Source organism: Mustelus asterias, chromosome 29, assembly GCF_964213995.1.
Source record: "Mustelus asterias chromosome 29, sMusAst1.hap1.1, whole genome shotgun sequence".
NCBI classification, from domain to species: Eukaryota; Metazoa; Chordata; class Chondrichthyes; order Carcharhiniformes; family Triakidae; genus Mustelus; species Mustelus asterias.
In genome coordinates, this window is record NC_135829.1 from 17,671,860 (window position 1) to 17,743,948 (window position 72,089).

At 46.6% G+C, this 72,089-nt stretch overlaps 1 protein-coding gene across 3 annotated transcripts; it reads right to left on the bottom strand.

Annotated features, from left to right (window-relative positions):
• Window positions 1-13,860: 13,860 nt before the first annotated feature.
• LOC144480561 (uncharacterized) lies at window positions 13,861-47,304 on the bottom strand. Of its 3 annotated transcripts, XM_078200146.1 has the most exons (10): window positions 47,037-47,211; window positions 30,381-30,779; window positions 28,492-28,971; window positions 28,262-28,345; window positions 26,418-26,528; window positions 26,288-26,309; window positions 26,162-26,196; window positions 25,887-26,067; window positions 16,739-16,773; window positions 16,233-16,588 (listed from the first exon to the last, which is right to left on the bottom strand). In XM_078200146.1, the coding sequence occupies exons 1-10, from the start codon at window positions 47,089-47,091 to the stop codon at window positions 16,338-16,340; spliced, it is 1,653 nt and encodes a 550-aa protein (XP_078056272.1). In that variant the 5' UTR covers window positions 47,092-47,211; the 3' UTR covers window positions 16,233-16,337. The 3 variants fall into 3 exon arrangements, with proteins under 3 accessions (XP_078056274.1, XP_078056273.1, XP_078056272.1); XM_078200148.1 differs by lacking the exon at window positions 28,262-28,345 and having other exon boundaries at window positions 13,861-16,588; window positions 47,037-47,304; XM_078200147.1 differs by lacking the exons at window positions 26,162-26,196; window positions 26,288-26,309 and having other exon boundaries at window positions 13,861-16,588; window positions 47,037-47,304.
• Window positions 47,305-72,089: the final 24,785 nt, after the last annotated feature.

Here is a 72,089-nt window from a genome sequence, read left to right on the forward strand (position 1 = left end):
TTGAGGCTCTCACCCTTCCTGTGTGAGCGGGGGTTGGAAATGTTGTGTGATGTTGGGAACATCACAACCCCACACCCTGATCATGTTCAATGTGCATGAGCAAAGCAGGACCAGTAAGCGCAGGAGGAGGCCATTCAGCCCCTCGAGCCTGTTCGTCCTTTCAATGAGGCCATGGTAAATCTTCAGGGTAACTCCAGGTATTTCCCTTTGCCCCAAATCCCTTGGAACCCTTGACTGACCAAATGTTATCAGTCTGCGCCTTGAAGGCTCCAGTTCTCCCCCAGTGTCCATGGCATTTTGGGACAAACAGTTTCCGATTTGCACTATCCCGAGTGGTAAAAAAATGCTCCTTCATTTCAAATCGAGATGACGAATCTCTAATTTTAAGATTACCTTCCCCTGTTTTTCATCTGTATCGATTCTGTCAAATAATTTTAACACTGGAATGGATAAAGGATTGGTAAACAAACAGGAAACAGATACTGAAGCAGCCCTTTCCCACATGAAGTAAGACCGACAGAACGTTCAGGCTCGGGCTGATGAGTGACACGCGACATTCACATCATACAAGTGTCTGGAAATGACTAACTCCAAAAAAAGAGAGAATCCTTTCCCTCCAAAAGGTGTTTGATACAGAGCCGCAAAACTGCTTTGTGAGCAGCTCCAGGAATAAGAGGGACTTCAGCAACATGGAGACGGAATTGGCTGAGCGACAGAGAACAGCGAGCAGTGATTAATGGATGTTTTTTTTGCTGGAGGGAGGTTTGTGGTGGAGTTGTCCAGGGGTCAGTGTTGGAACCCTTGCTTTTCCCGATATCTATTGCTGACCTATAACTGGGTGTACAGGGCACTATTACAAAGTTTGCAGATGATACGAAACCTGGAAGCTTTGTGAACTGTGAGGAGGAGAGTATCAAACTTCAAAAACACGAAGACAAGTTGGTGCCGTGGGCAGACGGGTGGATGATGCAGTTCAATGCAGAGAAGTGTGAGGTGATTCAATTTGGTAGCAAGAACATGGAGAGACAATATAAAATAAAGGTTACAACAGTAAAATGGATGCAGGAGCAGAGGGAGCTGGGTGTGTATGTACATATATCATTGAAGGTGGCAAGGCAGTTGGAGAGCAGTTAATAAAGTACACAACAACCTGGGCTTTATTAATAATGGCATAGAGTCCAAGAGCAAGGAGATGATGTGGAATTTCTATAAGACGCTAGTTTGGCCTCAGTTGGAGTATTGCTTCCAGGTCTGGGTGCTGCACTTTAGGAAGGATGCGATGGCATTGGGGAGAATGCAGAATATTCACAAGAATGATTGCAGGGATGATGAAGAGAGATTGGAGAAGCTGGGATTGTTTTCCTTGGAGAAGAGAAGGCTGAGAGGAGATTTGATCTCCCAGTCTGATGTTCAAAATCCTGAGGCTTCTGCACAGTGTGGATAGGGAGAAACTGTTCCCACTCACGGAAAGATCGAGAATGAGGTTATAAATTTTGAGTAATTAGTAAAAGAAGCAAACTGATACGAGGAGAAGTTTTTTCATGCAGTGAGTAGTTAAGGTCTGGAATGCGCTGCCTGAGAGTGTGGAGGGGCAGTTTTATTGAAGCATTTGAAAAGGAATTAGACTGTTAACTGTAAAGGAAGAATGTGCAGGGTTACGGGGAGAAGGCAGGGGAATGGCATTAGGTGAGATGCTCATTCAGAGAACCGGTGTGGACAGAATGGGCCGAATGGCCTCCTGCACCAGTACGATTCTGTGAGCTCCCCTTGATATTCAATAGCAGCAACATTGTCAAATCATCGCCAACATTCTCGAGGTTACCATTGACCATCTCCATGACACTGTGGCTACAAGAGCAGGTCATAGGCTGGGAATTTTGTGATGTGTAGCTCACTTCCTGAATTCCCAAAACCTTTCCAACTACTTCAAGACACAGGTCAGGAGTTGTATTTTAACACAGAAACATGAATATTGCTGTAGAGTTGGAGTTAAGGAGATGCACAAAGTGTGGCCGAGAGTGATGGAAATCTGGATTTAAAGGTATTTGATCTGCCTCGAACACAGAACAACCCACTCCGATATGTAATGTGTTTTAATTGTGGTTCTCTGCCAGAACTAACTGACCCACTCGCTCTCCTGTATCTTTCACATCTCAAAATCTTATCCAATTCTCAGTTGAAATATAGAATGATCTCTGACTCAAGCACTGCCTGTCAAAGTATTCCATTCCCCCAACAACTCTCTGTGTAAAGAATTGCTCCTAATCTCTCCCCACTCTCTGAATGACAATATCAAACTGATGCTCCATGGTTACACCATATTAAACAGACACAGCAAAAACTGTGAGTTAACTGTGTTAAACATCTACACAAGAACAGCAATGCTTCAAATCTCTGGGGTTTTTTCCAGGTGAAGAACATTTGGAAGATTAATGAAAAGTATTCATCCTTACCAGCAACATGTTGGAAGAGAAGAAAAAGACCCACAAACAAAGCACCGAGTGCCATTTCAGATTCCTAGACCGTGCTTGCTGAGTAGTGGTTGCGTTCTTACCACCTATCTGTGAGAAAGAAGAGAAGCTGAACTTCTCGAGATGGAGTGAGAGATAATAGCTTCCTGTTTGACCAATGTAGATGAAATGTGGGCTGTGACGTTGTGTTAATGGAACCAGGACAGCGGTTGAGATGTTTGTTTGATCCTCCAACCAGAAACGTCACAAAAAGCTCCGAAATACAAAGAATGGAATTTAATGAAAAGAATTCAAAGTTCTGAATGAGTGAGAAAATGGGAGAGGAGCGAGCGGGTTTTTGGGGCGAGCTGCGAGTCACAATCTTATTGCTGTTCGTGCAAAATAACAGCCAGGATGCGATTCTTGCCAGTAGTGGGTGGAGCGGAGCCTAATCTCACCGATGAAGCCGGCTACTGAGCTCATGAGGCACCATTGTGCAGGTGCCCCAATCTCCCGGTGCACGCACCCCCCATCAGTTGCTTCCTGTGTTGGTCTCCCCACCACCCCCAATCACCACATATATCGGCACCCCACCAACCCCTCAATTCCCCGCTTTGCTGAGTTTCCTCCAGCCCCCCAATTGCCCATTCTGAAGTGTTTCTTCCTCTCCCATTGCCCCCATTGCAGAGATCCTCTCACTCTTCAATCCCCCCTTTGTGGACATTCCTCCACTAACCCCTTCAATTGTCACGGCTGCAGAGTTGCTCGCTCCCCCCCACTGTGGAGCTCCCTCACATTGCCTCCCCCCTCCCATGCCCCCACCTCACTCAGGCCCAAACCCCCTCAGGACCTGCCTCTTTAGCACTGCCCCTGGCATTCCCAGGGTGCCTGTTGGGCACTGCCAGGCTGGCACCGCCCAGGGGGCATGGCCCAACCCAGTCCCCGACAACCCATTGATGGAGACCAGCTGTGATTCTCGCCGGTGGGGACCCCAACCTATGAGTAGGTCAGGGCAAGTGAACCTGGACAGTCGGGTGCGGAACTCACTAATGACATTTAAATGATGTCTTTGATATTTCTGGGCGCCGATCTGATTTTGTCGGCAATACCGTGCCGGTGGATCAGGAGAGGCAAGAAACCGGGTGTGAAACGGGTCTGGGGAGCCGGTAAGATCGCACCCAAAGTGTATATTCTGCGTGTGCTTCTGTGCATCATGATGAGAGTGCATAACACCGGAGCAGACATTCAACACATCCCGCTCCCCCAGCATGATGGAGATACTAACCATCTGGAAACACAAGGACCAGGATTTTCCAGTCTCGCCGCTGCTGGCTCAGAGCGATCTCCAGGAGCCCCAATGGAATTAAGTTACAACCATAGAACCATAGAAACCCTACAGTGCAGAAGGAGGCCATTCGGCCCATCGAGTCTGCACCGACCACAATCCCACCCAGGCCCTACCCCCACATATTTTACCCGCTAATCCCTCTAACCTACGCATCCCAGGACTCTAAGGGGCAATTTTTTTAACCTGGCCAATCAACGGAACCCGCACATCTTTGGACTGTGGGAGGAAACCGGAGCGCCGGAGGAATCCCACGCAGACACGAGGAGAATGTGCAAACTCCACACAGACAGTGACCCGAGCCAGGAATCGAACCCGGGACCCTGGAGCTGTGAAGCAGCAGTGCTAACCACTGTGTTACCGTGCCACCTGGAATTGGGAACCCTGCTGAGCTCCTGGTTCCAGGGGGGACATTAATTTGCCAGACGCTCCCCAGTCGGTTGACAATTCCGCTCTTTAGAACTAATCAGAGGCTGGCAGCTCCCCATTGTTGGCAGCACCACCGGGCGCCGTGTCTGCTGCTGGTAATCCAACTGAGCCTTCACCAGGGGGTCATCTTTGGGGTCCCTGGAGAAGGACAAGTGCTGGATGGGATGGGGGCTCTGGGTGTGGTTTGCTAGTAAGCGAGGGGTAATGAGTGGGAGGAAAAAGTGGGGGATGGTGACTCTCAGCAGGCCCTCCCCACTTCCCGATGCCAGATCCCTTGATCTTGTGCTGAGTGACAATCAGCACCTCCCACTCCACACTCGGCCACAAGCAAACCTGACAGAGATAACTTGTCAATCTCCCCAGATGGCGAGTCAGCCCCCCCCACAATGGCTTGAATACCAGTGACAGTCGGATGAAGCCGTGAGTTGCTCAGTCAAAGGCGTCAATCGGTATCCGGTGGGAAGGCTGCCCAGAGCCTGTCCCAGATTAAACTGGGTGGAGGCAGGGAAGCAGCAGGGGCCATATCCCACACCCTTAGAGCCAAACAGTTGCACCCTCCCCACTCACCTTCCTCTGCCCCTCCCCATCACCATCCACACCCTGAGAACCTGCCTTGGAGGTGAAGCATTAAATTCTGTCCCACTGCATCTGAACAGTGGAAGTGCATGATACTCCATCACTGTCTTTAACCACTATCTCAGCAAAGAAACAGGAAACATTGGAACTTCAGCCACCCTGTGGGCCATTCAGTGCCTGTATTTAGTTTGAGTTCATTGCATTTTTGCCTCAGTTTTCTCCTCTTGAGGCTCTCACTCTTCCTGTGTGAGCGTGGGCTAGAAATGGCTGCACGTTGTGTGATGTTGGGACCATCACAACCCCACACCCTGATCATGTTCAATGTGCATGGGCAAAGCAGGACCAGTAAGCGCAGGAGGAGGCCATTCAGCCCCTCGAGTCTGTTTGTCCTTTCAATGAGACCATGATAAATCTTCACCATAACTCCATGTATCTCCCTTTGCCCCAAATTCCTTGGACGCCTTGACTGACCAAATGTTATCAGTCTGTGCCTTGAAGGCTCGAGTTATCCCTCAGTGTCCACGGCATTTTGGGACAAAACAGTTCCAGATTTCCACTATCCTTGGTGGTAAAACACTTCTTGATTTCAAATCGAGATGACGAATCTCTAATTTGAATATGACCTTCCCCTGTTTTTCATCTGTATCGACTCTGTAAAGTAATTTGAACATTGGAATGGATAAAGAATTGGTAAACTAATGGGAAACAATAAAACGGGATAAATCAGACATTTTCAGGTTGGCAAAGAGTAAGTAGTGAAGTGATTGGCAATTCTAAGCTTAAACCCAGTGTCGTAACCTCGCTGGGGTCAATTGATTTATTCCATTCGATTGGGATAAAATTCCTACTCAGCTCATCATTTCATTATCATTTCAAAGCAATCATTTATTGAGTGACTTCCCATCGCATGAGTTACATGTTGTGTATAATAAGCAGCAGAGCATTGTTCTGTCCATGGCGAGGGTTGGGCGGGGGGGCGGAAATTGATCTTCGTAACTTCAGGACAATCTGTGAAAGCTGTGGAGTGGCCTATCGCAGGATGGGTGAGAAGATTTCTCTGCTCTTCAAGCAACTTCCACATCACAAGCTGTGAAAACACATCTGACATTGAGGAGCTCGGTCGCGTCGCTCACACTCACGGTCCCTCTGGCCTCTCTCTGGATAAGAGAAGAGATCACATTGAATGGGTTCCAGTTCAGGCCGGGGACAAATCATAAAATGGCACTGTGATGTGACATGGGATAACGGAGCCTTAGATACAGCGCCGACTGGGAGGATTATACTCAAACCGTGAAACTACTTACATTTTAATTCTTGAATTTCACATTTGCCTCTGTCACTAAGAATACAGAAAACAAAACAGGTGAAATATTTCATAACATTTACTTCAAACAATGTCAAACATCTAGAAGTGGGATTTGGCATTTTTAAGTCAAGATCTTCCAAAACTCGATTGATTCAGGAATTATCCCTCTGGATTGGAATGCTGCCATTGTTATTCCATAATTTCAGATGTGTAGGATAGAGAAAGCAGGAAATAATAGACCCATTAGTCTGATGTCTGTTGTGGGGAAGTTGCTAGTGTTAAGATTGTTTTCGCGAGACTGTTCCGTCCTTGATACAAAGGCAAACACCAACTGTTGTCCGATTCAAAAGTTCTTTATTCTTCTTACATATGCAAGCTGGCAAATCTTTGCTATGTAACCTCCACTCAGTGCTGGGAGTCAGGTAGCAAAGGCACGCTGAATAATGGGACAGTCCCCCTTTATGTAGTTTTACAATCCTAATGGTCACATGCGGTCTGCTACAATATAGCTCATCACAAGACACCCTTTGTTCTAGTCAGGTTAACCATATCTAAGGTCGTAATATGGTTATGTTGAAAGAAAGCAAACTGTTAATGGGTAAGTTCGTTAATCACAGATGTCTTAAGCTTGTCATTTCGAAATCAACTCACAGCAGCATGCGATATTTAACCCCATATCTCACTAAGATCTGCTACTAGAACTCAAGATCGAAAGATTTAGGAGCAGGAGTGTAGACCCTTCAGGCCCTCAAGCCTGCTCCGCCATTGGCTGATCAGATTGTGGTCTTAACTCTACTATCCTTTCTGCTTCATACAATCTCGTCCATCAGGAATCTCTCGAACTCAATGCAAACATGTAAGTTCCTTCTAACAAACCTAGTTTAATTTAATAAGTGGTTCCCTAATTTGGTTGATAAGGGAGTGCATTTGGATGTGACTCATGTAGATTTCTGGACAGAACTCAATAAAGGCTGTCATCAAAAATGAAGTGTATGGAATTGGAGGCAATGACATGAATATGAAATTGGTTAGGAAGTATAGAAGGCAGACAATAGGGACAATAGGTATATAGTCACATTGGCAGGATGTAAATATCAGTATCTCCCAGAATCCCAGCATTTCACTATATTTATAAATGACTTAGATAAAGCAATAGCGACCCAGATATCTGAGCTTGCTGATGACATTAAGGCACATTATGTAGTGTAGACTGCAGTCACAAGGGGACATTGATGGATTAAGTGTGTTAGCAAATTGGCAGCGACAGAGTTCAAAGTGGGGAAGTGTAAAGACATCATCCACATTGCACCCAAGACTGCTCAGAGTATTTCGAAATGGTGAGAAGCTTAGAACTCTGGAGGAGCAGAGAGGGAATTAGGGTTTATTCATGTAAGTCACTAAAGGTTCATTGACAGGTACATAAAATAATGAAAAAGGCTGATGCGATGTTAACCCATCTCACAGAGGCTGGAGTACAAAGGGGTAGAAGTTATGCTCCAGTTCTGGGCACTGTACTTCTGGAAAGTTAATTTGATGAACAGAGATTTATCAGGATGCTAAAAGGAATAAATTATGGGGTTGGGCTTGAATATATTAAGTGGTGATCTAATTGAGGTGTTTAAGATGTTTTCAGGATTACACCAGGAAGATCGAGAGAAATTGCTACCTCAGCTGTGAGAGTCTAAAATCACGAGAGCCAACCGTGAGGTTAGAGCAGGGCTGTACAGAAAGCACATCAAAGGGTAATGGAAATCTGGATCTCTTTCCCCAAAAGGAGGCCATTGAAGCCCTTGGGTATTTGTGGAAGTGCCCATCTGGTAGTGCCCATCTGGCAGACTGGCAGTGTGCTGGGGCAGTGCCAAAGGGGTGGGTCTGAGTTGGTGATGGGGCCCGAGTGGAGGTCACGAAGGGGAGGGCTATGACGGCAGACAATGCAGGGGGAGCTATGAAACGGGGGTTGTGAACTGGTGGGAAATGAAGGGGGAAAGAAGGGGTGCAGCATGAAAGGGGATCCACTTGGAGGGCCCTATTGCCCCAATGCTGGCGATCTATGTCAGGGAGGGGTTGGGGAATCATAGATTCCTAGAAACCCTACTGTGCAGAAGGAGGCCATTTGGCCCATTGAGTGTGCACTGACTTTCTGAAAGAGCATCTTATCCAGACCCTATCCTCATAACCCCATGTCTTTACCCCACTAACCTACACATCTTGGGACACTGAGGGATGCGCAGGTCAGGTGCATGGGCAATGCACCTGACCTGCACATCTCTGAACCATGGGAGGAACTGGAACGCCCGGAGGAAACCCATGCAGACACAAGGAGAACATGCAAATTCCACACAGACTGTCACCCAAGGCTGGATCGAACCCAGATCCTTGGCGCTGTGAGGCAGCAGTGCTAACCACTGTGCCACCATGCCACTGCTGGTGGTGGTGGTGGGGGGGGGGGGGGGGTCTGAATGTCCGTGGGAGAAGGGGGAGGGTCGCTTTGCCCAATCGCTTTGCAGCCGGGCTCACCAATGTGTTTAGGCCCTGCCCCTCCCAAAACCGGCACAGAACTCACCAGTCTCCCAAAAAATGACTAAGTTTGGGATGACTGCAGTCTGGTCCACGCTGGATACATGGTGCAGATCACTTTGGTTTTCTCGCCTTTATGACATCTCGTTATTTTTTGGGAACATTCCGCTCCAGAGCTTTTGGTCAACAGTGTTTCACTACATCATCCTGCTCCACCCACTCTTACACAGATTAAGATGAAACACAGATTGAATGTTGGGTCACAAAAATCACATCTTTCCCAGAGGTGAGAATGTAACTCCTCCGCAGTGAAGCTATCTAACTGGATCTCCCTCCATATGACCTGACCAACAACAATAGTCCACGTGATTGTCAGTCTTTGTGTGAGCACATTCTTCCCAATGTCTGTTCAAATTTATTTTTGCTAGTTTTAGCTCAAACTCCTTGTTCTAGTATCTCAACCAAACTTCAGTAGAATCTGAATTTGTGCATGAACAGTGGTCAATATAATTTTATAATTATTCTTCAGCTTGATTTGATTTTGACTTGATTTCACTTATTATTGTCACATGTATTAGTATACAGTGAAAAGTATTGCTTCTTGCACGCTATACAGACAAAGCATACCAATCATCGAGAAGGAGAGAATGCAGAATGTAGTGTTATAGTCATAGCTATGGTGTAGAGAAAGATCAACTTAATGCGAGATAGGTCCATTCAAACGTCTGATGGCAGCAAGCAAGAAGCTGTTCTTGAGTCGGTTGGTATGTGACCTCAGACTTTTGTATCTTCTTCCCAATGGAAGAAGGTGGAAGAGAGTATGTCCAGGGTGCGTGGGATCTTTAATTATGCTGGTTGCTTTTCCGAGGCAGTGGGAAGTGTAGACAGAGCCAATGGATGAGAGGCTGGTTTGCGAGATGGATTAGGCTACATTCATGACTTTTTGGAGTTTCTTGTCGTCTTGGGCAGAGCAGGAGCCATACCAAACTGTGATATAGCCAGAAATAACGCTTTCAATGGTGCACCTGTCAAAGTTGGTGAGAGTCATTGCTGACATGCCAAATTTCCTTAGTCTTCTGAGAAAGTAGAGGTGTTGGTGGGCTTTCTTAACTATTGTGTCAGCATGGGGGACCAGGACAGGTTGTTGGTGATCTGGAGACCTAAAAACTTGAAGCTCTCGACCATTTCTACTTTGTCCCCATTGATGCAGGAGGTGCATCAACACCAAATTCATCAGCCGCACTCACAAGACAGCACCGAACATCACCCAAGCACAACGCAACGCCATCCACGCTCTCAAGACCAACCGCAACATTGTCATCAAACCAGCAGACAAAGGAGGGGCCATCGTCATACTGAACAGAACGGATTACTGCAAAGAAGTATACCGACAACTGAACAACGAGGAACACTACAGACAGTTACCCACAGATCCGACCAAAGAACACACCCGTCAACTCAACACTCTGATCAAAACCTTTGATCCGGACCTTCAGAGCACCCTCCGTGCTCTCATCCCACGTACTCCACGCGTTGGAGATCTCTACTGCCTCCCAAAAATACACAAGGCAAACACACCCGGCCGTCCCATCGTTTCAGGAAACGGAACCCTGTGCGAGAACCTCTCCGGCTATGTCGAGGGCATCTTGAAACCCATAGTACAAAGAACCCCCAGCTTTTGTCGCGACACTACGGACTTCCTACAGAAACTCAACACACAAGGAGCAGTTGAACCAGGAGCACTCCTCGTCACAATGGATGTCTCGGCACTCTACACCAGCATCCCCCACGATGATGGCATTGCTGCAACGGCCTCAGTACTCAATGCCGTCAACTGCCAGTTTCCAGATGCAATTTTACAACTCATCCGCTTCATCCTGGATCACAATATCTTCACCTTCAACAACCAGTTCTTCATCCAGACACACGGAACAGCCATGGGGACAAAATTCGCACCTCAATATGCCAACATCTTCATGCACAGGTTCGAACAAGACTTCTTCACCGCACAGGACCTTCAACCGATGCTATACACTAGATACATCGATGACATTTTCTTCCTTTGGACTCATGGTGAACAATCACTGAAACAACTATATGATGACATCAACAAGTTCCATCCCACCATCAGACTCACCATGGACTACTCTCCGGAATCGGTTGCATTCTTGGACACACACATCTCCATTAAGGACGGTCACCTCAGCACCTCACTGTACCGCAAGCCCACGGATAACCTCATGATGCTCCACTTCTCCAGCTTCCACCCTAAACACGTAAAAGAAGTCATCCCCTACGGACAAGCCCTCCGAATACACAGGATCTGCTCGGATGAGGAGGATCGCAACAGACACCTCCAGACGCTGAAAGATGCCCTCATAAGAACAGGATATGGCGCTCGACTCATCGATCAACAGTTCCGACGTGCCACAGCGAAAAACCGCACCGACCTCCTCAGAAGACAAACACGGGACACGGTGGACAGAGTACCCTTCGTCGTCCAGTACTTCCCCGGAGCGGAGGAGCTACGGCATCTCCTCCGGAGCCTTCAACATGTCATTGATGAAGACGAACATCTCGCCAAGGCCATCCCCACACCCCCACTTCTTGCCTTCAAACAACCACGCAACCTCAAACCGACCATTGTCCGCAGCAAACTACCCAGCCTTCAGGAGAACAGTGACCACGACACCACACAACCCTGCCACAGCAACCTCTGCAAGACGTGCCGGATCATCAACACGGATGCCATCATCTCACGTGAGAACACCATCTACCAGGTACATGGTACCTACTCTTGCAACTCGGCCAATGTTGTCTACCTGATACGCTGCAAGAAAGGATGTCCCGAGGCATGGTACATTGGGGAAACCATGCAGACGCTACGACAACGGATGAATGAACACCGCTCGACAATCACCAGGCAAGACTGTTCTCTTCCTGTGGGGGAGCACTTCAGCAGTCACGGGCATTCAGCCTTGGATCTTCAGGTAAGCGTTCTCCAAAGCGGCCTTCACGACACACGACAGCGCAGAGTCACTGAGCAGAAACTGATAGCCAAGTTTCGCACACGAGGACGGTCTAAACCGGGATGTTGGATTTATGTCACATTATCAGTAACCCCCACAGCTTGACTCCTGGACTTGCACAATTTCACAAGCTGTACTGTCTGGAGACAATACACATCTCTTTAACCTGTGTTGAATGCTCCCTCCACCCACATTGTCTGTGCATTTAAGACCTGGCTGGCTGTAGAGATTTGCATTCTAATCAGTATTTTGTAATTTGATTTCTGTGTCTGTGCCCTGTTTGAGAACAGAGACCACTCCATCTGATGAAGGAGCATTGCTCCGAAAGCTTATGGTATTTGCTACCAAATAAACCTGTTGGACTTTAACCTGGTGTTGTGAGACTTCTTACTGTGCCCATTGATGTAGACAGGGGCATGTTCTCCACTACACTTCCTAAGTCGATGACAATCTCTTTCATTTTGTTGACATTGAAGGAGAGATTATTGTCGTTGCACCAGCTCACCAGATTCTCTAACTCATTGCTGTACTCTGTTTCATCATTATTTGAGATCTGACCCACAAATTTGAAAAAACTTGTGGGAGTGTATGGCGATTTTCCAGGAGGCTTCCCTCTGGTGCTATGTGTTGAGCTGAACTCAGCCAATACAAAGACTTGCAAACGACACTATGCAGTGAGGTTCTTCATTGATCAATACACATCGGGAGAGAAACAGCCGGAAGATTCCAACTCCTCTCTGATGTTACAGTATCTGTGCAAAACAGATACTCTCTTCCTTTTCAAAGGTTCGATTCTCCTGTCCAACCTGTCATCCAAACTGGATGATCCAATTGCATTAATACACACTATTTACCTTGGCCAATAGCACTCTACCTTCTCGCAGAATTGGGAATTAATTGGTCAATCGGACCTGAAAATTCTTACCCACCATTGCCTAGTAACCTTACCTATGCAAATCCAGTAGGTTCAAGGATTGCCCTCACTACCTGCAAACCATGGGAATGGAGAGGGAGTCATTTCCTTCTGTCTGTTAGCTACCCCTTATCAGTAGAAACTGAATATTTCTAATCACTGCAACCAGAAGCTAAATGCCTCCATTTAATTTAAAACCTTGGTACCTTGAAGCCGTAGGGTCTCCTATTGATAATCGAGAATATATTCTGTACCTTATTGTTTCCAAAGAATGTGGCCTGCCTTGTTCTGCTCATTTCCCATTATGCTTTGGGGCAGGCTGCATCTTGGCTAAAGCTTACAAGACATTTAAAAATACATTTTAAATCTACAATACATGTTCAAAATTCTCTACCAATGATTATATATGTGTCTATACAGACAATACCTTCGCATTACATGTATATATATGATGTACTTTGTGATTCCTTATGGTATATGATTCCTTATGATCCCTATTCTAAACTAGTCTACTTTGTTTTAATAGTGTTCAAAATCCCAGGGGTTTCTGTACCCCCTTCTACAGGGAGTCACTGCAGCAATTTGGTGTTTGTTGCCCACTCCTAGTTGTTGTGGAGAAATTGATGGAGAATCTTTTCCTTGAGCCACTGCAGTCCATCTGGCATAGGTGGACCCACAGTGCTGTTAGGGATGGAGTTCCGGGAATTTGACCCAGCGACAGTGAAGGAACGGCAATATATTTCCAAGTCAGGATGGAAAGCGGTTTGGAGCAGAATTTATAGGTGGTGTTCCCATGCATCTACTATCCTTGCCCATCTAGATAAAGAGAGTTACAGATTTGGGAAGCGCTGCTGAAGATGCCTTGGCATTTTAGTGCAGCACATCTTATAGATCATATTCACTGCCACCACTCTGTACCAGTGTTGGAGATAGTGAATGGTAAGGTAATGGATGGGATGATGTTGGGTCTACACTCATCCAGCATGTGGGAGTATTCCATCAGATTAACTTGTATCTTGTAGATGTTTAGGAATCAGGATGTGTGTTACTCAATACAAAATTCTCAGTCTCTGTCTCCTGTGGCCACAGTGTTTATAAGGCTAGTCCAGCTAAGTTTCTAGCCACCCCCTGCTCTTCTTCCACCACTACTCTGCCCCCTCAAAAAATATTGATGGTGAGGCACTCTGGGATGGTAATGCGATAGTGAGGTGAACAGGTTAGATTCCCTCTTTATGGAGATATTCATTGCCTGATACACATATTATTCACTCATAACTCAGTTCATCATTTTGTTTAAATTTCAAAACAATCTTTAATCAATTACTTCCCGACAGCTGAGTTTACAGTTTACGTATCACACAGCAGCAATGCATTGTTCTGGAGTCCTGCCAGGGTGATGGTGGAAGTTGGGATGAAATTGGTCTTCTCGCAGTGTGAAACTCTCAGCGAATCAACACTTGGCCAAATTTTCATTTCAGTCAAAGTCAAAACTGACTTTGGCCGATTTCAGCCCCAAACGTATAACTGACACATTCTTCAACTGTGGGATCCCACATTCTGTGTCGGTGAGATTGGAAACTCAGAATGAGTCGGTCTCTTTGTTTATGTGATGGTATCCACGTAGCCTCGGAACAAGTTGTGAAAACCAAGGAGCCGCTGCCAGTGATTCGATACCAAAAAGGTTTGTCTGCACAAAGTTCTGCATCTCAAACAGTTTTGATGTTACAGTCAGAGTACGCACACTTGCACCCGAGAGGGTGGGGGCGCTCTTGTGTTCTGCATGGTTTTCCTTCTCTGGAAACGGATGAATAAAAAGAAGACCTGCATTTATAAGCGCCATTCACGACCTCAAGACATCCCAAGATCTTTACCATATATGAAGTAGTTTGGAAGTGTAATCATTAACATAATGCAGGAAATACAGCAACCAATTTCACACAGCAAGTTCCCACAAGCAGCAATCTGATAATGTCCAGATAAAAATTGAGCCTTGAAAATAGTGCTATAGTGCTTTAGGCCATCTGACAGAGCTTTAATGTTTTATCCAGAAGATAGTGCCTTTAACAAGGCAGCACTCCCTTGGTATTGCACTGAAGCAGCTGCCTAGATTATGTGCTCAAATTTTGGATTGTCATTCAAATTTCCTGAAACCCATTTTCAACTTGTGAGGAGTGTGAATCTATAAAATCACCTCTACGCGCCCCTGGATTCAGCATGGTTCCAACAACAATTGTTAGTTCTAATGTTTAAAGAGCTTCTCCAGTGATAACGGTTGGTTTGATTTTCCATTTCCTATACCAGCATTCATTCCCCCCCCTACCCCACCCCACCTGAGGCGAATCACTGTAAGGCCATGTGGACTGGCCTGGGGGCAAACTCATTTCCTGTAACGATGCTATGAGTAGTGGACAGAGCAAACTATCACCTAGACCAGGGTTTTTCAAAGTGGGGGTCGTGACCCACACATGGGTCGCGGAGATGTTGAAAATGTGTCGGTGGGTATCCGGTTTTTAAAAACTCTGTTTTCTGGTCCTTTTCAAAAGAAAAGAGGGATGTTCTGTGATCATAGAATCCCTACAGTACAGAAATAGGCCATTTCGCCCATCAAACCTGCACCAACAACAATCCCACCAGGCCCTAGCGTAACACCAGGTATTTAACCCGCTAGTCCCCCTGACACACTAAGGGGCAATTTACCATGGCCAATCAACCTAACACGCACATCTTTGGATTGTGGGAGGAAACCAGAACACCCAGAAGAAACCCACGCAGATGTGGGGAGAACATGTAGACTCCACACAGCCAGTCACTCGAGGCCGGAATTGAACGCGGGTTCTTGGTGCTGTGAGGCAGCAGTGCTATCTGCTGTGCCACCGTGCAGATCCAGTTCAAAACGTGTTGAGGTGTTCTGTTTATAGTGCACATTTTGTAGAAGGCGGTATGACGATGAGGATCTCTTGACTCAGATGATGACATAGCCAACATGAAGAGGAAAAGCTTAGTATTGCCTGATATAATTCATGAGTACTTTATGAAAGGGAAAGATTAGGTGTATTGTTAAATGTACAGTAATTTCCATTTAGACTGTGACTGTAGCAGCAGCAATGCAGCTTGCCTGGCCAGTGGGTCATGAGGAGCAGCCATTTTGTAAAAGTGGGTCGCAAAAACAAAGTTTGCAAACCACTGGCGTAGACGTTTTGGATTGCGTTTAAGCCCAGGTGCCAGAGATGAAGGGTGAAAGGATATGGTGCTAAAACCACCATCAGTGCAGCATAAACTGGCACAGAAAGGTCAGGTGATACAGGATAAGCATTGGGGCTTTTTCTGTGCTTGAGTTCCATGCAGGTGCTGAGTGGAGGAAACTGACTCCGTACCAGTCACACTCTGTACCAGTCCTGGGCCTGCGGAATACTGACAATGGAGCATAGAAATTGGATCGGGTGTAGCACAAACTGCGCATACCCGAATAGGCTGCTGGCAAGACGACAGTGAATTGGACCCCTTGCCTCATTTAATTATTCATAGCAGCCTGTGGATCTCTGTCACAATCTCAAAGGCAGATTATCAGTCACAGAAGGATGGAGCAATGGGACATGACGGAATTGTGGGATGGGGGTGCGGGAGAGGGAGTTTAGGAGATGGGTTTAGGAGATGTCTGCAGTGGGAAAGTGTTTGATATCTAGCTCTGAGCATAAGTGTAAAATATTTATAAATTTGGGAAAAAACTTGTACTCTATGAACTTAAACACCTCCTTTCTACAATCGATTAGACTCAGTTGTCCTCCATTTTAGAATAAATCGGATTTTCTTCCATTTCTAGCGGGCAATGCTTTGGGTCATTTTCCTCCAGGCGGGGCTGTGTCACCGTGTTTCCAAGACTCTCAGTCCCAGGGTAGCTGATCAAAGAGTAAGTCTGGTCATTGGATGAAGCAATGGGATCTTCCTCTTTCAGCGATGTGTGGTCTTTGGGCTCAATGGCTGAAGAGCTTTCAACCTGACTCCCATGGTTCAGGTGATCTTTGCCTAGATATTAAGAGAGATTGTGTTTAATGAGGATTAGCAGCAATCGGGGACAAACAATTATAGCGGACTGTTTCACTACATGGGATAAATGTTCAGGAGTTTTAGAGCAGTTACAGGGTTGGATTATATTGAAAGAATGAAACCACTTACATTTCCCTCCCTGGGTTTCAGTTTTGTCTCCATTACTTAGGAAAATAGAAAATGAAACAGTAAAAATTGAGTCACAAAAGATTCAAACAATATTAAACAGCTCCAAGTGGAGACTTGATTCAACCATTTTTTCCATGGGATCTGGATTTGAATCTAGCCCAGACTGAAATTCTCTCATTCATATTGTTTCTCTCATTGTTCTTCTTATCTCTCTGATCCTCCCTGTCTGTCCTTCACATTGTCTCTCTGATCCTCCCTCCCTCCCTGTGTGTATCTCTCCTTGTCTTTCTGTGTCTCTCTCATTGACTCCATCACGAGGATGACCAACGCCCAGTGCAAGGGGTGGGTGTGCCTCTAAACCTCAGTGGGGTGGGGTGGGGTGAACTACACACAATCCATTCAGCTACAGGAGGACCCAAAACCAGGCCAGGCCAAATGCATGCTCAGAAACGACCTGTAAAAGAAGAAACTGGGGACAAAAGACGTCCCAGGAAGGCCTGAGCCACAGGGACACAGGGTGAAAGGCCAACCTACGGGACAGTCCTGAAAATGCAGGATGGTTGGTCAGCCTGGTCAGGATTCTCCAGCTCTGCCCATGGCAGGAAACATCACGGGTAGGACGGAAAATTTGACGGACCAGCAAAAGGTCCATTGACTTAGAGTGGAACAAGTGGTGGCAGAGGCTGGGGATTGGATGGGTAGAAGAACAAAAGAGAAGTTCTGTCATTGAAGGAAGGATAGGCGAGATTAAATGACGAAAGGTTCCAGGGTAAAAAGTCAAAAGTCGTGGTAAAGGGACGTAAAGAAACAAAAGCTGTGTCTAGAAGAGGTGTGAATGACAGGAAAGCAACCATCTGAATGTAAAGTAAAGAAACTGAGAAAGAAGTAAGGGAAAAACAAACAAAGCTTCAAAAAGAAAGATGCAAAACAAAATGAGGGCAGAGATTATCATTTAAAATTGTTGCCCAGAAGACTGTAAAGTTGAAATTGAGGTGCGGTTCCTTGTACTTGTATTGAATTTCATTGGAACTTTGCCACAAGCCAAGGACAGAGCAAGGTGGAGAATTAAAATGTCAAGTAACTGGGAGCGTGGGGTCACGCTCACGGACTGAATTGGAGTGTTCCACAAAATGGTCACCCAGTCTGTACTTAGTCTCCCCAAAGTAGAGGAGGCAATGTAATAAGCAGCAAATACAAAAACTAACTACATTTTGTAAAAACGGGTAAATCGCTGTTCCACTTGGAATGAGTGTTTGGGGCCTTGAATGGTGAGAAAGGAGGAGATAGAAGGTCACAAGTTGTATCTCTCATTCTTGCACTGAAAGGGAGTGTTGGGGGTAACCAAGGGGTGAGCCAGGTTCTTGTGAAGGGAACAGTCTCTTTAGAGTGCTGAAAGGGGAGGGGATGGGTAGATGTGTTTGGTGATTGGAGGTAGTGGCAATGGAGGACCATCCATTGACTATGGAGACTGGTGGGGTGGGAGATGAGGATATGGGATTCTGAAAGGAAGGGGAAGGGGAGGGAGCAGAAGTGCAGGCAAAAGTACAAACAGGGCCAAGTACCTTGCTGTGGTGAACCATTGTTGGTTCCCACCAGGTAGTGCTGAGCCATGGTCTGACCAGTACTATGAGTCTGTATATATGTTACTGTTGGGGTTAGGGTTGGGCTGTTCTACCTGTTAATATTGTTGTTATGGTACACCCCAGTCGGCTCCGCCTCCTGGGAGAGGTATAAAGGTCACTGCTCTGCCTGGTGACCCTTTAGTCTGGGATCGTGTACTGTATATGGTAGCTCTGTTATTGTTGGCAATAAAAGCCTTTATTTCCCGAGTACATCACGCCTCTCGTGTGTTATATCACGCATCAATTTTCTTGCCAACAAGTAAATTCTTTTTTTTTGAAAAAAAAAACGACGAAGAAAACATGGAGCAAATGCTTAAATCCGAACGGTTTACGTTGGACCCACGTGCGGCGGGCGCTTCGAACACTTTCGACCACTGGTTGAAGTGTTTCCAGGATTACCTCGACGCCTCCACAGCGGTCAATGACGACGCCGACAGACTCCGGGTCCTCCACGCGAGGGTAAGCGACGCTGTATACCTGGTGATCCGTGGGGCCGCCGACTACAAAGGGGCCCTCGAGCTTCTCAAGAAGCGATACAACAAACCGCCGAACGAGATGCATGCTCGATATCTTCTAGCCACTCGACGGCGGCAGCCCGGCGAAACGACGGAACAGTACGCGTGCGAGCTTCAACAGCTAGCCAGAGCCTGCAACTGCAAGGCAGTGTCGGCAGACCAGTACATGAACGACCTAGCTCGAGATGCGTTCGTGGCGGGAATCGGCTCGTCGTACATCCGTCTTCGCATGTTGGAGCAAGGTAACCTCGATCTCACTAAATCCATAGAGTTAGCTGACGCTCTAGAAACGGCCTCCAAAAGTCTGGCGATGTACCCCGACGACCACGTGGAGACAGCGTGGCAGGGGCAGTCGCAGACTCCACTTCATTCAGCGGGACCGAAAAACTGCGCGATCGCGTTCCCAGCCTCGGACCTGACGACGGCAGCAGCTCCAGGTGGCCCACGGTGTTACTTCTGTCGGGGGGTGAAACACCCTCGGCAGCGATGTCCAGCTAAAGCGGTGTTGTGCTCCGGCTGCGGCAAGAAGGGGCACTATTCCAAGGTATGCCGGTCCAAACTTCCATCCAAGAACAGCAGTGCGGCGTGTGACTCCCCAGAGCCGGCCTCCTTGTCTTCTGCATCTTCAAGGTCTTCCGCAACGTGCGATTCCAGGACGTCGCCATTCCGGACGACGGAGTCGCAAGACACGTGCGACCTGCAGGGGCCGCAGGTTTTGGCGCCATCATCCACATGCAACCTATGGGGTCAGCCATTTTGGTCGGCACCGACCGCAAATGACCAGCAGGGGTCGTCATCAACCATCTCAGCCACCTGCAGTTGCGCCCACGAACCAACGGTGGCGTCGATCATCCTGGACCAGGCCAAGCCTCACAGACTCGACAAGTCCATGATGGACATACAGGTAAACAAATGCCCGATTTATTGTTTGTTTGACAGCGGGAGCACGGAGAGCTTCATTCACCCTGACACCGTGAAGGGGTGTGGTCTCCAGATTCGGACTGTCAAGCAGACAATTTCGATGGCGTCAAGGTCCCGGTCTGTCACTGTGCTAGGGAGCTGCGTGGTAAATCTGACGGTGCAGGACACAGTCTACGAGAACTTCAAGCTCCTTGTGTTACCGCACCTTTGCGCGCCAATACTCCTAGGACTAGATTTTATGGTCCACTTAAAGAGTGTAACCCTGCAGTACGGTGGGCCACTCCCTCCGCTTTCAGTGGGAGACCCGCAGCCTCTAAATTGCCCAACGCGCTCCACATGTAGTCTCTCAACGCTTAGGATTACCACACCCTCCCTATTCCAGAATCTTGTGCCAGGCTGCAAGCCCATCGCAACAAAGAGCAGGCGTTACAGCGCTGAAGATCGGATCTTCATTCGATCTGAAGATCAGCGGCTCCTCAAGGAAGGGATCATCCAACCTAGCGCTAGTCCTTGGAGAGCGCAAGTCGTGGTGGTTAAGAATGGGAACAAACCCCAGATGGTCATAGACTATAGTCAGACCATTAACAGATACACGCAGCTGGATGCGTATCCCCTCCCGCGCATATCTGACATGGTCAATCAGATTGCGCAGTACCGGGTGTTCTCCACCATCGACTTAAAATCTGCTTACCACCAACTCCCCATTCGCCCAGAGGACCGACAATACACGGCCTTTGAGGCGGATGGTCGCCTGTATCAATTTTTAAGGGTTCCTTTTGGTGTCACGAATGGGGTCTCGGTCTTCCAGCGTGCTATGGACCGAATGGTGGACCAGAACGGACTGCGGGCTACCTTCCCGTACCTGGACAACGTCACCATCTGCGGCCATGACCAGCAGGACCACGATACCAACCTTCTTAGATTCTTATGCACTGCATCTCGCCTGAATCTGACCTACAACAGGGAGAAGTGTGCATTCCGCACGCGCCGCCTAGCTATCCTTGGATACGTGGTGGAAAATGGGGTCCTTGGCCCTGATCCAGACCGTATGCGTCCCCTCCTCGAACTTCCCCTGCCCACTAGCGTCAAAGCACTGAGAAGATGCTTCGGCTTCTTCTCATACTACGCACAGTGGGTTCCCAATTACGCGGACAAAGCCCGTCCGCTCATCAAGTCTACCTCTTTTCCCCTAGCAACAGAGGCTCGATTAGCCTTTGCAAGAATAAAAGCCAACATCGTGAAAGCCACGATGCACGCTATCGATGAGTCCATCCCCTTCCAGGTGGAGAGTGATGCATCTGATTTCGCCCTGGCCGCCACACTTAACCAGGCGGGCAGGCCCGTCGCCTTTTTCTCTCGCACCCTCCAAGGCCCTGAAATTCGACATTCGGTGGTGGAAAAGGAGGCCCAGGCCATTGTGGAGGCCGTTCGGCATTGGCGCCATTACTTGGCGGGCAAACGGTTCACTCTGCTCACGGACCAGCGGTCCGTGGCGTTCATGTTCAACAACACGTTACGGGGTAAGATCAAGAATGATAAGATCTTGAGGTGGAGAATCGAACTCTCCACCTACAATTATGATATCATGTATCGTCCAGGGAATCTCAACGAGCCCTCGGATGCCCTGTCGCGCTAGTATGCAGGAGAATCGATTGCAGGCTCTCCACAATGACCTCTGCCATCCGGGGGTCACTCGGCTCTACCACTTCATAAAAGCCCGGAATCTACCCTACTCGGTGGAGGATGTCAGGTCCATAACCAGAAGCTGCCGGGTATGTGCGGAATGCAAACCGCACTTCTACCGACCTGACAGGGCACAACTCGTTAAGGCCACTCGTCCCTTCGAAAGACTGAGTGTGGACTTAAAGGGCCCCCTTCCCTCGACAGATCGGAACGTGTACTTCCTCAATGTGGTTGATGAGTACTCACGATTCCCTTTTGTCATTCCCTGTTCTGATATGACCGCTGCCACGGTTATCAAGGCATTCCGTGATCTTTTCACCCTGTTCGGTTACCCCTGTTACATCCACAGCGATAGGGGCTCGTCGTTCATGAGCGATGACTTGAGGCAATACCTGCTCTCATATGGGATTGCCTCTAGTAGAACCACGAGCTACAACCCAAGGGGTAACGGACAGGTCGAACGAGAGAATGCTACAGTCTGGAAGGCTGTCTTATTGGCGTTGAGGTCTAAAGGTCTTCCAGTCTCTCGTTGGCAAGAGGTACTCCCTGATGCGCTCCACTCCATACGCTCACTCCTGTGTACGGCAACCAACGCTACTCCTCATGAGAGAATGTTTTCATTCCTTAGGAAGTCTTCCTCTGGGACCTCATTACCGTCTTGGTTGACGTACTCAGGACCTGTCCTCCTGCGGCGGCATGTTAGGACCCGCAAGTCCGACCCTTTGGTTGAACAGGTCCATCTCCTCCACGCCGACCCTCAGTATGCCTACGTGGCATATCCTGGCGGGCGAGAGGACACGGTCTCGATTCGAGATCTGGCGCCAGCAGGGGGCTTGGAAACCCCTGTCGCTCCCACATCTACTGTTACGGACCCCCCAACCATTATTTCCCCTCCTGACACGGCGCGGGCAGTATCGGGACCACCACTTAACCCTCTTACTCCCATGTACAGCTTGCCTGAGTCCAGGAGATGGTCGCCACTTCAAGGCGTGCCCGAGTTCAGCGGATTGTCACCACCTCGGGGTCTACCGGCTCGTGAGGCACTGGAGGAGTCGCTGGACATCGCCTTGGAGAGAACGTCACCGCGATTGCCTGAACCGGTGTTATCGCCGGTGTTGAGGAGGACACAACGATGGTGCAGTCCCCCTGACCGTTTGAACTTATAGACAAATGGACTATTTTTCTGTGCTTTGTACCCCGCCGGCCTTTGTTTTCAAAGGAGGGGTGAATGTGGTGAACCATTGTTGGTTCCCACCAGGTAGTGCTGAGCCATGGTCTGACCAGTACTATGAGTCTGTATATATGTTACTGTTGGGGTTAGGGTTGGGCTGTTCTACCTGTTAATATTGTTGTTATGGTACACCCCAGTCGGCTCCGCCTCCTGGGAGAGGTATAAAGGTCACTGCTCTGCCTGGTGACCCTTTAGTCTGGGATCGTGTACTGTATATGGTAGCTCTGTTATTGTTGGCAATAAAAGCCTTTATTTCCCGAGTACATCCAGCCTCTCGTGTGTTATATCGCGCATCACTTGCCAACCACTGTGGGACATGAGAATAGGAAGGAAGGTGCAAGCATGATGAAATCCTCGGCTGAGGGAAAAGGAAGGCATATCAAAAATGCTTATATTAAACATCAGCTTCTTCAAAAAATGAGATGGCAATGGAGAACATGGGAAAATGAACTAGAATCTTTACATGAAATGGAGTGGGAGAAAATGTAGTTAGATAATTGTCAAGTCTGTGTGAATATTGGCATCCCCAGAAATTGAGTCAGCAAAGTCAAGGAAGGGAAGCAAAGAGTCAGAGACGGACCAAGTGAAAATGAGAGAAGGGTGGAAATTGGATGCAAAGCCAATGACAATTCAGAGAGCAGGGTGAGACCTGGAAATGTTGCTGACATTGTTATCAATGTACAAGAAAAAGAGATGAGGGAGAAAGCCTAAGGAGGATGGGAGTAAAGATTATTTCACATTGATTCTCTCACTATCTCTTTACCTGGCTCTCTCTTGCCCAGTTTCTTTGTTTAATTCTCTCTCTCGTTCTGTCTTTATGTCCGTCTCTCTTTTCTCGCTGTCTCTCTCCCTTTCTCGCTGTCTCTCTCTCTCCCTTTCTCGCTGTCTCTCTCTCTCCCTTTCTCGCTGTCTCTCTCCCTTTCTCGCTATCTCTCTCACTTTCTCGCTGCCTCTTTCTCGCTGTCTCTCTCACTTTCTCGCTGCCTCTTTCTCGCTGTCTCTCTCCCTTTCTCACTGTCTCTCTCCCTTTCTCGCTATCTCTCTCCCTTGCTCGCTGTCTCTCTCCCTTGCTCGCTGTCTCTCTCCCTTTCTCGCTGTCTCTCTCTCTTTCTCATTGTCTCTCTCCCTTTCTCACTGTCTCTCTCCCTTTCTCACTGTCTCTCTCCCCTTCTCACTGTCTCTCTCCCCTTCTCACTGTCTCTCTCCCTTTCTCACTGTCTCTCTCTCCCTTTCTCACTGTCTCTCTCTCCCTTTCTCACTGTCTCTCTCCCTTTCTCGCTGTCTCTCTCTCTCGCTGTCTCTCTCTCCCTTTCTCGCTGTCTCTCTCCCTTTCTCGCTGTCTCTCTCTCTCCCTTTCTCACTGCCTCTCTCCCTTTCTCGCTGTCTCTCTCTCTCCCTTTCTTGCTGTCTCTCTCCCTTTCTCGCTATCTCTCTCCCTTTCTCGCTGTCTCTCTCCCTTTCTCGCTGTCTCTCTCCCTTTCTCGCTATCTCTCTCCCTTTCTCGCTATCTCTCTCCCGTTCTCGCTGTCTCTCTCACTTTCTCGCTGTCTCTCTCACTTTCTCGCTGTCTCTCTCACTTTCTCGCTGTCTCTCTCACTTTCTCACTTTCTCTCTCCCTTTCTCACTGTCTCTCTCCCTTTCACACTGTCTCTCTCTCCCTTTCTCGCTGTCTCTCTCCCTTTCTCACTGTCTCTCTCCCTTTCTCACTGTCTCTCTCCCCTTCTCACTCTCTCTCTCCCCTTCTCACTCTCTCTCTCTCCTTCTCACTCTCTCTCTCCCCTTCTCACTCTTTCTCTCCCTTTCTCGCTGTCTCTCTCCCTTTCTCGCTGTCTCTCTCCCTTTCTCGCTGTCTCTCTCCCTTTCTCGCTGTCTCTCTCCCTTTCTCACTGTCGCTCCCGTTCTCGCTGTCTCTCCCTTTCTCACTGTCTCCCTGTAACGTGAGCAGTCCTCTCTGCAATGAGTTTTCACAATCAAGTTCCAATCCAGTTCCTCGCCCAGAACTGTTCATCGTTCAGTAAACCAGTTGGAGTCAATTGATGATTATGATTAAAATAAACCAAAATATTATTCTGACAAAAGTTTAAAAAAATAACTTCATACAGGGTAAAGAGAGAAGCTATTCTGATGTTGAGATAATGGGACACTATCAAATCAGGACGTGAGTACTTTACACAATCTCTGGCCATTCTATAGCTGATTTACAATTGTTTGGTTGTGAGATTGGAAGTAAAATCAGAACATGGCTTGCATTCTGTGATGGAATAGATTCATATTTTAGGATCTTTATTTAATTCAAGTCTAAACTATTGATAAAATCCCTCTTTCTATCTCTCCCTCTCGTTCTCTCTCTGTCCATTTGTTTTTCTTTGTCTTTATCACAGTCTCTAACTCTCTCTTTCCCTCCAAGGATCCTTGGTGCAATAAGCTTGATTGTCTAGATTCAGAGTGGTAAGAAAGTCCAACAATTTTAGATCATAATTTGCCTTCTCTTGTTTATTTCTTAGCTCCTCTACTTTGCATTCAGATGGTTGCTTTCTTGCCATTTACACCTCTTCTAGACACATCTTTTGTTTCTTCTATTGTCCAATCACCACTCCCTTTGACTTTTTACCCTAAAAGTTTTGGTCATTTAATTCTTGCTGCCATGGGGAGTGGTTGAAGCTAACAGTGTAGATACATTTAAGGGGAAGCTGGACAAGTACATGAGGGGGAAGTGAATAGAGGGTTACAATGATAGATCAAGACGAGGAAAGATGGGATGAGGCTTTAGTAAAGTATTAAGAGCAGCTGGTTGCCCTGACAGGTCTGTTCCTATGTCACATATCCGATGTAATCCTATGTAATTTGTAGTTTATACAGATCAATGCGCAAATTGGGACTTTTACTCAAATAGGTGGTCTGTGAGAAATGCATGTCCAATTTCCATGCCCCCACCCCCTCCCCCCAAAGTTGTGGTTGTATGGAACATGGTTAAGAGAGTGCAGAGAAAGCTTTGTACTATGCCTAATCTTTACAGCCTGATCTTCAGTGCCCCAACCAATACAGGCTGGTCAAAGTGGAACAGTGTCCATTCATCAGCATGAGTTCCTTCACTACATTGACTATTGTCTAATCCTCCATTCCCCAACAAAAATCGTTGTTGCCAGTACTGGAAGGGATTCTGAAATCCTATTTACCCTTGAACTGATTCTTTGATCAGACAGTACACATGCTCTGTGGAGGCAGAGGTTGAGTGGGCGCCCTGTCCTTCTCCAGGCCCTAGCTGGCTCTTTGTCATTGGAACTGTGGTCACTGCGTACGCAACATGCTCATTTTCATCTGTCTGTTCCCTGCTGGGAAACACCGAGTATGGTAAACCTAGAAAGAAGGATTGGAACACAAGATCTGGTTTTAGTTTTAACTCTCCAGATGATAGGTTCGGTAGACCTGGGTAGTAATTCTGGTCACTTACATTCATCTTCCTGTGTCAGTTGCACATCACCGTCCCTACAGTTATAAAAAAAAGATCTATAAATATTTCAATAATTGGACAAAACCATGCAGAAATGTCCAAATACTGAGTGAATCCTCTGCCTACCTCTGTCCTGGTGCTGAGGATCCTTCGCAAATGTAACAAGATTGGAAAGGCAAAGTTAAAAATCTTTGTAAGGAGTCTGTATTAAATACAATTTAAGACTTAGATTCAGCTTTTTAAAACTCTGACTTACCTTTGGCCATTTGTCGTTTTCTTCTGACTATGCAAATTACTCCAACAATGCAAATGAGCACAACCACGCACACTATGCCGATAATCACAGGTATAATTTTATGGTTTGAATCTGCAGAGAAGAAGCAACAGTAAATTCAGGATGTACAATCCTGTATGACGGATCATTCCAGTTAGAATCTAGAATAGTCAATGGTGAAGGAAGGAAATTGAACCAATTTACAACGGGTACAAACTGTACAAACAGACCCAGAATCTCTCAGCTGGAACCCCTGACATTGAATGATTCATGTTGCAGATTGTCTTACTTTTTAGAGTATCAAGAAGCAGAGGTGATTTTAAGTGTTTGTACCGTTGGATATTAGAAATGAGTTATAGATTTACATGAGTTTAACTTAGTGTTCCTGTATAAGGAAAGGTAAACCTCCAGTTAGATTCATATTAAACAATGTTTGCTTGTATGGAGGGATTTTTTAGAATCATAGAATCCTACAGTGCAGAAGGAAGCCATTTGGCCCAGTGAGTCTGCACCAAACACAATCCCACCTTATTCCCATAACCCCACATATTTATCCTGCTAATTCCCCTAACACTAGAGTCTATTTATCATGGCCAATCAACCTAACCCGCAAATCTTTGGATTGTGGGAGCACCCGGAGGAAACCCATCCAGACACTGGGAAAATGTGCAAACTCCACACAGACAGGAATTGAACACAGGTTCTTGGTGCTGTGAGGCAGCAGTGCTAACCACTGTGCCACCATTTCAGTTCAAACTGTGGTAACATTATGCTAAGAGAGTTTACAGCATGTAAAATAGATAAGAGCTTAGGGAAAGAATTAGATGTTGTTTAGCAACCAAGGTTTACTTATAGGGGAAGAGACCTTACTGTGTTCTTAGTTTAACTGAGCCAGAGTAGAAGGAGCTTAGCAGTGAGAGAGGGAACATCTCTCACTGCTTTGCCAGAAGAAAAGCCATATAATAGAGTAACGGGCAAGGAAGCAAGTGTCAGAAATCTAAAAACAGCCAGTTAAGGAGGATGAAGAGAAGTCTCCAGGAAGTCTGAAGTTAAAGGAACAGAGGAAACTGGAACAAGGTTACAGACAGAGTTGAGAAGCTGAAGCGTTTGCTGGTGAAAAACAGAGATATCTGAAATTATTTCAAAGTTTTTGAGATTTACTATAGCCTGGAAAGTGATAGTTGAAGCAATTGTGAAGTAATTAGTCACTGGATCTTTTAATGTTTGTGTGAAAGCTTGAAAGCATTCAAGACAAAGGAACATTGAAAGGAGAGCTATAAAACCTGGAAGTGGATCCTTGTTGGGGAAAAGTGAAAGAAATAATTGTTTGAAAGAAGATTCTAAAGTGTGTCTTTTTGAGAGTGGGGTTTGGAATCACTCATGTGGAAGTCAGAGTCCAGTAAGATCAGTTGGCTCATGGTGTGAGAATCATCTGGGGAGATTTGAGAAGAAGTCCACAGAAGTTCACTTGGGTGGCGTCTGCCACTTGGTTTCAGAATGGAGTGTGTTTGACCACAGTTAGCCTGTGGTTTAAAGGGATTGTGTGTTTACTGAGACCATTATAGCATAAGATATATTTTGTAACCTCTGTCATCCTTAAAATCCATGTATATTTGTGAAGATAAGTGGGAATGAAGGAGTATTGTATCATAGTCAAACTTTTCATGTTCAATAAATGTTTTTTTTGTTGTTAAAAGGTAATTGTTAGTCCTGTGACTCTCTTCATTCCCATTTTCTAAAAGATATGTAAAAGTTATGGTCTTTTAAGCCAAGGTTCCATTTGGAATCATCCGGTCCAGTAGTAACATACACAGAGATACACTCACTGTTAGTCACTGGAGATATTCCAGATGTTGAGGTGAGGGTGTCTGGGGATTCACTACTTGAGATTGGACTCCTTGTTACCTGGTCTGAGAAACATAATTTCCCAGTTAGAATCTGGAATGATAAATGACGAACGATGGAAATTGAGCCAGTTTACAACAGGTACAAAATCCCTCAGCTGGAATTATTGATATTAAATGATTTAAATCATATCGTGCATTGTCTGACTTACCTTCATTATTTGTAGGAGTTGCACTGCTGGTCACTGGAGATATTCCAGATGTTGAGGTGTGAGTGTCTGGAGAGTCTGCACTTTTTGTCACACTGAGGGAGATGTTTGCTGTAATCTTCCAGACAGGTTTCCCTGAAGCCTGACCGTGTACAACACAGAGATAGCTCCCAGTGTCCAACTCCTTCACTGAGTGAATAGTGAGGTTGTGAGTCTGGATTTTATTTGTTGGATTGTTTGAGCTTTGGTTGGAGATTCTTTGTGATGACTCTTTATCCACACAGCAGTGTGTGTTAGAATGTGGGCTATAACCCTCAATATGAACAGAGTGCAGACACTTGTTGATATTTCCAGATATGATCCAAAGCAGAGTGAAGGGCAGAGATTTTCTATTCTCAAACTGGCAGGGTAAAGTCACATTCTCTCCCTCTGCTACAGTCAGTGACGAGGAAGTTTCAACAGCAGAAAATACTTCATCCGAATCTAGAAACAATATTGAAAAGAATAATTTTACTCAAATAATCTCCAACGCGGTACTTTGTCAAAGGGTTTCCAAAAGTCCATGTTAACTACATTCACTGCATTTCTCCATCTACTTTGTCTGTTACCTCCTCAACAGTTTATCAAGAACATCGGGCAGAATTTTTCGTTCTTTTGTGGCCTGCCAGCTCCACTGCCGGCTTTTCCCACCATAATTTTTGATACTTGTTCAAAATAAATTCAGGAGGTGGGTCCCAAATGTCACGCTGGCGGGGCAGCCACTGATTGAACCTGTCCCTCCAGCAACCTCAGACTTCAAGAGACCCGGCATCTTTCAAACCAAACCAATAAAAAAAAGAGGGGATCCCACCGTCCCCCACCCCCCCCCCCCCCCCTCCACGGACATGGGGAGCCCGCTCCCTCCCATCGCCCTCCACTTCCACGCAGACGCCCCTTCCCAGCGATGCCCCCATCACCAGGGAATACCATCTCCCACAGACCTCCCCATTGGAAGCCCACTCTCTCCGGCAATTCCCTCTGGCACTGCAGTGCCAAGGGGCAGTGTCAGGAGATGCTGCCAGGACAGTTTCCAGGCATGACCCTCTACCCCCTTGGGGCTGTACTTCCTGTGCACCCAAGGTGGGTTCTCTTCGCTAGGTCCCTGTTTGTGCCATGGTGGCACAGCGGTTAGAACTGCTGCCTCACAGCGCCAGGGACCCGGGTTCGATTCCCGGCTTGGGTCACTGTCTGTGCGGAGTCTGCACGTTCTCCCCGTGTCTGCGTGGGTTTCCTCTGGGTGCTCTGGTTTCCTCTCATAGTCTGTTTAGGTGCATTGGCCGTGCTAAATTCTCCGTCAGTGTACCCGAACAGGTGCCACACAGGGATTTTCGCAGGGGATTTTCACAGTAACTTCATTGCAGTATTAATGTAAGCCTACCTGTGACTGTAATAAATAAACTTTAAAACTTTAAACTGTTTGTCAAAAGCTGTTATAAACCCCACTGAAGCGAGGGGGGAAATTGAAGGGTAAGGGGACAATAGAGTGGGAAGCCCGTTAATGAGATTAAAATGTGTGGCAATGGGATTCCCGACCTTTCATGGCAGGAACTAACATCACAGACGGGAAATCCCGACTGCGTAAAAGCCATTTGGGGACTCCCGTTGATTCTCCGGCCCCACCGCCATTCCCACTGACCAAAAACGGGGGAAAATCCTGGCCATCATCTTTGGAATCTGTCGGTTGCGTCTCAATTTTTACTCTTTATTTACATGCTTGATAATTTCATCTCCATAAAGAATCTATAATTGTCTCGAATGGCAGCTATTTGTCCTAATGCCTCCCCTAATATCTCAGCTTAAATCTTCCCAATGTCCCCCTGTGATAATTCCCCCGATATCTCCAGTTCACTCACCGTCCGGGTTTATCACAAAGAACAAGTTGTGGTTTTCACATCCCTCCCCTGTCAGGGTTTTCCAGTTTGGACATTTTGATGATTCTGTGGAATCCTGAACCGTGCAGGTAAATATCATCGAATCATCACATAGCATCACATCGAATGTCAGTGAATTCATTTCACTTTCATTTCTTTTGCTTGTTTGACACTGCAGCTTCTCTTTCTGTTTCTCATGATCGATATTTTCACAATCCTGCATTTTCTTCTCTTCTGTCTCACATTGTATTTTCTCAATTTCTATTTCAGCACTGAAATCCCGAATGCTGCACAATGTTCCGACATTCCCAGCACCAGTGGGTGTGTTGCATTGCAGAGTGGTGACATCTCCTGATCCTCGAAAATGGAGATAGGTGGATCCTGCAGGGATAAGGACAGAATTGGACGGAGATAAATAACATTCCATACAGGAAAGATAATTAAACATTAATGTTCATCAAAACCTCGCGCAGTAAATGAACAATTGTGATTTTTGTTAGTCCACACAATGAGCTGGTCCTGGACCAAATTGACATGGGGAAGGGTAAGGTATTGGAGGTGTTGGCAGCCTTAAAAGTGAATAAATCTCCAGATCCTGTTGAATTGTGCCGTAGGCTGCTGTAGGATGCAAGAGAGGAGATTGCAGGGGCTCTGACCCAAATTTTCAATTTCTCTCTGGCCACGGGGAGGTGCCAGATGACTGGAGAACAGCTAATGTGGTTCCCCTATTTAAGAAGGGTTGTCGAGATAAACCAGGGAACTACAGACCAGCGAGTCTCACAGCAGTGAATAGAAAACTATTGGAGGAACTTCTGAAGGAGAGCATCTATTTCCACTCAGGGATAGTCAGCATGGCTTCGTCAGAGGGAGGCCTAACAAATTTGATTGAATTTTGACCATGTGTGTAGATAAGGGTAGCGCAATCGGTTAGGTTTATATGGATTTCAGCAAAGCTTTGAAAAGGTCCCACATGGGAGACTTGTAAAGAAGGCAAATGCACATGGGATACAGGGTAATTTGATAAAGTGGATTCAAAATTGGTTTAGCAGTAGAAGTTAGAGAGTGATGGCAGAAGGTTGCTTCAGTGACTGGAAGCCAGTTTCCAGTGTCATACCGCAGGGATCTGTGCTGGGCCACCTATTATTTGTAATTAATATAAATGACATAGATGACTATAGATGACTGTAGATTCACCAGGATGCTGTCTGGGATGGAACATTTAAGTTCTGAAGAGAGGTTGGGTGGGCTTGGGTTGTTTTCGCAGAGAAGACTGAGGGGTGTTCTGATCGAGGTGTACAAGATTATGAGGGACATGGACAGAGTGGATAAGGAGCAGATGTTGCCCTTAGTTGAACGGTCAGTCACGAGGGGACTTAGGTTCAAGATGAAGGGCAGGAGGTTTAGGGGGGATGTGAGGAAAAGCTTTTTTACCCAGAGGGTGGTGATGGTCTGGAATGCGCTGCCTGGTAGGGTGGTAGAGGCGAGTTGCCTCACGTCCTTTAAAAAGTATCTGGATGAGCACTTGGCACATCATAACATTCAGGGCTGTGGGCCAAGTGCTGGCAGAAGGGATTAGGTTGGAGGTCAGGTGTTTCTAATGTGTCAGTGCGGACTCGATGGGCTGAAGGGCCTCTTCTACGCTGTATGATACTATGATTCTATGATTGCTGCTCCATTCTTAAATCTTTGGAATGTATCAATATTTGCCAATTACTGGGACAGCTATAGACTGAATTTTTCTGAAAGGTAAACAATCATAAGGAAACCCCTCACAAAATTATTAAAAATCATCTCAAAATCTCATAAAATATTTATTTTTATTCATTTACTGGATGTGGGTGTCACTGGCAAGGCCAGCATTTATTGCCCATCCCTAATTGCTCATGAGAAGGTGCTGGTGAGCTGCCTTCATAGAAATCATAGAAACCTTACAGTGCAGAAAGAGGCCATTTGGCCCATCGAGTCTGCAAAGAACAAAGAACAGTACAGCACAGGAAACAGGCCCTTCGGCCCTCCAAGCCTGTGCCGCTCATTGGTCCAACTAGACCATTCGTTTGTACCCCTCCATTCCCAGACTGCTCATGTGACTATTCAGGTAAGTCTTAAACGATGCCTCCACCACCCTACTTGGCAGCGCATTCCAGGCCCCCACCACTCTCTGTGTAAAAAACGTCCCTCTGATATCTGAGTTATACCTCGCCCCTCTCACCTTGAGCCCGTGACCCCTCGTGATCGTCACCTCCAACCTGGGAAAAAGCTTCCCACTGTTCACCCTATCTATCCCCTTCATAATCTTATACACCTCTATTAGGTCTCCCCTCATTCTCCGTCTTTCCAGTGAGAACAAGCTCAGTTTACCCAATCTCTCCTCATAGCTAAGACCCTCCATACCAGGCAACATCCTGGTAAACCTTCTCTGCACTCTCTCTAAAGCCTCCACGTCCTTCTGGTAGTGCGGCGACCAGAACTGGACGCAGTACTCCAAATGTGGCCTAACCAGCATTCTATAAGCTGCAACATCAGACTCCAGCTTTTATACTCTATACCCCGTCCTATAAAGGCAAGCATACCATATGCCTTCTTCACCACCTTCTCCACCTGTGCTGCCACCTTCAAGGATTTGTGGACTTGCACACCTAGGTCCCTCTGTGTTTCTATATTCTTGATGGCTCTGCCATTTATTGTATAACTCCCCCCCTACATTAGTTCTTCCAAAATGCATCACTTCGCATTTATCTGGATTAAATTCCATCTGCCATTTCTCCGCCCAATTTTCCAGCCTATCTGTATCCTGCTGTATTGTCCGACGATGTTCATCGCTATCCGCAAGTCCAGCCATCTTCGTGTCATCCGCAAACTTGCTGATTACACCAGTTACACCTTCTTCCAAATCATTTATATATATCACAACTAGCAGAGGTCCCAGTACAGAGCCCTGCGGAACACCACTGGTCACGGACCTCCAGCCGGAAAAAGACTCTTCGACTGCTACCCTCTGTCTCCTGTGGCCAAGCCAGTTCTCTACCCATCTCGCCACCTCTCCTTGTATCCCATGAGCCTTAACCTTCTTAACAAACCTGCCATGAGGGACTTTGTCAAATGCCTTACTGAAATCCATACAGACGACATCCATGGCCCTTCCTTCGCCAACCGCTTTTGTCACTTCCTCAAAAAACTCCACCAAATTTGTAAGGCACGACCTCCCTCTTACAAAACCATGCTGTCTGTCACTAATGAGATTGTTCCGTTCTAAATGCGCATACATCCTGTCTCTAAGAATCCTCTCCAACAACACCGACCACAATCCCACCCAGGCCCTACGCCCATTTCCCTACATATTCACCCGCTAATCCCTCTAACCTACGCATCTCAGGACACTAAGGGGCAATTTTAGCATGGCCAATCAACCTAACCCGCACATCTTTGGACTGTGGGAGGAAACCGGAGCACCCGGAGGAAATCCACGCAGACATGAGGAGAATGTGCAAACTCCACACAGACAGTGACCCAAGCCGGGAATCGAACCCAGGTCCCTGGAGCTGTGAAGAAGCAGTGCTAACCGCAGTGCTAACCACTGTGCTACTGTGCCTTCTTGAACCACTGCAATTCATGTGGTCACTTTGACCCAGTGACAGTGAAAGAACAGTGATATATTTCAAAGTCAGGCTTGTGAGTGGCTTTGAGGGGAACTTGCAGGTGGTAGTGTTCCCATGTGTCTGCTGCCCTTGTCCTTTAAGATGGTCGTGGGCTTGGAAGATGCTGTCTAAGGAGCAATGGCGAATTCCTGAAGTGCATTTTGCAGATGGTACATATTGCTGCCACTGTGTGTCAGTGATGGAGGGAGTGAATGTTTATGGATGGGGTGCCAATCAAGTGGCTGTCCTAGCTGGTGTCAAACGTCTTGCTTGCTGTTGGAGCTGCACTCATCCAGGCAAGTGGAGAGTATTCCATCACACTCCTGACTTGTGTCTTGGAGAATGTAGACATGGGAATGAAAGGCTTTTTGAAAGTCTGTGGTACAGACAGCTGAGATCCTGAAAATCTTTTTGATTCCAACTCATTAATGAAACAAGTTGTAATAGATCAAGGGCAACTTGATGCAGCTTTAACAATCAAGCCTTTATTGCCAACGAAGCATTTATATACATGTACAAGGTAAGACTAGACTACAAATGCAACTGCTTCTTTTGACTCCCTGGCTCCAACTGCAAGTCCCTCCTTGACCCGTGATCTGCGTCCTTCTGCCATTTGGTTCAGTTTCCAACCAGACAATCCGTACGCAGCAGAAAAAAATCCCAACTGAGCCACAGGAATCTCATGTGTCCTGAGTTTTCTGCCTGATGATTATTTGAACAGCATGCTGGGGCTGACAAACAGGATATAACACTGCTCCTCTCATCTCTCACTCAAACCGCATGGACAAATGTGTCATTCATCTTCAGAGCTCATCTCACCCCTTATTCCTCCAGCAACCTCACTGTATCTGAAGACCTCACAATCTTCCCCTCCTCCAATTTCTCATTTCTTAATGGCTACCCAACTTGCTCACACTAACTGCTCTGCTGTCAAAACATTTTCCTTATTCTCCTTGTTTCATCTTTCCATTCAGTGACTCTTCAACTTGAATTACATCCACTTGCACCTTCAACTCTCTTGCTCTCTCTGCTCCAACTTTCTGACTTCCTGTCCTCACTATTCTTGCCCTTCACATGCTGCTCAGTATTTCAACCAATTATGCACCCATCTCCCTCCCCCCTCCTTATTCAAATGTCCTCAGTATCATATCAGAGGAACAAGACCATCTTTGTCAAAAAATAATAACAATATTAGAGAGTCAAGAGACAAAATGGAGAGAGGAACTTAAAACAATCACTATAGTAATAGTGTGGCCCCTTCGCGGGCCACGTGACCAAGCTGGAACCAATGGAGTGTGAGTGTGCACGTCTCAGGAGCGAGGACACGTGTCTCTAAGGCTGGAATTCAGCAGAACGAGTTGAGGAAGTTGTTGAGAGCAGACCTGTGGTGTTGTGTTGCAAGTCCTTTAGTTGTAAATGGTTTATTCTTGTTGATGGGCCGAGTGGCCTTCTTCTGTACTGTAGGGATTCTGTGATTCTACATCGAGTTATCACAACTATCAACATAGAAAATCTAGCTAAAGGCCAACAAGTCCCCTAAACATATGAACGCACAAATTAGGAGCAGAGGTAGGTCAATCAGTCCCTCGAGCCTGCTCCACAATTTAATAGGACCTTAGCTTATCTGATTGTGGCCTTTACTTTCCTCCCTACCCCTTATACCAGTGGTTCCCAAACTTTTTTCACTGGGCCGCACTTTCGGAATAAAAATTTGCTCGTGCCACACCGAATTTTTTAGTGATAAGAAATAGATTCAAAAACAAAAAAAAACAACTCCTAGCAGTGCTTGATTCATAACATAGAACACAACTACTTTATAATACGATCATGGGACATCCAGAAAGTATAAAACAATCACTTTGGAAAAATATCTAATCCATGTTTAAATGTTTCTTTGATTGTCCTTGAATCTTCCCGCCAGACTTGCCATCCTCTCTCGCCGCACCAGTGTGGCGCACTGCACCCTTTGGGAACCACTGCCTTATACCCTTTGACTGCCTTGTCAGTCAAGAATATATCTGACTCAGCAATAAACATAACTTCACTGCTGTCTGGGAAGAAATTGATGTGGAGATGCCGGCGTTGGACTGGGGTAAACACAGTAAGAAGTTTAACAACACCAGGTTAAAGTCCAACAGGTTTATTTGGTAGCAAAAGCCACACAAGCTTTCGGAGCTCTAAGCCCCTTCTTCAGGTGAGTGGGAATTCTGTTCACCAACAGAGCTTATAAAGACACAGACTCAATTTACATGAATAATGGTTGGAATGCGAATACTTACAACTAATCAAGTCTTTAAGAAACAAAACAATGTGAGTGGAGAGAGCATCAAGACAGGCTAAAAAGATGTGTATTGTCTCCAGACAAGACAGCCAGTGAAACTCTGCAGGTCCACGCAACTGTGGGAGTTACAAATAGTGTGACATGAACCCAATATCCCGGTTGAGGCCGTCCTCGTGTGTGCGGAACTTGGCTATCAGTTTCTGCTCAGCGACTCTGCGCTGACTAATGACTCACTGAGAGAAATATTTTCTCCTCATTGCTGTCTTCATAGAAGTATCATTGAATCTCTATAGTACAGAAGGAGGCCATTTGGTCCATCGAGTCTGCACTGACTCTCTGACAGAGCACCTTACCCAGGTCCTATCCTGTAACTCCACGTATTTACCCCATTAATCTACTTAACCTACACATTCTGGGACACTAAGGGGCAATTTAGCTTGGCCAATCAACCTAATCTACACATCTTTGGACTGTGAGAGAAAACCAGAGCACCCAGAGGGAACCCACGCAGACATAGGGAGAATGTGCAAACTCCAACAAGCAATCACTCAAAGCTGGAATTCCCAGATCCCTGGCACTGTGAGGCAGCCATGCTAACCACTGTGCCACCAAGCCACCCACAATGCCTTGAATGGGAGATCCTTATTTTTAAACTGTGTCTCCTAGGTCCAGTCCCCCTGTTAAGAGGAAGCATCCTCTCAGCATCCAGAGAACGATCTGTGGAGTATGGGCCAGAACACTTCCTCTATGTCAGTCTGCTGCCTCTGAACCCAATAGTCTGTATCCTAGGGTCTTAAGAGAAGTGGCTGCAGAGATAATGCATTGGTTATAACCTTCCAAAATTCCCAAGATTTTGGAAAGGTCCTAGCAGATTGAAAAAACACAAATATACAATCCCTACTAATGCCACAAAGGGAGTTAGAAAGAAGACACTATAGGCCAATTCGCTTAACATCTGTCATTCCTACGAAACTCATCTCCAAACTCTGTGGTCTGGGCCTTGGCTCCTCCCTCTGTGACTAGATCCTGAACTTCCTAACTCATAGATCACAATCAGTAAGGATAGGCAATAACACCTCCTCCACAATCATCCTCAACACCGGTGCCCCTCAAAGCTGTGTTCTCAGCCCCCTACTATACTCCTTATGCACCTATGACTGTGTGGCCAAATTCCCCTCCAACTCGATTTTCAAGTTTGCTGATGACACCACTGTAGTGGGTCGGATCTCAAACAATGACGAGACAGAGTACAGGAATGAGATAGAGAATCTGGTGAATTGGTACGGCGACAATAAACTCTCCCTCAATGTCAACAAAACGAAGGAGATTGTCATCGACTTCAGGAAGGGTAGTGGAGAACATGCCCCTGTCTACATCAATGGGGGCGAAGTAGAAAGGGTCGAGAGCTTCAGGTTTTTAGGTGTCCAGATCACCAACACCTGTCCTGGTCCCCCCATTCCGATACTATAGTTAAAAAAGCCCACCAACACCTCTACTTTCTCAGAAGACTAAGGAAATTTGGCATGTCAGCTACGACTCTCACCAACTTTTACATATGCACCATAGAAAGCATTTTTTCTGGTTGTATCACAGCTTGGTATGGGCTCCTGCTGTGTCCAAGACCGCAAGAAACTACAAAAGATCATGAATGTAGCCCAATCCGTCACACAAACCAGCCTTCCATCCATTGAATCTGTCGACACTTCCCGCTGCCTCGGAAAAGCAGCCAGCATAATTAAGGACCCCACGCACCCGGACATTCTCTCTTCCACCTTCTTCCAGCAGGAAAAAGAGACAAAAGTCTGAGATCATGTACCAACTGACTCAAGAACAGCGTCTTCCCTGCTGCCATCAGACTTTTGAATGGACCTATCTTGCATTAAGTTGATTTATCTCTACACCCTAGCTATGACTGTAACACTACATTCTGCACTCTTACGTTTCCTTCTCTATGAACGGTATGCTTTGTCTGTATATAGCGTGCAAGAAACAATACTTTTCACTGTATACTAATACATGTGACAATAATAAATCAAATCAAATCAAATGCGACAACCCATTATACAGGAAGTAGTAGCTGGAAATTTAGAAAACCATAACATAATCAAAACTTGTACACAAATCACTAAATATTAGCATACAGATACAGCAAAAATTAGGAAGGCAAATAGAATGTTGTCCTTTATTGCAAGAGGGATACAGTATATAATTGTTACAACTGTACAGGGTATTGGTGAGACTTACCCTAGAATATTGTGTACGGTTCTATTCTCCTTACTTAAGCAGCATTGGAGAAAGTTCAGAGAAGGTTTGCTAGTTTGATTTCTGGGACGAAGGGTTATCTTATGTGGAAAGGTTGACTAGGTACCTGTAGAGTTTAGAAGAATGTGAGGTGATCTTATTGAAGCATGTAAGATTCTGGGGTGCTTGATGGAGTAGGTGCTAGAGGATGTTTCCCTTTATGAAGGAAGAATCTAGAACTAGGGGGATGTTTCAATATAAGGGGTCTCCCATTTAGGACAGAGAAAGATTTTCTTCCCTCAGAGGGTCATTAATCTTTGGAATTCTTTACCCCAGGGTGTAATGGAGACTGGATCATTGAATATATTCATGGCTGAGCTTTGACTGACAAGCAAGTCAAGGTTTGTGGGCGGGTAGGTAGGAAAGTGAAGTTGAGGCCATGATAGATCAGCAATGATCTTATTGCATAATACAGCAGGATCGAGGGGCTGAATGGCCCAATTCTTTTCTTATCTCTTATGTTGTGTCTCTCCAAAACCCAGTTTAGGACATAGAACAGTACAGCACAGAACAGGCCCTTCGGCCCACGATGTTGTGCCGTGTTTGTTGACACTATTCTTACAGAGATCCATTTGTACCTGTGTGGTGAACCATTGTTGGTTCCCACCAGGTAGTGCTGAGCCATGGTCTGGCCAGTACTATGAGTCTGTAGATATGTTACTGTTGGGGTTAGGGTTGGGCTGTTCTACCTGTTAATATAGTCCTTATGGTACACCCCAGTCGGCTCCGCCTCCTGGGAGAGGTATAAAGGTCACTGCTCTGCCTGGTGACCCTTTAGTCTGGGATCGTATACTGTATATGGTAGCTCTGTTATTGTTGGCAATAAAAGCCTTTATTTCCCGAGTACATCCAGCCTCTCGTGTGTTATATCGCGCATCAATTTTATTGCCAACAAGTAAATTCTTTTTTTTTGAAAAAAATACGACAAAAGAAAACATGGAGCAAATGCTTAAACCCGAACGGCTTACGTTGGACCCACGTGCGGCGGGAGCATCGAACACTTTCGACCACTGGTTGAAGTGTTTCCAAGATTACCTCGACGCCTCCACAGCGGTCACCGACGACGCCGACAGACTCCGGGTCCTCCACGCGAGGGTAAGCGACGCTGTATACCTAGCGATCCGTGGGGCCACCGACTACAAAGGGGCCCTCGAGCTTCTCAAGAAGCGATACAACAAACCGCCGAATGAGATCCATGCTCGATACCTTCTAGCCACTCGACGGCGGCAGCCCGGCGAAACGACGTAACAGTACGCGTGCGAGCTTCAGCAGCGAGCCAGAGCCTGCAACTGCAAGTCAGTGTCGGCAGACCAGTACATGAACGACCTAGCTCGAGATGCGTTCGTGGCGGGAATTGGCTCGTCGTACATCCGCCTCCGGCAGTTGGAACAAGGTAACCTCGATCTCACTAAAACCATAGAGTTAGCTGACGCTCTAGAAACGGCCTCCAAAAGTCTGGCGATGTACCCCGACGACCACATGGAGACAGCGTGGCAGGGGCAGTCGCAGACTCCACTTCATTCAGCGGGACCGAAAAACTGCGCGATTGCGTTCCCAGCCTCGGACCTGACGACGGCAGCAGCTCCAGGTGGCCCGCGGTGTTACTTCTGTGGGGGGGGCGAAACACCCTCGGCAGCGATGTCCAGCTAAAGCGGTATTGTGCTCCGCCTGCGGCAAGAAGGGGCACTATTCCAAGGTATGCCTGTCCAAACTTCCATCCAAGAACAGCAGTGCGGCATGTGACTCCCCGGAGCCGGCCTCCTTGTCTTCTGCATCTTCAAGGTCTTCTACCACGTGCGATTCCAGGACGTCGCCATTCCGAACGATGGAGTCGCAAGACACGTGCGACCTGAAGGGGCCGCAGGTTTTGGCGCCATCGTCCACGTGCGACCTATGGGGACAGCCATTTTGGTCGGCACTGACCGTGAATGACCAGCAGGGGTCGTCAACAACCATCTCAGCTGCCTGCAGTTGCACCCACGAACCAACGGTGGCTTCGATCATCCTAGACCAGGCCAAGACTCACAGACTCCACAAGTCCATGATGGACATACAGGTAAACAAACGCCCAATTTATTGTTTGTTTGACAGCGGGAGCACGGAGAGCTTCATTCACCCAGACACCGTGAAGCGGTGTGGTCTCCAGATTCGGACTGTCAAGCGGACAATTTTGATGGTGTCAAGGTCCCGGTCTGTCACCGTGCTAGGGAGTTGCGTGGTCAATCTGACGGTGCAGGGCACGGTTTACGAGAACTTCAGGCTCCTTGTGTTACCGCACCTTTGCGCGCCAATACTCCTAGGACTAGATTTTATGGTCCACTTGAAGAGTGTAACCCTGCAGTACGATGGGCCACTCCCTCTGCTTTCAGTGGGAGACCCGCAGCCTCTAAATTGCCCAACACGCTCCACATGTAGTCTCTCAACGCTTACGATTACCACACCCTCCCTATTCCAGAATCTCGTGCCAGGCTGCAAGCCTATCGCAACAAAGAGCAGGCGTTACAGCGCTGAGGATCGGATCTTCATTTGATCTGAAGTTCAGCGGCTCCTCAAGGAAGGGATCATCCAACCTAGTGCTAGTCCTTGGAGAGCGCAAGTCGTGGTGGTTAAGAATGAGAACAAACCCCGGATGGTCATTGACTATACCATTAACAGATACACGCAGCTGGATGCGTATCCCCTCCCGCGCATATCTGACATGGTCAATCAGATTGCGCAGTACCGGGTGTTCTCCACCATCGACTTAAAATCTGCTTACCACCAGCTCCCCATTCGCCCAGAGGACCGACAATACACCGCCTTTGAGGCGGATGGTCGCCTGTACCATTTTTTAAGGGTTCCTTTTGGTGTCACCAATGGGGTCTCGGTCTTCCAGCGTGCTATGGACCGAATGGTGGACCATAACGGACTGCGGGCTACCTTCCCGTACCTGGATAACATCACCATCTGTGGCCATGACCAGCAGGACCACGATGCCAACCTTCTTAGATTCTTATGCACTGCATCTCGCCTGAATCTGACCTACAACAGGGAGATGTGTGTATTTCGCACGCGCCACCTAGCTATCCTCGGATACGTGGTGGAAAACGGGGTCCTTGGCCCTGATCCAGACCGTATGCGTCCTCTCCTCGAACTTCCCCTGCCCACTAGCGTCAAAGCACTGAGAAGATGTTTAGGCTTCTCATACTACGCACAGTGGGTTCCCAATTACGCGGACAAAGCCCGTCCGCTCATCAAGTCTACCTCTTTTCCCCTAGCAACAGAGGCTCGCTTAGCCTTTGCAAGAATAAAAGCCGACATCGCGAAAGCCACGATGCACGCTATCGATGAGTCCATCCCCTTCCAGGTGGAGAGTGATGCATCTGATTTCGCCCTGGCCGCCACACTTAACCAGGCGGGCAGGCCCGTCGCCTTTTTCTCTCGCACCCTCCAAGGCCCTGAAATTCGACATTCGGCGGTGGAAAAGGAGGCCCAGGCCATTGTGGAGGCTGTTCGGCATTGGCGCCATTACTTGGCGGGAAAACGGTTCACTCTGCTCACGGACCAGCGGTCCGTGGCGTTCATGTTCAACAACACGTTACGGGGTAAGATCAAGAATGATAAGATCTTGAGGTGGAGAATCGAACTCTCCACCTACAATTATGATATCATGTATCGTCCAGGGAAGCTCAACGAGCCCTCGGATGCCCTGTCGCGTGGAACATGCGCCAGTATGCAGGAGAATCGATTGCAGGCTCTCCACAATGACCTCTGCCATCCGGGGGTCACTCGGCTCTTCCACTTCATAAAAGCCCGGAATCTACCCTACTCGGTGGAGGACGTCAGGTCCATAACCAGAAGCTGCCGGGTATGCGCGGAATGCAAACCGCACTTTTACCGACCTGACAGGGCACAACTCGTTAAGGCCACTCGTCCCTTCGAAAGACTGAGTGTGGACTTTAAAGGCCCCCTTCCCTCGACAGATCGGAACGTGTACTTCCTCAATGTGGTTGATGAGTACTCACGATTCCCTTTTGTCATTCCCTGTTCTGATATGACCGTTGCCACGGTTATCAAGGCATTTCGTGATCTTTTCACCCTGTTCGGTTACCCCTGTTATATCCACAGTGATAGGGGCTCGTCGTTCATGAGCGATGACTTGAGGCAATACCTGCTCTCATATGGGATTGCCTCTAGTAGAACCACGAGCTACAACCCAAGGGGTAACGGACAGGTCGAACGAGAGAATGCTACAGTCTGGAAGACTGTCTTACTGGCGTTGAGGTCTAAAGGTCTTCCAGTCTCCCGTTGGCAAGAGGTACTCCCTGATGCGCTCCACTCCATACGCTCACTCCTGTGTACGGCAACCAACGCTACTCCTCATGAGAGAATGTTTTCATTCCCTAGGATGATATTCCTCTGGGACCTCATTACTGTCTTGGTTGACGTACTCAGGACCTGTCCTCCTGCGGTGACATGTTAGGACCCGCAAGTCCGACCCTTTGGTTGAACAGGTCCATCTCCTCCACACCAACCCTCAGTTTGCCTGCGTGGCATATCTTGACGGGCGAGAGGACACGGTCTCGATTCGAGATCTGGCGCCAGCAGGGGGCTTGGAAACCCCTGTCGCTCCCACACCTCCTGTTAGGGACCCCCCAACCATTATTTCCCCTCCTGATACGGCGCGGGCAGTATCGGGACCACCACTTAACCCTCTTACTCCCGTGTACAGCTTGCCTGAGTCCAGGAGATGGTCGCCACTTCAAGGCGTGCCCGAGTTCAGCGGATTGTCACCACCTCGGGGTCTACCAGCCTGTGAGGCACTGGAGGAGTCGCTGGACACCGCCTTGGAGAGAATGTCACCGCGATTGCCTGAACCGATGTCATCGCCGGTGTTGAGGAGGTCACAACGACGGTGCGGTCCCCCAGACCGTTTGAACTTATGGACAGATGAACAATTGTTCTGTGTTTTGTACCCCGCCGGCCTTTGTTTTCAAAGGAGGGGTGAATGTGGTGAACCATTGTTGGTTTCCACCAGGTAGTGCTGAGCCATGGTCTGACCAGTACTATGAGTCCGTAGATATGTTACTGTTGGGGTTAGGGTTGGGCTGTTCTACCTGTTAATACGGTCCTTATGGTACACCCCAGTCGGCTCCGCCTCCTGGGAGAGGTATAAAGGTCATTGCTCTGCCTGGTGACCCTTTAGTCTGGGATCGTATACTGTTTATGGTAGCTCTGTTATTGTTGGCAATAAAAGCCTTTATTTCCCGAGTACATCCAGCCTCTCGTGTGTTATATCGCGCATCAACCTGTATCAATGCAGCCAGTACCATCCTCTGAAATTGCTCTCCTAACAAGTTTAGTGGTTGCTCCTCTTCACCTAAGGCTCCATTCCTGGCCTTCTCCACACATACGTGCTGCCTTTAGAGTGTTACCAGGAGTCAGCCAATATAGCCAAATGTAGCAAAGTCAATCCCTCACTTCATCCCTCCATCGCTGCCCCCAGTGTGTTACTGTCTGATTTCGAATTTGACATTAAGTTCTTCTCAAACCAGAACTTTCACCAACTTAACATTGGAAAAATCAAAGCCACCCTACTTGCCTCCAATGCACACTGAAACTCCTATCTGACCCTGGGCTGAACTTCAAAACCACCACCAAATGTTGTGACTTCCTCTCCCAAATATCATCTGCCTCCATTCCTATCTCACACTGAATGCCACTAGAATCCTCCACAACTTCAATCCCTCAACCACTCACATCTCCAATCCTTTCCTCACTGGCCTCCTGAACATTACAGATCAGACTCCAGATCAACCAGAACCCATCACCTACATCCTGTCCTAATGGCATCCCGCTCCATAATCATTCCTATCTTCCCCTCAAGCACTGAGTTTAACCCTCCTAGGACACAGAATAGCATTCTAGGCCCAATCATTCTCAGCTGCTTCACCAATGCTTTTCCCGCCATTATAAATATAGAGTTGGTGTTTACTAATGATTGCACAGTGCTCAGCATCATTTGCCATTTCCCAGTTATTGAAGTCATCCATACCCACATGCAGCAAGACCTGAACAACATCCAGGCTTGAACTGATAAGCAACATTCACACCACAAAACTGCAGACAATGATCATTGCTTACAAGAGAGAGTCTAACCATCTCCTCCTGGCATTCAAAGGCATCACCATGGTCATATCCCCCACTCTCATTATTCCTGGTAAGTCATCATGTTCAGAAACAAAACTGGACCAGTCAAAACTGGAAGAATGCTATGGCTCCTAAAGCAGGTCAGAGGCCTCCTGTCTCCCCAAAACATTACCAGCTACAAGGCACAGGTTAGGAGGGTAATGGAATACTCTCCACTTTTCTGGGAGAGTGCAACTGCAATTCAAGAAGTTCATCACCATCCAGCATGATTTAGGATGACTGGCTCCCCATCTATCAACTTAGACATTCATTCTCTTCACTGTGGTGGCATCATGGTTGCAGTGTGTTCCATCTGTTAGATATGTTGCAGCAACTTACTCTCCTTCGGCAGCACCTTCCAAAATCCACAACCTCTACTATCTAGAAGGGCAAGGGCATGGGAGCATCATCACCTGTAAGTTCCCCTCCAAGTTACACACTGTCCTGATTCAGACATAAGTCACTGTTTCTTTATTGCAGCTGGGTCAAATCCTGAAACTGTCTACCTATTAGCAATGTGGAAGCGTTTACACAACATAAATCGCAATGATTCAAGAAGACGATCTATCACCACTTTCTTAAGAGTTGGGCATTAAATGTTGGACTTCGTCAACAACACTCAAACCAATATTGAATTCTTTAAAAGGTTACCAATCCTGTGTGTCCCAGTGCATTGATCTAGGATACAGCAATCAGTCTTCAGATCCCACATCCTGCGATTCTCTCCCTTACCACCTACCCACCTTAGCATATCTATGGTAAAAGTTTGTTTAAAACCTACCTCTCCAACCAAGTCACTTCCATTCACTCCCCTCCTACCTCAAGCTCATACCAATCCCCACGCTTCCACATTTGCAAAATAACACAGACTGTTCCCCACTCTGACCAAAATCCATAAATTCAACTTCTTGTTCTCATGATGTTAACTGTGGCTCAGTGACCATCACTCTCACCTCAGAGTTAGAAGATTGTGGGTTTAAGCACCCCCTCCAGAGATGTGAGTTTGAAATCTAACCTGGCACTCCAGTGCGGAACTGAGGGAGTGCTGCATGGTTGTAGGTGTCATCTTTTGGATGAGATGTTAAAGCGTGGTCTGCCCTCTCTGTTGTAGGGTAAAAATTCTGCAGCAACTATTATTCAGAAGAGTAGAGGAGTTTCCATTGGTGCCTTGTCAATATTTACCAGCTAACTAACATCACTGAAACAATCAGGCCATTATCACACTGCTGTTTGTAGGATCTATATGTGAAAATTGATGCCAAGTTTCCAGCTTTAGAACAGAAACCACATTTAGAAAGTACTTCATTGACTGTAAAGTGTTTGAATGTCCTGACATTGTGAACGGCACTATATAAATGTAAGTCTTTCTTTCATTTCTTGTAGTGAGCATGTTTCTGATGAGCATATCGAGACTATTAGAAAGGTATTTTGTGCAGTGTGTTTGAAGCTCATTTTTGAATGGTTAAGCTGTTAAACTGTAATAACGGTGCAGTTACCCAGAGCTCTGAACAGATGCTATCATAGATTGACTGATCTGGAGCTGCAGGATCTGACTCACACCATTGATCTGATAACAGTACTGACAAAAACACCACTTACCAAGCTGCACCAGAGCTCAAATACAAACTAAAACTCCCAAATCAGACTCAAGTCATGAGCTGAATTTGGATTGAGGGTCGGAGCAAACATCACTTATCATTCGAGGAGCAGAAATTATCTTCAGACCCCTCCTCCATCACGTAGGCTGACTCTCACTCAAGTAGTCTGATCACTCCCTAATCACGCAGTCTGACCCCTCAATCACATAGTCTGGCCCCCATCACTAACCTGGCCCTCAATCATGTCGTCCACATAGTCTGACCCCCCATCACAAACTCTGATCTCTTCCCCGTCACACAGTCCAACCCACCCAATCATCGAGTCTGATCTCCACCCTCACACAGTCTGAGCCCTACGACACACTCTCATCCCCCCATTTGCACATTCTGACCCCCCCTCCCCCCCACCCCCGCCCCCCCCAATCCCCCCTCCCCCCCAACCCCCCCCTCCCCACCCCCCCACACCCCACCCCCCCTTCCCCACCCCCCCTCCCCACCACCCCCCCACACCCTACCACCCCCCTCCCCCCCCACCCCTCCCCCACCCCTCCCCCCACCCCCCCCACCCCCCCCACCCCTCCCCCCCTCCCCCCACCCCTCCCCCCACCCCTCCCCCCTCCCCCCCTACCCCTCCCCCCCCCCCCCCACCCCTCACCTGTAGCATGATGGAACAGAAGCAAAAGACCCACAGATAGAGCACCGAGTGCCATTGCAGATTCTTAGATCATGTTAGCCCTTCAGAAACTGGATAACTGTTTCAACATTACACATCGACTCGTAACCAAAAAAGAGAAGTGGCCCTTTTAAGGGTTGTGGAAGAGAAAAACAGCTTCCTGTTGCACCAACTCAAATTAAATTTACGAAATAAAACTATATAAATGGTATGGCCACAGCTGTTAGCATGTTCAATCCTCAACCAGAGTAGGAACTGGAGGGATGAGATTCTGAATATAACAGTACATTCAGGATGTGCATCACAGTGAATAACACACCCAGCAGCTGTGTCATATTGTGCTGTCCACTTAGAACAATGGAAAACACTCGTGGAGACAAGACTGTGATTGCTAAAACAAAGGGGAGGTTTAGAGTTAGCACCCCCAGAAGGTAAGTGACCCAATCGAGGACAAAGCTGCACTTACAGTCTGTCCAATCTTATCCTGGACTGAAGTCAGTGTAGAGTAATATTGGGCTGGGTGTAAAATTAGCATTAGATCGTGAGGTTTTCCCATCCAAGCTAATAAGCTTAAACAATGGTGTATTCTGTAGAAGGATCATTTACATCATAGAATCATATAAAATCCTTACAGTGCAGAAGGAGGCCATTTGGCCCATCAAGCCTGTACCGACTCTTCAACAGAACATCTTACCCTATCCCCATGACCCTGCTCGTCCCTCTAACATACACATCTTGGGACACTAAGGGGAAATTTAGCACAACCAATCCACCTAACCTGCACATCTTGGGACACTAAGGGGCAATTTAGCATGGCTGATCCACCTAACCTGCACATCTTTGGACATCCTAAACATTAACTCTCTTTCTCTCTCCACAGATGTTGACAGGGCTGCTGAATTTATCCAGCATTTTCTGTTTTTCTTTCAGATTTCCAGCAGTATGTTGCTTTTAATTAATCATTGCATCTTCAGTTTATTGATATATCTAGTGACCTGATGTTGGAAGAATGAGACTTTGGCAGGAACTCTTTCTCTCTTCTCTTCTCCCTCCCAACCTGCTGTTAATTGGCTGACATTTACTGTCAAGCTCCAGGTATGATCAGAAATATGGTCACACTGAAGGAAATAAACTTGCAGGGGAAAGGGGGTGGGAACTGGCTAGATTTCTCCACAGAGAGCTGAAATAGACTCGATGGACCAAATGGCCTCTACTTCTGTAGTCTCATTGATTTTTATGGGTGGGATTTTCCACTCAAAATTCCTGCCTGAAATAAATGTTTTGCTGGTGTGTCAAATTTTCCATCCCGCCCATGATGATTTCCGCAGCAGTTGGGACCAGATAATCCCACCCTACGTCTCTAAACCATCCTCAGTCTCTCAGCAAACATCAAGCACCAAAGGAGGTGTTCTGGGCCTGCACAAATCTTAGCTAATGATCCAGGAGACAGGCTTGTGAAACATAATGTTCAAGCACAGGAAGAGGATCATGCTGGTGGCGGAGGCTCACGTGATGGTCCAAATGAACCTCCCTTACCCCTTCTTATCCGATCTCATCAACATATCCTTCCTTTCTCCCTCGTGTGCTTATCTAGCTTCTGCTTAAATGCATCGATCTTAGTTGCCTCAACTTCTCCTTTTGGCACTGAGTTCCCCATTCCTTTTTGTGTTCTGTTCCCTCATTTGTTCTTTTTGGTTGAAAATGATCACCCAGCAGAAGGTGCTGTTTGTAAATTACCGAGATTTAAATAATACAAAGACAGGACGGCACATACGTCCAGTCTCCTTCCAACTACCTGCTGCCTTGTGTCAGCAGCCTCACTGCTTTCTTTGTGAACCCTGAACCATTACTAATAACACTGGAATTAAAAATACGAAGAGACATTTAATAAGATGCAAAGGAGGGTTAGCACAGAGGCAACAGGGATGAGGAACTTCAGTTACATGGAAATAAAAGGAAGCTGGGTTTTTTTTTAGAAGAGTTTAATAGAGTTTCGAAACAATGTGGAGCAGTTAACGTAAATAAGGATGGGCAATAAATGCTTATCGAACCAGTGACACCCACATCCCATGAACAAATAATGAGAAGGTGTTTTCATTGTTAAGAATGTTGGTAACCAGATGATACAGTTTAATTAATTGGAAAATAAACTGGAGAGGAAATCAGAAGGACGTTTTTTCCCACAGCAAGTTGTTATGATCTGGAATGTGCTGCCTGAATGCGCAGTGGAAGCAGATTCAATCGTAACTTCCAGAGGAGACTTGGATCAACACTGGAACAGGAAAGAGCCATGAAAATGGCTTCAGGGGTGAGGAAAATTACTTGTACAGATTGGAGAGGTTGGGACTGTTTTCCTTGGAGAAGGGAAATGTGATACAAGTATACAAAATCATGAGGGGTCTGGGCAGGAAGAAACTGTTCCCATTGGTGCAATGATTGAACAGGAGGGTAGAGATTTAAAGTAATTGGCAGGAGAGATGAGGAAAATCCTTTTCACACAGCCAGTGGTTCTGCCAGAGAATGCGATAGAGGATAATTAAGTCATTTAAGAGGGAATTGGATTATTATTTGGAAAGAAAGAATGTGTATGGTTACAGAGAGAAAGTCAGGGAGTGGCACAAGAGAAATTGGTCCTTCATTGGAGCCAGCTTTGAGGGAGCGACACTGTAAGGATACGATGAAATGTGTTTGATGAAGGCAGTCACTGATGTGGAACGTCTTGTGGCTGATCAGTTTCATTGTACCTAATATTCCATTTAATATCAGCAAGAGGCTGCCCATTTATTTACAAACATCATGGAGGAAATGGGGGTATTGCCTTATCTTTTTTAAAAAGTCCCAGCAATGGTTTATGATTAGTTATTACGATGAAGCATCTACTGTAGACGTATTGGTGGAATTTTTAATGCCAAAGTCAACTGCTAACCCCCTTTCCTAATTTGGAAATAACCCCATTCAGTGTCTGTGAGGGTCCTAAATGCGTATGTAATGGGCTTCTGTTTCATCATTCTAGCGGCGTTCCTGTACCCCCCCGCAGCCCCCCCTCCCCCCCACCCAAACCCTGTAGGTGGAGGCATCGCATGTCCGGATGAGGTCCTTCTCTGTGTCAAAATGGGTCAATAAATTAGAGGACAAAAGCTGTTCACATTGAAAGCTTCCAGCTGCAGAACCCCCCCAAGACCACCTTTGACATTTCCATAGTAGGGTATGCAAGGGGGGCCAATAAGGATGCCAAGTTCTGAATAAATTTCCCGTAATAATTCACTACCCCAGGAAGGATTTCAATTTTGTAGAGTTCCTTGGAGTTGGCCCTTACTTTGTCCTCCACTGGATGAAGGCCTGATAGCACAAATAGGTCATGGCACTTGCTTGAAGACACATTTTCACTTTTCAGTCGTGCCCCGACCTCCAAGAATCGCCAGGTTTGCTAGGTGTTCGTGTTCTGAAGTGCCGAATAGGGGAGCTCATAATCGATGAGGCTCAGGAGATCTATTGACAATCCTTGGCGATCATAACAGGGGTGACTAGGGACTGAGGAAGGGAGGGTCTGAGGATAAGGGGGGCATTGGGCATTGAGCTGCTGGACAATTATTCCCCCTAAGGTGGAAAATGTGGAGGCTATGAGGGCCTCCCTGGTCCTCCGGCCCTCTACGACCCTGGCCATGGCCTGTGCAGCCTCCTCTGGGTCCTCCCCAAGCTCCATTGCCACCCAGTCCAGGTCATCCTCCTCCCCCGGTGGATCCACCTGTTCCTCCTCCTCCTCCAGAATGTCGTCCCGCTGCTGTGCCAAGCTGTGCAGGACACAGCATGCAACCACGATCTGAGCGATCCTCTGGGTGCTGTATTGCAGAGTCCCACTAGGACAGTCCAGACAGCGGAGCTGCATCTTTAGGAAGCCTATGCACTGGTCAATTATGTTCCTGGTGGCAGAGTGAGCCTCGTTGCAGTGGGTCTCTGCTTCGGTCTGGGGTCTCCACACAGGCGTCATTAGCCATGACCTAAGCGGATAACCCTTGTCCCCCACTAGCCAGCCCCTCAGTCAACAAATACCCTTGAAGGTTCCAGATACCTCCGAGTGTCCAGGACGAATGCGTTATGCATGCTCCCAGGATAGCATGCACAGACGTGGATAATGTTTAGCTGATGGTCGCCCACCAGCTGGATATTCAGGGAGTGGAAGCCCTTCCTGTTGATGAAGGGCACTCCCTGTCGAGATGGCACTCTCAAGGCGATATGGGTACCATGGATCAGCTCCTGGTCTTGGAACATCCCAGCAATGACACTGAGTCCTACAGCTTGTGTATCCTAATGGTACATGTGGAAGGTGATGTAGTCCATTGCCCAGGCATACAGGGCATCCTTGTGGATGCATCTGTGTGCTGAAGATTGCGAGATTCTGCACAGGTCCCTGCTCAAGCCCTGAAATGATTCGGTGGTGAAAATGTTCAGGGTAGCTGTGACTTTCACAGCCACCGGGAGCAAGTGTCCGCCTCCTCCTTTTGGTGCAAGGTAGGCAAGAACCTGGCACAGGTACTGCTCCGTGTCCCTTTGAAGGCGGAGTTGTCGGCAGCACATGTTGTCCGACAGCTTGTGAAAAGACCAGTGCCTTCTGTAAACTTGCGGCCTACAGCATCGCTGACTTCTTACCCCCTCCTCAGCCTGATGGACGGCAAGCACCTGAGCCTCTGCTGTACCTCCCTCATGCTCTAAGGCCGGGTCCTGTGGTGCTGGGTCACGCCTGTGCTGGCCTTGGTGCTCTTGCCACCACCAATCTGTCATGGCAGCAGTTGCCAGGATTAATGTGAGCTGGCATGCCTCAAATCCGAAAACCATCTTGAATCTGTCAGGAGGTGGAAAGGAGAGAGAGGGAGACAGTCAGCAATCCTTTGACCCTCGAGTCTTGCCTAATATCATTATGATCCAACGTTTGAAGACTGACAAATGCTCACCGTTCCCACTGCCCAGTGCAGCCTTCAAGAGCTGCTGCCCACACCAGCGAGCTTGCACGGTCACGGAAACTGACCCATGACCCCTCCTCCTGGTCCATGGCCTCTGGCCTGGATCATTCCTCCCTTCAATTCATCAGTTATGGTGCGCACCATGTTCTGCTGCAAATTGATGTTCCTCTATGGCCACATCAACGGGGATGAAGTAGAAAGGGTCGAGAGCTTCACATTTTTAGGTGTCCAGATCACCAACAACTTGTCCTGGTCCCCCCATGCCGACACTATAGTTAAGAAAGCCCACCAATGCCTCTACTTTCTCAGAAGACTAAGGAAATCTGGCATGTCAGCTACGGCTCTCATCAACTTTTACAGGTGCACCATAGAAAGCATTCTTTCTGGTTGTATCACAGCTTGGTTTGGCTCCTGCTCTGCCCAAGACCGCAAGCAACTACAAAAGATCATGTAGCCCAATCCATCACCCAGACCAGCCTTCCATCCATTGACTCTGTCTACACTTCCCACTGCCTCGGCACAGCAGCCAGCACAATTAAGGACCCCAAGCAGCCTGGACATTCTCTCTTCCACCTTCTTCCTTCGGGAAAAAGATACAAAAGTCTGAGGTCACGTACCAACCAACTCGAACAGCTTCTTCCCTGCTGCTGTCAGACTTTTGAATGGACTTGCATTAAGTTGATCTTTCTCTACACCCTAGCTATGACTGTAACACTACATTCTGCACTCTCTCCTTCTCTATGAATGGTATGCTTTGTCTGTATAGCGCGCAAGAAGCAATACTTTTCACTGTATACTAATACATGTGACAACAATAAATCAAATCAAATCAAAAACATGGCTGCAAGCCTCAGGCACTGTCTCTTCCCCTAAGCCTTAATGAGATTTAGCACCTGGGTGGAATCGCTGAATTATTGAGGACGATGGAGCGTTGATGGGAGGTTCAGGGCTAGCATGAACATGAGAGAGCACAGTCGTTCTCTCAGGTGAGCAAGGATGCCTGGTGGAACCTCCTGAGTGAACATCATGCCAACTTCTTCCTGGCAAGTAGCCAGAGCTGGGCAGCTACGCTATAATCTGGCACATAAGGATCGAATGGTGGGACATTATTCTGTGCAGAGTGCCAGAGATTCTGGAGAGAAAACTCGGCTGTGCAGCTGAAGAGCTATGCAGTGATTTTTGCACTGTAACTGACACTCTGACGAATTATGAGACGATTTTGCCCTCTGTCTTTGTATGATCTTGCCAAGGGGCAGCATATCAATAAGAAAGAGGAGGAAGCCAAGGTTAGATCCTTGTGGGATGCCAAAGGTAACAGTGCAAGAGGAACTATTGGATTGAGTCCAGTTGAGCGCAGTCACAGCAAACAATCAGAACCACAGAGGTCATGTTATTTGTAGTTTGGATTTTATGTGGGCAGATATTTGGTGGAGTCAGCTGGGCTGAGTTTTATGCAGCGAGTTGAGGTTGGGTGGGGAAAGGTGGGATGATGTGAGGTACATTCTGTGCAGTGAGGGAGGGGTGGTTTGTCAGTGGACCCCAGGTAATGGGGAAGCAGAGAGCAAATATTTGGCAATTTTTTTATTGAGAACTAAAATGAAAGGTCATGGATGACAGAATAAAGGAAGCCAAATAGCATCAGGAAGCAATGATTAGGGTGATTAAAGTCTAAAAATACTGAGAGGAAGGAAGCCTTTTATTACAATATTTGCAAAGGCCTTCACCCTGAGAGTTCCTTTAAAATGAAGCAAATACGTTTGCCATGAAACTGTGGTGGTAAGGAGTGTCATGATAATAGGATAATTGTGGCAGTGAACTCCAGTATTAGATAAAATACGGTACACTCTGTACTTCATGGGGTCACCTGACCTGTGAATCAAAGGTCAGATATCTCTTTTGAATACCAAACAAATAAACAAACTCAAATTAACTTAGGGACAAATTAAAAGGGGCAGCTCCCCAAAAGGAAGGGGGAACAGCCCGAACCAAAAACAAAGTCGAAAGGAAACTTAAAACATCAAACCAAAAGGTGATTGTCAGGGTCGATAATACACCCCAGCCCCTGCGGCGCCCAGCGGTCGCGGAAGGTGTCAACCGCACCCGTGGACACCGCATGCTCCCTCTCCAGTGACACCTGGCCGCGAATGTAGCCGCGGTAGAGGGGCAGACAGTCAGGGTGGACGGCCCCGTCGATCGCCCACTGCCTGGACCTATTGATGGCGCGTCTCGCCAGGCCCAGGTTCACGAGGAGGTCGGCATCTCGACCCGCCCCTCTCCACACCAGGTGCCCGTAAAAGGTCAGATAGTTTGTATAGATTGTAACAAGACTTGCAGTTGTGTGTTCATATTTTATTAATGAAGTTAGTCTACAACAATGATGTTGGTCATTCTGTAACATAAAAGCCAGTAATTTCCTCAGATTGACAACCAGCGGCAGATTGCCACTCAATAGAAACTTACCTGCATTTAAAATGGATAGTGCCTGTCTCACCTAACCTGAACTCAGGCTGGGTGAGACTGAAGAAGTGAATTATGTCAATGACTCCAGTGGCAAAGTGTGAAAGGGCCGGAGCGAAGGAGTAGGCACCTTCTACTTATGGCGCTAGTTGCCGTAAAGCATGAGAGTTTAAATGTCCCATTGAAAGGGAGAAGGTGAGTTTCTATGGTAATTGAATGGTTTGTGGGGATCTGGACATGGGGCAACCCAGGCATGGGAGAGATCCAGACATGGGAGGGGGTGGGGTGAGAGATCCAGACATAGGGGTGGGGGTTTGGACATAAGGGGGAGAATCAGGCTTTAGGAGACGGTGGGGTGGGGTGCGATCTGGGAATTTAAAATAGTGACTCTGAAGTTAGAAGTGACTTTTTCCTTCTAACTTAGAGTAACTATGTGTAAAACTGGCAGAACCATCTGAAGTTAGCAATTTAAATTGCTTTGTTCCTTGCCCAGCTGAATTGTCTAGAGGACATTATCCCTTTAGAAGACAATGTCCGCATAAAGTCTTACAATGGGAACTACCCAGAGGGATTTCCCAGCACACCTTGGGGGTACCGCCCCCCCCCCCCCCCCCCAAATCTGATGCTGGGGAACCACGAAGTTATGGTCCAAAAACAAGTCATGGGGTTCCACAGTTTGAAATCTTGGAACAGAGTAAATTACATTGAGATGAATCTTGATTTCACAAAATGAGGGTGTGATCTTAAGAAAGGGGAAATTCTGAATGGCACTCCTCAGTGACTACCTGCCAAAGGTCCTTCACTGGCTGTAACCTGAAGTTATGGGAGGCGCTACAAGTCAAGTTGTTGTTGCATTCCTGGAAATCAAGACTTTAAGTGAATCATAGGTTCTCAGAGGAATCAATTTTAAAACTGGAGTTGGGTTCCTTCAGACATTTCTTACCCGGGAAAAAAAAACAATGCATGTATGTGCTGTACATGTTCGGTACTCTGCATTCCTAGCGGAAATAACTTGCAAACTAAAATAAAAGAATAAAGTAGATACTTTAGAAATTTTCTCAGCAGAAATAAACATTATGGGTAGAATTTCCCTGTCCTGCGGGTGAGGGGCAGACCCTGGAAAGGCCTATTGACCTCGGGCAGGATTTTCCAGTTTTGGGGCGAGCACAGCTGGAAAATCGTGCCCTATAAGCTTGAAATGCTGAACATTCATAAATGCCTAACTTTGAAATATAATAAATGTAAAAGAAATAGAATATACAGTAAATGCAAATAAAGGTAAAAACATTACAAATTTCAAAATGGGGCCGGAGCGAGGTGACTTCTTACAAGCTGTGCCCAGCATAGCTTCTAATTCTATCTTTTACTCTCGTTCTATGCTTCTAAAACTTCATTCAAACTCCTTTAAACTCTCTAACAATGCTCTAATTCAATCTCTCACAGATTTGGACACGCTAGCTATTCTGCACCCTCTCCTTTCCTTCTCTATGAACGGTATATTTTGTCTGTATAGCGCGCAAGAAACAATACTTTTCACTGTATTCTAATACAAGCGACAATAATAAATCAAATCAAATTCATCTGGTTTTGGATTGACCAGGCTCCATCTCGTGGTAGAAGCTGGTCAGTGCAGAACATCAGTACAAGCTGAGAGTGGGAACAGGAATGAAGTGGGCAGGCTGTGGTGTTGTCTTTGGACTAGTAATCCAGAGTTCGGGGTAAAGCTCTGTGGGCCCGGGTTTGAGATTTTTTAAAAATCTGGAATTAATTCTAATGATGGCCATGAAATGATTGTTGTAGTGGAAGGAAATCTAGTAAAGTTTATTTATTAGTCACAAGGCTTACATTAACACTGCAATGAAGTTACTGTGAAACTCCCCTAGTCGCCACAGTCCAGCACCTGTTCAGGTCAATGCACCAAACCAGCACGTCTTTCAGAATATGGAAGGAAACCGGAGCACCCGGAGGAAACCCACGCAGACATGGGGAGAATGTGCAAACTCCACACAGACAGTGACCCAAGCCGGGAATCGAATCCGGGTCCCAGGCGCTGTGAAGCAGCAGTGCTAACCACTGTGCCACCGTGCCACCCATCCTTACCATCTGCCATCCTTACCTGTACTCTGGCCCCACAGCAATGTGGTTGACTCTTGAAATGGCCACTCAGTTCAAGGGGGCCCTCGGAATTGAGGGAGGGAACAGTTGCACCTGGGAAAAGGTCATGTGTGTGGCCAATGATAAATCAAAACCAGCAATATTGACAGATATATTGTTGTTACTTTATTAACAATGTTAAAGCAAAACAACGTTAGGTGAGTCGACCTTAAGCAGGGGCTTACTGTATGTAAATACCTTCCACTATGGCATCATTGATAAAGTAAGGACAAGCATGGGAAAGAGGAAGGGAAAGAGAGAATCAGGCCAAATGTGGTGGAATCACCATCTTTCCCTTGTACCCTGTTAGGGATGCAGTAGCCTCAACATTCCATGCTGTCACCAAGCTCTCCAATTAGTGTAACAATGCCTTGTGTCAGGACTGCCCTCTAAAGCTGCCTCCTGCAAAGCTACAGTGAAAGAACATCATTTCCATTGAGTCTTTAGAGAATTGGCCGACCACCTCCAGCACACAATGTTAACCCCCCAATGGTGAACAGGGCTTAAATAGACAAAGTACATTTCCCATCAACATCTAGAATATCCTGAAGGGGCTTTTTGTGTGAGCAGAATCTTGTGTAATCCCTTCTTCATTAAAGGTATCTATATGAAGTGCAGGTTCCTCAATGTTCTTTTGAATTATAGGGTTATCAGCTTCTTTCTAATTAATACAGTGATGGAGCGGTGGAAAGGCTGGCTACGTGACTAGCAGCTGTAACATGGAACTCCTGAGTTCAGATTGAGGGCAATCTGCAGATATACAAACACAGAATGAGAAAAGTTACTGACATTTCTGAGCTACTATCCAGTAGATTCAATAGAAAATTCAATGACTATTGGGTACACACTTGAAAATTAAGGAAAGATTGTAAGGCTATGGAGAAAGAGAAGGGTGGTTGAATAGTGCTCTTAAAAGGAGCCATCACTAGTACAATGGGCCAAATGGCCTTTTTCTGTGCTGTAAGATTCTATTGCTTTCTTTTAAATTTAAATGGGGTAACAGTACAATCTTTGACATGCCATAGTGCAGATTTTTATTTTAAAGGAAGGAAGATTTGCATTTATATATCATCTTTTATCACCTTATGATGTCCGAAAGTGCTTTATAGCCAGTTAAGTATATCTGAAGTGCAATCACTGTTGTGGTGCAGGATATGTGACAGTCAGTTTGCGCACAGCAAGCTCCCCACAAGCAGCAATCCAGTAGTGACTTGCTAATCTATTTTTGGTAAAGGTCATTGAACTCTGCTGCGAAATAGTGCCATGGAATCTTTGATGTTCACCTGATAGGGCCTTGGTTTAAGATGCCATCTGAGATGCAGTACCTCTGACAGTGCCACACTCCCTCAGTACTGCACTGGAGTAAGACAGTGCAATTCACTGAGTCAAGGCTGACAGCCAAGAGAGGCAAAGGCATTGGAATCCCAAAGTTGAGGCAAGAAGCAGGTCCTGAGCCTGAACTTGCTGACAAAAATCGGTAATTTTACCATGCGTTGTTTCCTAATTGGCCACCCACGGGTCCAAAATCCAGTTAAGAGCAGCAGTCAAGCTCTCCATGTTGCCTGCCCAATCAGAGACTGGCAGCCCTTAAACCTCAGCTGTGTCACTGGAAGAGGTGAACCTTGAGAGCTAGGCCAGGTAGGTTTTAAAAAAATTAAAAGTTCAGGGGCCGTGAGTCAGATGAGAAATACTCCAGGAAGATTGTTGTGGCTGGGGGAACTGCCTTCCCAGTCCATGGCCCTGTTTCGGCCACAGTACCTCAGGCTCTCATACCCTCCCGCAAAGGGTTGCCACAGTATGGCTGCCTACATTAATCCAGGGGTTTCCCCATGCAGCAGAAACCAAATCACTGTCAGTAAAATGGTGGCAACCTTAAAAATGACCCTTAACAGGACTTTTATGCATGCTATTCACCTCTTTGGAGCAGGCACCTACTTTACATCTGGTCCTGCTGGTGGGAAAATGCCCTAGAGGCAGAACTGTGTCTGCGAACCATCTTGACATGGCTGCCTGCTATTTTAACACCCTCCTCCTAACCCAGATACCTCCTCTTGCACACCTGAACCTTCAGAAACTTCAGAAGCCAAAGGATGATAATGGTCAGGGTTCCTGAAACAATCACAATGCACTTCACTGTGGGTGTAAGGCTGCATGCCTCTTGGTTCAGTGTCGTCGACTGGTTTACTGCAAAAAGGGAACAAAAGAGATATTCAGCCAATTTGTCTTTGAGCAGCAACTCCTCCCTTAGAGAACAAACGTGATCATTCAAACAATATTAAAATAGGCAGGGCACCAGATTCTGAGGAAACTCAAATGCCTGACCAGGGTTGCCAACTACTGGTCTCCCTTTGTTGAGTCATGGCTCAATTTGTAGAACTCTTGTTTCTGAGTCGTCATGTTGTTGGTTTAAATCCCACTCCAGGGACTTGAACACATAATCTCGGCCAACATTCCCAGCTGAAGGAGTGTTACACTGTTAGATATGCAGTTTTTCAATGAGATGTAAAACTGAGGCCTCATTCAGGGAGTCATTCGCTCGTTGGTAGTAAAGGAGTATATAGTTGGGATTGAAAACAATGATTTCAGTCATCCCAATGTTGGCAGAAATTTCAGCTCATCCAGTGATGGATGTCAGATGAGCACTCTGATAACTCAACTTAGGACTCGTGTGGTGGTGGAGACAGAGCCAAGGATTGTCATTGTTCATTTGGAAACTAACGCTGTGCTTTCGGAAGGTGTTGCCGAGGGGGTAACACATCGATGAGAAATAAGGGTCAATCCTTGTGAGATACGAGAAGTAATTATGTGGAGCAGAAAGAGAAACCATGCAGGTAATACTCTTCGTATGATTAGGCAGATAAGAATAGAACTGGGTGAGCATAGTCTTGCCCAACTTGACAACAGTGAAGATGCGTTGAAGGACCAACCATTTTAAAGTTTCAGACAGATCAAAAAGGATGAAGAGGAATAATTTACCTTTGCTACAATTACACAGGATGTCATTTGCAACCATTCATCTGAGCAATGTTGGTTGAGGGTTAAATATTAGCTAGGGCACTAGGAAGAACTCTCCTGACCTTCAATGAAATAGTGTCATGGAATTGTTAAACCCACTTGGTTTAATGTCTCATCTGAAAGTTAACACTTCTGACACAGAAGGGGAGGGGACTTGTGATTTACTTGAACAACTTAACATTGAGAGGGTGGAGGTATTAATGGTTTAGCAGGCCTAAAAATGGATAAATCGCCAGCCCCAGATGAGATGTATCCCAGGCTGCTGTGGAAGGAAGGGAAGGAAGTTTTAGAGGATCTGACGATAATTTTCAAATCTGCTCTGGCCAAAGGAGAGATGATGTGGAGATGTTGGCATTGGACTGGGGTAAACACGTAAGAAGTCTCACAACACCAGGTTAAAGTCCAACAGGTTTATTTGGTAGCAAAACCCACTGGCTTTCGGAGCGCTCGCTGCTCCTTCGTCAGGTGAGTGGGATTTCAGTTCACAAACAGGGCATATAAAGACACAAACTCAATTTACAAAATAATGGTTGGAATGCGAGTCTTTACAGGCAATCAATGTCTTAAAGGTACAGACAATGTGAGTGGAGAAAGGGTTAAGCACAGGTTAAAGAGATGTGTATTGTCTCCAGCCAGGACAGTTAGTGAGATTTTGCAAGCCCAGGCAAGTTGTGGGGGTTACAGATAGTGTGACATGAACCCAAGATCCCGGTTGAGGCCGTCCTCATGTGTGCGGAACTTGGCTATCAGTCTCTGCTCAGCGACTCTGCATTGTCGTGTGTCGTGAAGGCCGCCTTGGAGAACGTTTACCCGAAGATCAGAGGCCGAATGCCCGTGACCACTGAAGTGTTCCCCAACAGGAAGAGAACACTCTTGCATTGATGAAGACTAACATCTCGCCAAGGCTATCCCCACACCCCCACTTCTTGCCTTCAAACAACCTCAAACAGACCATTGTCTGCAGCAAACTACCCAGCCTTCAGGAGAACAGTGACCACGACACCACACAACCCTGCCACAGCAACCTCTGCACGATGTGCCGGATCATCGACACGGATGCCATCAGCTCACGTGAGAACACCATCCACCAGGTACACGGTACATACACTTGCAACTCAGCCAACGTTGTCTACCTGATACGCTGCAGGAAAGGATGTCCCGAGGCATGGTACTTTGGGGAGACCATGTAGTGTCTGCATGGTCTCCCCAAAGTATGTACCGTGTACCTGGTGGATGGTGTTCTCACGTGAGATGATCGCATCCGTGTCCATGATCCGGCACATCTTGCAGAGATTGCTGTGGCAGGGTTGTGTGGTGTCGTGGTCACTGTTCTCCTGAAGGCTGGGTAGCTTGCTGCGGACAAATGGTCTGAGGCTGTGCGGTTGTTTGAAGGCAAGAAGTGGGGGTGTGGGGGTGGCCTTGGCGAGATGTCCGTCTTCATCAATGATATGTTGAAGGCTCCGGAGAAGATGTCATAGCTTCTCCACTCCAGGGAAGTATTGGACGACGAAGGGTACTCTGTCCACCGTGTCCTGTGTTTGTCTTCTGAGGAGGTCGGTGCGGTTTTTCGCTGTGGCGCGTCGCAACTGTCGACCGATGAGTCGAGCGCCATATCCTGTTCTTATGAGGGCATCTTTCAGCGTCTGGAGGCGTCTGTTGCGATCCTCCTCATCTGAGCTGATCCTGTGTATACGGAGATCAGGCAGATGCTACAACAACGGATGAATGAATACTGCTCGACAATCACCAGGCAAGAGTGTTCTCTTCCTGTTGGGGAACACTTCAGCGGTCACGGACATTCAGTCTCTGATATTCGGGTAAGCGTTCTCCAAGGCGGCCTTCACGACTCACGACACACGCAGAGTCGCTGAGCAGAGACTGATAGCCAAGTTCCGCACACATGAGGACGGCCTCAACCGGGATCTTGGGTTCATGTCACACTATCTGTAACCCCCACGACTTGCCTGGGCTTGCAAAATCTCACTAACTGTCCTGGCTGGAAACAATACACATCTCTTTAACCTGTGCTTAACCCTCTCTCCACTCACATTGTCTGTACCTTTAAGACTTGATTACCTGTAAAGACTCGCATTCCAACCATTATTTTGTAAATTGAGTTTGTGTCTTTATATTCCCTGTTTGTGAACTGAACTCCCACTCACCTGACGAAGGAGCAGCGAGCGCTCCGAAAGCTAGTGGCTTTTGCTACCAAATAAACCTGTTGAACTTTAACCTGGTGTTGTGAGACTTCTTACAAAGGAGAGATACTGGAGGACAGCAAATGTGGTACCATTATTCAACAAGGGAGGTAGGAAAAATGCAAAAAATTACAGGTCAGGGAGTCTAACTTCAGTGGCAGGGAAACTGAGGGACTGAATTAATCTCCACTTGGGGAGGCAAGGATTAATCAAGGATGGTCAGCATAGATTTGGCAAAGGGAGATCATGTCTTACAAATTTGATTGAATTTTTCGAAGAGGTGACAAGGTGTGTAGATGAAGGTAGTACATTTCATATAGTTTACAGGGATTTCAGTAAGGCTTTTGACAGGGTCCCACATGGGAAGCTGAGGAAGAAGCTAAGAGCCCATGGGATCCAGAGCAATTTAGCAAACTGGATTCAAAATTGGCTTTGTGATGGGAGACAGAGGGTGATGGTTGAAGATTGTTTTTGTGATTGGAAGCCTGTGTCCAGTGTGTTCCGCAGTGATCGGTGCTGGGTCCCTTTTATGTTTGTAGTGTACATTAATGATCTGGACGTCAGTGTAGGAGGTATGATAAGTTTGAAGATGATACAAAAATTGGTGGTTTAAAGTTTATTTATTAGTGTCACAAGTAGGCTTACGTTAACACTGCAATGATGTTACCGTGAAAATCCCCTAGTCGTCACAATCCGGCGCCTGTTCTGGGACACTGAGGGAGAATTTAGCATGGCCAATGCACCTAACCAGCGCATTGTTTGATCTGTGGGAGGAAACCGGAGCACCCAAAGGAAACCCACGCAGACACAGGGAGAATGTGCAGACAGTGACACATGCCAGTAATCGAACCCGGATCCCTGGCGCTGTAAGGCAGCAGTGCTTACCACTGTGCCTGTGAGGAGCAAAGCTTTAGATTGCAGGATGATATAGATGGGCAGAACATGACAAATGGAATGTAACCCTGAAAAGTGTGATGGAATGCATTTTTGGAGGACTAACAAGACAAGAGAATATGCAATGAATGGTTGCACCCTAGGAAGTACAGAGGATCAGAGGGACCTTGGTGTGCATGTCCATAGATTTCTGAAGAAAGTAGGACAGGTAAATAAGGTGGTTAAGAAGGCATATGGGATACTTGCCTTTATTAACAGAGACTGAATATAAGAGCAAGTAGGTTATGATGGAGCTGTATAAAATGCTGGTTCGGCAACAGCTACAGTACTGTGTGCAGGTCTGGTCACCACACTAGGAAGGAAGTGATTGCACTAGAGGAGATTCACCAGGATGTTGCCTGAGCTGGAGCATTTCAGTTGTCAAAAGAGACTGGATAGGCTGGGGTTGTTTTCCTTGGAGCAGAGAAGGCAGAATGGGGACCTGATTGGGGTGTATAAAATTATGACGGGCATAGACAGGGTGGATAGGAAGGAACTTTTTCCCCTAGCAGAGGAATCTAGTCAGGGGCCATGGATTTAGGATAATGGGAAGAAGGTTTATTGGCGATGTGAGGAAAATCTTTTTCACCCAGAGGGTGGTGGGAATCTGGAACTCGCTGCCTGGAAGGGTGATAGAGGCAGGAACATATTTTAAGAAATATTTAGATGAGCACTTGAAATGCCAAAGCATACAAGGCTATGAGCCAAGTGCTGGAAAATGGGATTAGAATCGATAGGTGCTTGATGGCCAATGTGGACACGATGCACCCAAGGACCTCTTTCCGTGCTGTAAAACTCTGGGCAGAATTTTCCGGCCATGCTCGCCCCAAGGCTGGAAATTCCCGCCTGAGGTCAATGGACCTTTGTATGGTCTGCCCCCACTCGTTACGATTCCCGTGGCAGGCGGAACGGGAAAATTCTGCCCTGAGTGCAGCACTCCCTCAGTACTACATCAGAGCATCAGCTAGATTTTTATGTTCACGGTTCTGAAACATAACACCAGGAGGAGCCCCTTTAACTTGTTCCACTTTTCAATGAGATTATGACTGATTTGTGACCTAATGCCATGTATCCTATCGTTGCCCCTTAAATATTCTTCCCACAGTCTTTTAAATGCCAGGGAATTTAAACTCTAGATTCTGTATCACTATTAAAAGGTTTAAATAACTGACCAACGTCCTGCAAGTGGTTTGGCTTCTGCTCCTGGTCCTATCTCCATGAAACACACAAGTGGGAGGGTTCATGGAGGGGAAAAGTACCCATTTTAGATTTTTAACATTTTAACCTCTCAATCAACCCAAACCCACCCATTTTGCAGGGGGGTTAAGATTACCCCATCAACTCGGTTTCTCTCTCCACAGATGCTGGCTGATCTGCTGAGCGCTGCCAGCATTTTCTGTTTATATTTCAGATTTCCAACATCCGCAAGTATTTTGTTTTTGCTTTTCTGAATTCCATTGAGTAACTCTGTTCAAGGGGGCAGAAGCTGTGACTGTAGCGTGTCTGCATTTGTATTCATTATCCATCTGTGCTTTTCTTAATTATTTCTGTCAGTGTCTGGGTGGGTACCTGATGATATCAATTACGCAGCTGTGTCCTAGCAAGGTTATTAATCAGACTGTTATATGAGAAAGCTTAAATCATCTGGATTTTCAATTCCCTGTTAATGAGTCTGTCATATTGTACAAGTTTGCTGTCTGTGAACAAATTGGGTTCAATTCAAGACAGAGACACCACTTTTCCTCAGTGTTCCAGTTACTGGGCCAGGCCTGATAGCTATTCCATGAGTCTGGCAGTAAGTATAAGTATGAGTTTACTCCTCCTCACTGTTACTGAATTATAACGTGCAAGTTACAGGGTTGGTGCTGATTATGTTTAAAATATACAAAGGGACACAGAAAAACTAATACCTCAGGTCAAATAATCAACAACTCGGGACAGAACCTTCAAATTCGAGCTAGCCTGTTTAGGAGCAAAATCAGAATAGCCACAATCTGTGCAGGACTTTCAGTCCCAGATAGGGATCAGAGGTGGCAGGGCTAGCCACTTGCCAGCAGTGGGTGTCAATAAGGTAATTAAATGTTTGATTAAGACCAATTATCAGAAGTCAATTGGAACTTCCCAATCAGCTTGAAGGCTCCCTGTGGCGTGGGTAACAGGCTGGTCAAGGGGAGAGGAGAGGGAGGGAGATGGTGATGCCAGTGCTCCAGGTAGGTTTCAAGGTCTTACCTGGTCACAATTGAGGCACAGGCCGCCCTGTGGAAGGGCTGCCCTCCATAAACGGTGGCCTGACAGGTGGGCCATTTTAAAATTTAAGGCCCGTAACATATGAACTTCCAGGTGTCGTAATTTGAGGGGGTGCCCGAAAGTTGTACTGGGGGGACCCACCTCCCCCACTCAGAGGTCCCAAGGTAAGGATTGCCCAATAATTTCCCAGGATGTTCAAACACAGTGATTGCCCTGTACAATATAAATCTCAAACTTCAGATGGTCCCTTCTGTCTTACAGTAATAGATACCCAGGAAAAGTTAGAAGAATTAAAACTAACTTTCTAACTCCTGGGTAACTGTTGTACTGCCCCCTGGGTAACTGTTATACTGCCCACCTGACCCCCTACGGGACTCCCGTGAACAATCCCAACCTTTTCCCACGTGGTCCCCCCACCACTTGATCCCCACTGAACCACTTCACCGACCATTTGATCTCCCAACTGACTCCCTGGCCTTCCCGAAAACCCATTCAACACCCCCTTACTGACCATCCAACCCTCCTCCAACCAAACCCCCCCCCCCCCTGCACTGACCATCTAAACCCTTTCCCCAACCTCAATAATCCCCGCCTTGAGATGCCGCACACCATCCTTAATTGGACATCAAGCTCATCATACTAATTGGTCAATTCAGGAAAAATCATTGCCAGGTGACTGCTCTTCATTCTTTCATGGAATGTGGGTATCACTGGGTAGGCTAGTATTTGTTGCCCATTCCTAATGACCCTTTGTTGTGTATTCAGACAATTACTGTGTGTGGCGTGGCCCCTCTAAGATGATAGTCATGTGATCACTCCGTGACATTGCTGGGGCCACAGCCTGCTGGCAGTTGGTGATGGAAGCCTGTACAGTGCACACCTAAAAGAAAACTGCCTTTTGTTTTTATTAAAACTGGTGTGGACCTCGTGAACTGAACTGATCTCTGCACCAATGCCCCCCCCCCCCCCCCCCAAACCCCAGCCAATACAACAACTAAGCTGACGAGGAGGTGGGATCAAAAGAAAACTGAAACATGGATGAAGGAAAACAGATTTTTTTTTAAAGCAAAAAACCCAGGCCGGCTCATGACCGGGACCAACTCTGCAGCATCGCAGGTGCTGGTAAGCGACAAGGGCGAGTGAGTAACAAAATAAGTCACGACTTCTTACCGGCAAACAAAGCAAATACGCCCCAGTTGGCAATATCCAAGCACGTGGTCAGGGGAGGGGTGGACAGAGGCTAATGTGAGGAGAACAAAGCCCAACCAGTAATCATCATAGGGTGCTTAAATCCTGGAAATCCAGTTCATTCCTCCAACAATTGAGTTAGCTAAAATAAAAGAGTTGCTGCTGAAAGTGCTGTGTAACTCCCCCGAGACAATTGGCAGGTCACTTTGGGGCCATAAGCTCTTTTGATGAGGAAATTGAATGTTGGAGCTGCTATACAGTGAGGTTCCAGTATGATGTACAAGCAAATAGAACTCTTGGTCCCAACCTTTCTTGGCACCCTTGGATGTAAGGCCTTTAACTTACTCCGCAGTTTAGTCCAGCCAGGAAAGCCCGGTACCAAAACCCTCGAGGAACATTATTCACTGAAGTCATTAGTTATCGCAGAATGGTTCAGGTTTCATCAACGAAACCAATTAGAGGGCGAGAATATTTCAGTTTGTAGCCACCTTAAAGTGCCTCAGTAAATATTGAGAGTTTGGTGAATCATTGGATGACATTCTGCATGATTATTTGCTCTGAGTTAAGAATGAGGCTATCCAGCGGCGCTTGCTCTCTGAGCACACCTTGAGCTTAAGAACAGTTCTGGAAATTGTAGCCTCGATGGAGCTTGCAGCTAGAGAGGCTTCACAGTTGGGGAGCTTTCAAAATCAATGATAGTATAAATTTAGAAAAAACATTTACTCTCGGCTTCTTGACTTGTGCATACCGTTACGACCTCAGCTGATGAGAAATTTTTTTTACCCTTTCCTTCTTACCGTTACGATCTCAGCAGATGTTACTATTGGACAACACAGATCCCAGAGTAGAACCTAGTTTAATAGATCCTACTTTTATTTTTTGCTTAGATACATGGAAGGCAGCTACTGAACAGAGTCACAGGAGTCAGCTGATGAACTTTTAACAAAAAAAAATGATTAAACAAGAAAAGATTAACTATAATACACTACTTCATCACCCCAACTAAACCTTTACATACACACATATATATATATATATATATACTCATAAGGATACACAAGTCACAAAATGTAATACTCTAATGTATACAGTCCATATAAATGAAGATGCAACATGTGGTCTGACACCCCACATTCTGAAACCAAGTGACAGATGCCACACAAAACAACCTCTATGGATTTCTCATAAATTCCCCCCAGATGTTTATCACATTGTAAGCCACCTAGTCTCATTGGAACCCTGTCTTCCACACAAGCGTTTCCAATTTCCCCCCTCAAATAATATACTTTGGAATTTTCTCCCAAACAACACTTTCATTCAGATGTCTTCACCAAGGATCCACCTCCAGGGTTTCAACCTCTCCTTTGGTATTCCTCTGCCCTGCATTCAATCTTCAACTTCCATGCATTCTCTCAGATACCCAGCCTTGCCAACAGAACACCACTGCTTCACAGCGCACAGTAAGGAGTCACCAACCGTTGGCCTCCTTGGATCTCTTTTTTCTCTCGAGCTAACATCACTTTCAGCATTGTCTTTTTAGAGGCTTTCTCTGCTCTTCACTCAACAGGATCTTTTCCAGATTCCTTTTCTTTTCCTTTGACTAGAAACTATCCTTGGAACTTGCTTTAGTCCTTCTCCCTGGTTTTAGGACTTTCTTGTTCTTTAGTTTGGGACCTGATCCCTGCAATCTCCATTCATGTTTCTGTTCCAGCAGTTTCTGTGTAAGCACCTTGCTTCTGGGTTACTTTGTTCAAACTGAACTCAAACTGCTTTTGCTACCTCTTTGGGCTTGGGTTGCTAGGCCACAGCCCAGTTTTTTTAATACCCTATGTTTGTTTTTAAAAAAACCATCATTAAAATGCAGGCATCTTTTAAAGTGAAACTAAATTAAACTCCTCCCCTTTCTTAACACAGACAGAAACACAAATTAAGCTTAAACTTAAAGCTGTATCTTATTCCTATCCACAAAATAGAAGTTACTTAAAACTATATCTATTTCCTAACAATATCCATATAACGGGACCTATACCGTTGGGATGGTCTCCACCTGGACCGAGCTGGGATCAGTGTTCTGGCGAAGAGAGTAAATAGCGTGGTCAATAGGACTTTAAACTAGAGATTGGGGGGGAAGGGAAAGTCAGGGAACCAAGAGGTGAAGGAATCAGTGGGAAGCGTAGCTGCTTAGGATTACAAAAAATCACGAAAAGACAGCGCTCAGGAGAGGTTACGATAGTCCCCACCTCACAAAATATGACACAGTGTCTGGAAAGGCTCAGTAAACCAAGGTCCACCACACTACGAAAACAAAAAGGGACGGTCAATAGGGAATTAAAGGTGCTATATTTAAATGCCCGCAGTGTCCGGAACAAGGTAGATGAGCTTGTGGCCCAGATTGTGACTGGCAGGTATGATGTGGTAGGCATCACAGAGACGTGGTTGCAGGGGGTTCAGGACTAGCAGTTAAACATCCAGGGATTCACAACCTATCGAAAAGACAGAGAGGTGGGTAGAGGGGGCGGGGTTGTCTTGTTAATTAGAAATGAAATTAAATCAATAGCACTAAACGACATAGGGTCAGACAATGTGGAGTCTGTGTGGGTAGAGTTGAGGAACCACAAAGGCAAAAAAACCATAATGGGAGTTATGTACAGGCCTCCTGACAGTGGTCAGGACCAGGGGCACAAAATGCACCACGAAATAGAAAGGGCATGTCAGAAAGGCAAGGTCACAGTGATCATGGGGGATTTCAATATGCAGGTGGACTGGGTAAATAATGTTGCCAGTGGACCCAAAGAAAGGGAATTCATTGAATGTTTACAGGATGGCTTTTTGGAACAGCTTGTGATGGAGCCCACGAGGGAACAGGCTATTCTGGACTCAGTGTTATGTAATGAGCCAGACGTGATAAAAGATCTTAAAGTAAGGGAACACTTAGGAAGCAGTGATCATAATATGGTAGAATTCAGTCTGCAATTTGAAAGAAGGAAGGCAGAATCAGATGTGAAGGTTCTACAGTTAAATAAAGGTAATTACAGGCGCATGAGGGAGGAACTGACAAAAATCGACTGGAAGCAGAGCCTAGTGGGAAAGACAGTAGAACAGCAATGGCAGGAGTTTCTGGGAGTAATTGAGGACACAGTGCAGAGGTTCATCCCAAACAAAAGAAAGGTTATCAGAGGGGGGATTAGGCAGCCATGGCTGACAAAGGAAGTCAGGGAATGCATCAAGGCAAAAGAGAGAGCCTATAATGTGGCAAAGAGTAGTGGGAAGTCAGAAGATTGGGAAGGCTATAAAAACAAACAGAGGATAACAAAGAGAGAAATAAGGAAGGAGAGGATCAAATATGAAGGTAGGCTAGCCAGTAACATTAGGAATGATAGTAAAAGTTTCTTTAAATACATTAAAAACAAACGGGAGGCAAAAGTAGACATTGGGCCGCTCCAAAATGATGCTGGTAATCTAGTGATGGGAGACAAGGAAATAGCTGAGGAACTTAATAAGTACTTTGCGTCAGTCTTCACAGTAGAAGACATGAGTAATATCCCAACAATTCAGGAAAGTCAGGGGGCAGAGTTGAATATGGTTGCCATCACAAAGGAGAAAGTGCTAGAGAAACTAAAAGGTCTGAAAATTGATAAATCTCCGGGCCCAGATGGGCTACATCCTAGAGTTCTAAAGGAGATAGCTGAAGAAATAGTGGAGGCGTTAGTTATGATCTTTCAAAAGTCACTGGAGTCAGGGAAAGTCCCAGAGGATTGGAAAATCGCTGTTGTAACCCCACTGTTCAAGAAGGGAACAAGAAAAAAGATGGAAAATTATAGGCCAATTAGCCTAACCTCAGTTCATAGAAAATCATAGAATCATAGAAACCCTACAGTGCAGAAGGAGGCCATTCGGCCCATCGAGTCTACACCGACCACAATCCCACCCAGGCCCTACCCCCACATATTTACCCACTAATCCACGCATCCCAGGACTCTAAGGGGCAATTTTTAACCTGGCCAATCAACCTAACCCGCACATCTTTGGACTGTGGGAGGAAACCGGAGCACCCGGAGGAAACCCACGCAGACACAAGGAGAATGTGCAAACTCCACACAGACAGTGACCCGAGCCAGGAATCGAACCCGGGACCCTGGAGCTGTGAAGCAGCAGTGCTAACCACTGTGCTACCGTGCCGCCCTGAAATGTTGTTGGCAAAATTCTAGAATCCATCGTTAAGGATGAGATTTCTAAATTCTTGGAAGTGCAGGGTCGGATTAGGACAAGTCAGCATGGATTTAGTAAGGGGAGGTCGTGCCTGACAAACCTGTTAGAGTTCTTTGAAGAGATAACAAATAGGTTAGACCAAGGAGAGCCAATGGATGTTATCTATCTTGACTTCCAAAAGGCCTTTGACAAGGTGCCTCACGGGAGACTGCTGAGTAAAATAAGGGCCCATGGTATTCGAGGCAAGGTACTAACATGGATTGACGATTGACTGTCAGACAGAAGGCAGAGAGTTGGGATAAAAGGTTCTTTCTCAGAATGGCAACCGGTGACAAGTGGTGTCCCGCAGGGTTCAGTGTTGGGGCCACAGCTGTTCTCTTTATATATTAACGATCTAGATGACGGGACTGGGGGCATTCTGGCCAAGTTTGCCGATGATACAAAGATAGGTGGAGGGGCAGGTAGTATTGAGGAGGTGGGGAGGCTGCAGAAAGATTTAGACAGTTTAGGAGAGTGGTCCAAGAAGTGGCTGATGAAATTCAACGTGGGCAAGTGCGAGGTCTTGCACTTTGGAAAAAAGAATAGAGGCATGGACTATTTTCTAAACGGTGACAAAATTCATAATGCTAAAGTGCAAAGGGACTTGGGAGTCCTAGTCCAGGATTCTCTAAAGGTAAACTTGCAGGTTGAGTCCGTAATTAAGAAAGCAAATGTAATGTTGTCATTTATCTCAAGAGGCTTGGAATACAAAAGCAGGGATGTACTTCTGAGGCTTTATAAAGCACTGGTTAGGCCCCATTTGGAGTACTGTGAGCAATTTTGGGCCCCACACCTCAGGAAGGACATACTAGCACTGGAGCGGGTCCAGCGGAGATTCACACGGATGATCCCGGGAATGGTAGGCCTGACATACGATGAACGTCTGAGGATCGTGGGATTGTATTCATTGGAGTTTAGGAGGTTGAGGGGAGATCTAATAGAAACTTAGAAGATAATGAACGGCTTAGATAGGATGGACGTAGGGAAGTTGTTTCCATTAGCAGGGGAGACTAGGACGCGGGGGCACAGCCTTAGAATAAAAGGGAGTCACTTTAGAACAGAGATGAGGAGAAATTTCTTCAGCCAGAGAGTGGTAGGTCTGTGGAACTCATTGCCACAGAGGGCTGTGGAGGCCGAGACGTTGAACGTCTTCAAGACAGAAATTGATAAATTCTTGATTTCTCGAGGAATTAAGGGCTATGGGGAGAGAGCGGGTAAATGGAGTTGAAATCAACCATGATTGAATGGTGGAGTGGACTCGATGGGCCGAATGGCCTTACTTCCGCTCCTATGTCTTATGGTCTTATATACTGTGTGCACTTGAGAAATCCCAAGATGGTGAAAGAATTCAGGCAACTTCACTTCACCAGATGCCAGGGTGGGTGGCCTTTGTATTTGGTGCTTGAAATATGCTAGTAGATTTCTCATACATTTACTCAAAAGTACAAACACAAACCTTTGACAATGGCAGGACACATTGAGAAGGCTGTTAAAAATGCATTTAGAATTCATACTTTTAACAATAGAGGCATAGACTTCAAACCCAAGGACATTATGCTAAACCTTTATAAATCACGGGTTAGGTCTCAGCTAATGTACTGCATCCAATTCATCACACTTCAGTAGGATTGCCAACT

What these genes read in the sequence shown, in the direction of transcription:
- LOC144480561 (XM_078200146.1), bottom strand. Translation starts at nt 47,091, where the DNA reads ATGGCACTCGGTGCTCTATCTGTGGGTCTTTTGCTTCTGTTCCATCAT. An exon ending in AACTCCTACAAATAATGAAG is followed by an intron (nt 28,346 to 28,491) that starts GTAAGTCAGACA and finishes TATGTTTCTCAG; the next exon opens with ACCAGGTAACAAGGAGTCCA. An exon ending in ACTGACACAGGAAGATGAAT is followed by an intron (nt 26,068 to 26,161) that starts GTAAGTGACCAG and finishes CCTTCTTTCTAG; the next exon opens with GTTTACCATACTCGGTGTTT.